The sequence below is a fragment of the Salvelinus sp. IW2-2015 genome, linkage group LG23 (assembly GCF_002910315.2).
Source record: "Salvelinus sp. IW2-2015 linkage group LG23, ASM291031v2, whole genome shotgun sequence".
In the NCBI taxonomy this organism is placed as follows: Eukaryota; Metazoa; Chordata; class Actinopteri; order Salmoniformes; family Salmonidae; genus Salvelinus; species Salvelinus sp. IW2-2015.
Window position 1 is genome coordinate 32,043,229 of NC_036863.1, and position 72,089 is coordinate 32,115,317.

The following is a 72,089-nucleotide window of genomic DNA, read 5'->3' on the forward strand; positions in this document are numbered from 1 at the left end:
TGCAACACAAACTCAAAAAAGTTCTGGGACACTGTAAAGTCAATGGAGAATAAGAACACCTCCTCCCAGCTGCCCACTGCACTGAGGATAGGAAACTCTGTCACCACAGATAAATCCACTATAATTGAGAATTTCAATAAGCATTTTTCTACGGCTGGCCATGCTTTCCACCTGGCTACCCCTACCCCGATCAACAGCACTGCACCGCCCACAGCAACTCGCCCAAGCCTCCCCCATTTCTCCTTCTCCGAAATACAGTCAGCTTATGTTCTGAAAGAGCTGCAAAATCTGGACCCCGACAAATCAGCCGGGTTAGACAATCTGGACCCTTTCTTTCAAAAACTATCTGCCGAAATTGTTGCAACCCCTATTACTAGACTGTTCAACCTCTCTTTCGTGTCGTCTGAGAATCCCAAAGATTGGAAAGCAGCTGCGGTCATCCCCCTCTTCAAAGGGGGGGACACTCTTGACCCAAACTGCTACAGACCTATATCTATCCTACCCTGCCTTTCTAAGGTCTTCGAAAGCCAAGTCAACAAACAGATTACCGACCATTTCGAATCCCACCGCACCTTCTCCGCTATGCAATCTGGTTTCAGAGCTGGTCATGGGTGCACCTCAGCCACGCTCAAGGTCCTAAACGATATCATAACCGCCATCGATAACAGACATTACTGTGCAGCCGTATTCATCGACCTGGCCAAGGCTTTCGACTCTGTCAATCACCACCTTCTTATCAGCAGACTCAACAGCCTTGGTTTCTCAAATGATTGCCTCGCCTGGTTCACCAACTACTTCTCTGATAGAGTTCAGTGTGTCAAATCGGAGGGCCTGTTGTCTGGACCTCTGGCAGTCTCTATGGAGGTGCCACAGGGTTCAATTCTTGGGCCGACTCTCTTCTCTGTATACATCAATGATGTCACTCTTGCTGCTGGTGAGTCTCTGATCCACCTCTACACAGACGACACCATTCTGTATACTTCTGGCCCTTCTTTGGACACTGTGTTAACAACCCTCCAGATGAGCTTCAATGCCATACAACTCTCCTTCCGTGGCCTCCAACTGCTCTTAAATACAAGTAAAACTAAATGCATGCTCTTCAACCGATCACTGCCTGCACCTGCCCGCCCGTCCAGCATCACTACTCTAGACGGTTCTGACTTGAATATGTGGACAACTACAAATACCTAGGTGTCTGGTTAGACTGTAAACTCTCCTTCCAGACTCACATCAAACATCTCCAATCCAAAGTTAAATCTAGAATTTCGCTTCCTATTTCGCAACAAAGCATCCTTCACTCATGCTGCCAAACATACCCTCGTAAAACTGACCATCCTACCGATCCTCCTTCGGCGATGTCATTTACAAAATGGCCTCCAATACCCTACTCAATAAATTGGATGCAGTCTATCACAGTGCCATCCGTTTTGTCACCAAAGCCCCATATACTACCCACCACTGCGACCTGTACGCTCTCYTTGGCTGGCCCTCGCTTCATACTCGTCGCCAAACCCACTGGCTCCAGGTCATCTACAAGACCCTGCTAGGTAAAGTCCCCCCTTATCTCAGCTCGCTGGTCACCATAGCAGCACCCACCTGTAGCACGCACTCCAGCAGGTATATCTCTCTGGTCACCCCCAAAACCAATTCCTCCTTTGGCCGCCTCTCCTTCCAGTTTTCTGCTGCCAATGACTGGAACGAACTACAAAAATCTCTGAAACTGGAAATACTTATCTCCCTCACTAGCTTTAAGCACCAGCTGGCAGAGCAGCTCACAGATTACTGCACCTGTACATAGCCCATCTATAATTTAGCCCAAACAACTACTTCTTCCCCTACTGTATTTATTTATTTAGCTCCTTTGCACCCCATTATTTCTACTTTGCACATTCTTCCACTGCAAATCTACCATTCCAGTGTTTTACTTGCTATATTGTATTTACTTCGCCACCATAGCCTTTTTTTGCCTTTACCTCCCTTATCTCACCTAATTTGCTCACATTGTATATAGACTTATTTTTCTACTCCATTATTGACTGTATGTTTGTTTTACTCCATGTGTAACTCTGTGTTGTTGTATGTGTCGAACTGCTTTGCTTTATCTTGGTCAGGTCGCAATTGTAAATGAGAACTTGTTCTCAACTTGCCTACCTGGTTAAATAAAGTTGAAATAAAATAAATAAATGTGCAGAACCATAGAGATTAGGATTATTGTGAGGATTGATTATTATTATTATGCAATACATATTATGGTTAGTTTTTTTTGTTGGTATTATTATTGTGACACACTTTAGTACTAGTAGCCTAGCCAGGCAGTAATAGAAGGACTACAGTCGCAATTGATGACAATCAGTACCACTCTAAAATATGGTGAGGGTGGTTTCTCTGTGGGGAAAACACTATCAAAGAAGTGTAAAATGAAATGAACTAACATTTAATGATCTTCTGACCTCACATTTTTGGGGTTGTAGTATATCACCACACTCAACATCATCTAAATCCGTTACCATGGCATATTATTTTACAACATATGAATTGTCACATTTATCTATAGTCACATTAAATATTTTCTTGCGAACCAGATGAATAACGTGGTGTTTAATCTCTATCCTTAAATGCCTCCTGGGGTAAAGCTGTCCAGCGAAAGGAATGAATGAAAGCTGGGGAATGAATGGAGCTTGCGTTAATGGGGATGTAAGAGATGTGGAACCACAGGGGCGACGAAGAGCGCAGGCGCCCCAACCCCCTTCAATTAAAAAATCTCAAGGTTTTCTGTGCAAAACCGAAGATGGCGACAGACTAAACGAGACTATCAAGGAGGGAGAAGATGAGAGGCAAATGTAGCTTTTTTTTCATCAGAAACGGAAGAAAAAATAAGTCATTGTGTCATGTTTGAGGATGACAGATATAGAATAAAGATTTCGTTTTTGTACATACTATGCGTTTCTTGTGTGATGCTGCACCGGTGCTGGAGGTGTCAGTAGGATTTCGCAATATGTTACAATTTTGGGTGTATAGGGAATATTATGCCGGACGTTATCTATTTGCGATGGATCATTGTAAAAATTAGACGCCAGGGTTTGGAGCTGGATTGATTTATTGACACAACAACTTGGGGAAAATTCTTCCCATCACCATGTTGCAAACGAGGTAGGTGACATTGTTTGGGGGATAGCCTATATTGCAGAGGTGAAAAACCCATCTGAGATCGCTTTTGTCTCCCCCCTAAAATATGATCAGGGGTGCTTGGATGTTTCGAAGGGAAGATGACGCCGTGTTAAAAATCTGTTGTGCACCCAAACAAAACGACAAACCCTGTGCCGATTCCGAGAGGGTACAGAAATGGCGAATGTCTTTGGCATCCCTATTATTTTTCACTGTCCTTCTTTCTGATCACCTCTGGCTGTGTGCTGGAGTTAAACTGAGGTCCAAGGATAGGAGCAACCGCAAAATCTGGAGTAACGCGACTGACGGGGTCCACCCGGCTCTAAATGAGGAGAAATTTGGTATTTTTCTAAGCAATTTCACCAAATCCGCTGCTCCAAGTCCTCATTGCACTGATTCTCATAGCCACCACACTCACCTGGAGTCAGCCTGCACCACGTTGTATCAGCAAAAAAATGGCTTTGGGTCCTCTTTCTCAACTCCATCAACGTTCTCGMCACAGATGTTACTTGATTATTTTAGGAATTTCAGCCTTTCTTTTTGTGATTCTTACACCATCTCCGACTTACTGTTGGGGATGTCAAGCCCAGACAGTTTGAATTGCAGTCTTCAGAACATGGTTTTGGATTTGTTTAGAGGCGGTGGGGATGACGAGGATGTCTGCAGCATCTGTATCCAGGCGTACATGCGGCTGGACCAACACGCTCAGGAAAAATATGAAGAGTTTGACTTCTTCTTTCTCAAGTATTTATCGGAGGATTATTCTGTCCGATCCCACACAGAAGACTGTAAGGTAAGATCAACTTGTACATCCTGTCATAAGTGCATTTTACCTTGTAATGGCTGTTTTATTCAGCAGGGAGCTATGGGCGGAACGGTAAAAGCTCCTTCGTCTTCAGGCTACAGAAGACACATTTACACACAATAAATTATTTCAGGTGACTAATTACACAGACAAAGTACCGTATGCCTACACAATACCTCTTATGAATGTTTTCCATTTGAAACAATTTATTTGCTCATTCATGAACAGGCCTACTGTATGTGAATATTCATACTGAATTCATGAATAGCCTATGAATATAATAATACATGTGGTTCATGGTTGTATAATATCTACCTATAGCAGATGTTTGTTTCCTTGTGCTTCTAWWACAAAAATCATGTTAATAGTGTTTTGTTTTTCATGCCACTTCTCAGCTCTGGTATCTTGCCACCTGTGTGTCGAGCTGTGATGATGTCACCCCTCTGTGCCCTCTCTGGGTTGTCTGGCAGAGCCTTTGATGTTCCACTACCTCACAGCACAGGGATGTCTGTGGTGAGGGGTATTTATGAGTCATATTGGACCACAGTCAGACTCTTTGCCCTGGTTGGTGTTGATAGAGCCATGATGCCTTAGGTGTTTCCCAAGTCTCTAATGAGAGCTCGGGCAACCAGGGTTTCCTAAGGCTTTGAAACTACTCTGTTTCCGGGTGCCACATGTGGAGAGAGTTGTCACTGAGCTGTAGCCTATTGACCCACAGCTGTAGGTTTAAGAACAGCCCTGATGATAAGAGAGACAGTGCTTCCAGCAAACAGAAGATGTACGCTACATAGAGCAAAGGTAATATTATCTGATGGTTGTCATAAGGTTTTGACCTATGAATGTTCTAAAAACTTGGAAGGCTGAACTAACATCCATTTAAAAGATTCCATGCAGAAACAACACAGGCAAAAAGGCCACAGGCGCACTCAGGGATTTTCAATGAGTGATGGATTTACTTGTGCATATTAACCAACCGTTATTAGAATCTTATTACACAGGTATAAGAGAAACACTACATTTAAAATATATATAGATGAGATTATCATATTTTGAAAACTTCAGATAACATCCACCTTTTCTTGCTGGCTGCCAAGCCATCCAACGCCTTGCAAAGTAACAACTTCATGTAATGTTACCTTGTTATCAAATGAAAATGTTAGAAGTTATCCAGAGTACAATTGATCCCACACATACACTTAATTCTGCATATGTACACCCCAGCGGTAGAAGCTACCCTATCCTAAGGCTACTAATTGGTTCCCAGGTGCTGCATATCAAAAACAAGCAAGGCACCCTGTCTTCTTCTTAAACAAGACTGTCTTGACATTTTGTCTCAAGGTCACCTTTTGTAGAGCACATCAGTTGCCCTTCAAGTGTCAACTAAGAAACACCTGTCAACTAAGGAGACCTATCCACGCGGCGCTGCGCTGTGCTGAGGTGACATGTGTCATGAGTTTACTCATGTCCCATGCCCTGTTGTCCCCACTTACATCCTCTATTATGGTATTTTCTCACAAATGTCCCAAATGCACAAAAACTATTTTAAATAGAAAAAAGATTTGATGTATTCCTGTATTAAAATACCATGATTAGTATTTCAGGAATGTATGTACAGTAAGCCCATTAATTTAATAGAAAACCACATGGCTTCTGCATTTTACTAGTTAACAAACAAAAGGGTCTATTTCTATGTGAGTAGGGACACGAACTGAAACATTTTGGGCCGGAAGAGGTTGCTGTCAGTGTCAATTAGTTCTCACATGTCTCATCTCCTTCGCTGTGGATATTCTTGTTTATATGATCATACACTGGGCTTATGTTGTTTGTAGAGCTTAAAATATGGAGACAGATAGAAGGTGACAGCCCATACAGGCTAATTCCTCATCTTTCCTCTTATGTAGGCTAGAGATGCTGTTATTTCAGACAGCCTCTCCAGGCCCTTGTCCAAAACTCCTAAAAGCCTTCCCCTGTGTGACAGAATTGTTGCTCTTTCCAAGGACAAACATTTTGCTCACAGTGTGACCTTACAGATCAGTCTTCTTTGGTGACGGGACACACAGTGATCCTTCGGGCATAACTGTTATTGATGGTGTCAACCTCTTGGTGGGGTCAGCTACAGATCATTTTCAGTTATGTTTTAACATTGCTAGTGCCAAGTCATAGCTCCTCCCTCTAGGATGTAATGTATCCCCTGGCTACTACTTTACACAAATGAATGGACACATTTCATAGGTGCAGTGGATTAGAGGGGGATTGTCAGTCTAATGCTTGACTCATACACATTTACTCTTAAAACTGCTTTGTGTTTTGTAAAACTACTCTGTCCATACAACTATGAATTGTATAGTTCACATTTTTCCAGTTCAGTTTAACCTGTAGGCCTATCCCAGTTGTTTTCCTATTACCATATCGTTATCAGAGTAGAGTGTAGGGCTTGAAGGAGATGTTTGTTACCTTTTGATTTTACATACATATTTTCTAAGACCAGTTCTCACTATTTAAAACATGACATGGTCAATTATTTATGATCCCCTTCTGCTGCTGCTACAAAAAGGCAGCCAGTAAATACAGCCTAGTAGTGAACACTGTGTCTAATCAGAATCAATGTTTAATCACTGTTAATCTTATGTAACATCATCTTTCTTGTAGGAATAACAGGAGCAGCACCTGTGCACTCTGCTTTTAGATATGATAGTAGTCTACGCTTGTACATTCACTACACCAAGCTGCTTTGATACCTATTTCCTATTCCAGAAAGTAGGGAAAATATTGTAATCTTGAAGCTGCAATATGCAACTTTTTGGGCGAACCTACCAAATTCACATAGAAATGTGACTTATAGATCTGTCATTCTTATTGAAAGCAAGTCTAAGAAGCGGTAGATCGGTTCTATGTTATTTGTATGCTTCCCGTTCTTAAGTTTCGTTTTTGCATCTTTTACTTTTGGTTTTGTACACCAGCTTAAAACAACTGAAAATACAATCTTTTTGGGGAATGGAAAATAGATTTGACAGCAGTTTAGATGGTACAAGGATTCTCTACACTATACTTGCTTGTTTTGTCACATAAACTGAAATTCGGTGAACTATTAGAATTGTAGCAACCAGGAAATGGCAGAACGATTTCTGCATAGTGCATCTTTAATGAGTACTGTTTATATTCAACCCATATTAATCCCTTTAACACATTTTCACACACGTTTTCAGCAATTTAATGTTTTCACTTATTGGTGTGAATATGTGTACTTACTTATTGCATTATCAAATATACATCCTTTACATCGAAGTAAAATACTCCAAACAGCCACATGATAATTTGTGTACCAGAGGGCTGTGTTTTGGAAGTAACATGGCTGGCTCAAAGAGAGTGTCAGAGTATGAACCAGCTGACTCACAGCACGCTAGAATATCAATGAGGCAATGAGCTTCCTGAAGGATTTACAACAGGGTTGTCACGTACCCACACCCCTAGTATTAGTCCAGATCATTGGCTGCTGATTGGCATCATCTGACCAATAAAAGGGTGCTAACCTGGACCATCTCTTTCATAAGCTTGCGGTCATCCTTTACCACATGCAWTGAGTAACAAGCATACTGCATCACATCTGTGCAGTGGATACCTGCAGTATAAGTAGAAACAACATCTTGCATTGGGATACCATGACATTTCTCCTAAATGGAAGTCATATTGATACTAATAGTAACATTGCGAATTATGTGCTGCTACAGTCGTTGCCCTGATAGTTTTTGATATCTTCCTGAAAGCAGTGAAGCCTACAGGGCCCTACTGCTGATGAGTTATTATGTGCTTGCCTTCACGGAAGGCCATGCTGTCTGCCTGCTTATCACCCTGGTGAATGGGCTCCATCAGCTTTGTAATGTGGCCTCCCTCCGTTGTCCTGGATGGCAATATTATAAATGTGCTCACAGAGGAAAGTGGCACCACAGAGAGAAAGACCATTTTTAACGTAAACAAAGGGATATTTTATTTATGCAGTTAATCAATTCCGTGCTTAACGTTTGAGGTTTTCAAGTAATATCTGATCTTGAGATTGTTTGTATTTTTTGATTTTGGCTTCGCATTTATATTATTCATTACACTTTGTTTATTTACTTAGATTATTCTTAGATTATAATGTATGACTAATGTCAATTTAAGAAGCTTTTTTCCCCTCATGATTAAGGTTATAACAATCTTCAACAGCATATTGTGGCAACTTCTAATTTAATACAAAAGTATGTAGACAACCCTTCAAATTAGTGGATTCGGCTATTTGAGCCACATCCGTTGCAACACTCACTACCGAGTTCCAAACTGCCTCTGGAAGCAACATCAGCACAAGAACTGTTCGTCGGGAGCTTCATAAAAATGAGTTTCCATGGCCGGGCAGACAAGCTTAAGATCACCATGCGCAATGCCAAGCGTCGGCTGGAGTAGTACAGCGGCTTGCTTTTCTATTTTGTTGCCTTACAACCTGAAATTTAAATATATTTTTTGTGGGGTTTGTATCATTTGATTTACACAACATGCCTACCACTTTGAAGATGCAAAATATTTTTTAATGTGAAACAAACAAGAAATAAGACAAAAAAACTGAAAACTTGAGCATTAATAACTATTCACCCGCTCCATGGTCTTTATTTAATAAAACATTTTATTTCACCTTTATTTAACCAGGTAGGCTAGTTGAGAACAAGTTCTCATTTACAACTGCGACCTGGCCAAGAAAAAGCAAAACAGTTAGACATATACAACAACACAGAGTTACACATGGAATAAACAAACATACAGTCAATAATACAGTAGAAAAAGTCTATATACAYTGTGTGCAAATGAGGTAGGATAAGGGAGGTAAGGAAATAGGCCATGGTGGCGAAGTAATTACAATTTAGCAATTAAACACTGGAATGGTAGATGTGCAGAAGATGAATGTGCAAGTAGAGATACTGGGGTGCAAAGGAGCAAGATAAATAAATAATGGGGATGAGGTAGTTGGATGGGCTATTTACAGATGGGCTATGTACAGGTGCAGTGAACTGCGAGCTGCTCTGACAGCTGGAGCTTAAAGCTAGTGAGGGAGATATGAGTCTCCAGCTTTATGGTGCCACTTGCTTGGTGGTGCCCCTTGTTTAGTGGTGTTGCAGACTCTGGGGCTTTTCAGAACAGGTGTATATATACTGAGATCATGTGACACTTAGATTGCACACAGGTGGACAAATTATGTGACTTCTGGAGGTAATTGGTTGCACTGGATCTTGTTTATGGGCTTCATAGCAAAGGGGTTGAATACATATGCACACACCACTTTTCCGTTTGTAATTTTTTTGAAACAAGTTATTTTTTTATTTTCACTTCACCAATTTGGACTATTTTGTGTATATCCATTACATGAAATCCAAATAAAAATCTATTTAAATTACAGGTTGTAATGCAACATAATAGGAAAAACGCCAAGGGGGATGAATACTTTTGCAAGGCACTGTATAAAGCTGACCGCCATTGGACTCTGGAGCAGTGGAAACGCTTACTCTGGAGTGATGAATCACTCTTCACCACCTGGCAGTCCGACAGACGAATCCGGGTTTGGCGGATGCCAGAAGAACGCTACCTGCTCTAATGCATAGTGCCAACTGTAAAGTTTGGTGAGGGAGGAATTATGGTCTGGGGCTGTTTTGCATGCTTCGGGCTCGGCCCCATAGTTCCAGTGAAGGGAATTCTTAACGCTACAGCATACAATGACATTCTAGGCAATTCTGTGCTTCCAACTTTGTGGCAACAGTTTGGGGAAGGCCCTTTCCTGTTTCAGCATGACAATGCCCCCATGCACAAAGCGGGGTCTATACAGAAATGGTTTGTCGAGATCGGTGTGGAAGAACTTGACTGGCCTGCACAGAGCCCTGACCTCAAYCCTATCGAACACCTTTGGGATGATTTGGAACGCCGACTGCAAGCCTGGCCTAATCGCCCAACATCTGTGCCCGACCTCACTAATGCTTTGGTGGCTGAATGGAAGCAAGTCCCTGCAGCAATGTTCCAACATCTAGTGGAAAGCCTTCCCAGAAGAATGGAGGCTGTTATAGCAGCAAAGGGTTACCAACTCCATGTTAATGCCATGATTTTGGAATGAGATGTTCGACGAGCTGGTGTCCACATACTTTTGGTCATGTAGTGTATTTAATAGTATAGTTTGAGGTGTCTATCTGAAAAAATATTTGTTGGTGACAAAGGTCAATATTGCTAGTTATAAAAGTTTTATTACACTTTCATTATGCGTGGGCATCATATAAAATCCCTTATAAAAAAACTGCAGAATTGGAGCAGTTTTATTTTCAAAAACAAATCTTTCTATGAACCAATTTCAATAATTAGATAAGATGAGTTTCAAACAGTTTTGGCATCAGCACTTCAAGTTGAAACAAACTCCAGAGAACACCTGATGACTAATTTACTGTAGAATACTGACACCTTGCATTTCAATTTGTTGCGCAAGGGCATTTTATTGAGTGAGATTGTATCCATCTGCGTTTATCTTAAGATTTGGCACAAATAACTTTGTATCAAAGGGTGCGAAGATACTTTGACAAATGGAATTATGTCACATTTTCACATTAGAGTGAGTTCCTCACGAAACCAGGACAAAAAGAGACCAAGATTTTTTTCACAAGATTTAATCCATAGAATGGTCTTTTGGAGGAAGGATTGTTGACATATATTTGACATTTGTATCTAAAAGCACAATTGAGAAATAATTAATCAAAGTTAGCATATTTATGACATTTTGGTCTCCTGCTACTTTGAGTTATGATCCAATTTGTAAGCATTACAAACAGTGAACGTGAAATTGGATTCAAAATGCCCTCTGCTGGTGATTTGCAGAATGTGCAATAAAAATAAATCAAATCAAATCAAATTTGATTGGTCACATACACATGGTTAGCAGATGGTAATGCGAGTGTAGCGAAATGCTTGTGCTTCTAGTTCCGACAGTTCAGTAATATCTAACAAGTAATCTAAGAATTCCCCAACAACTACCTAATACGCACAAATCTAAAGGGGTGAATGAGAATATGTACATTTAAATATATGGATAAGCGATGGCCGAGCAGCCTAGGCAAGGTGTAATAGATGGTATAAAATGCAGTATATGATATGAGTAATGTAAGATATGCAAACATGATTAAAGTGGCATTATTTAAAGTGGCATTGTTTAAAGTGACTGGTGATCCATTTATTAAAGTGGGCAGCAGCCTCTCTGAGTTACTGATTGCTGTTTAGCAGRCTGATGGCCTTGAGATAGAAGCTGTTTTTCATTCTCTCGGTCCCAGCTTTGATGCACCTGTACTGACCTCGCCTTCTGGATGGTAGAGGTGTGAACAGGCAGTGGCTCGGGTGGTTGTTGTCCTTGATGATCTTTTTGGCCTTCCTGTGACATCGGGTGCTGTAGGTGTCATCGAGGGCAGGTAGTATGCCCCCGGTGATGCATTGTGCAGACCGCACCACCCTCTGGAGAGCATTGTGGTTGAAGGCGATGCAGTAGCCATACCAGGCTGTGATACATCCCGACAGGATGCTCTCGATTGTGCATCTGTAAAAGTTTGTCAGGGTTTTGGGTGACAAGCTAAATTTCTTCAGCCTCCTGAGGTTGAAGAGGCGCTGTTGCGCCTTCTTCACCACACTGTCTGTGTGGGTGGGCAATTTCAGTTTGTGTGTGATGTGTACACCGAGGAACTTAACATTTTCCACCTTCTCCACTGCTGTCCCCTCGATGTGGATAGGGGGGTGCTCCCTCTGCTGTTTCCTGAAATCCACGATCATCTCCTTTGTTTTGTTGACATTGAGTGAGAGGTTGTTTTCCTGACACTACACTCCGAATTCCCTCACCTCCTCCCTGTAGGCTGTTTCGTCGTTGTTGGTAATCAAGCCCACTACTGTTGTGTCGTCTGCAAACTTGATGATTGAGTTGTAGGCATGCATGGCCATGCAGTCATGGGTGAACAGGGACTACAGGAGGGGGCTGAGCACGCACCCTTGTGGGGCCCCAGTGTTGAGGGTCAGCGAAGTGGAGATGTTTCCTACCTTCACCACCTGGGGGCGGCCCGTCAGAACGTCAAGGACCCAATTGCACAGGGCAGGGTTGAGACCCAGGGCCTCTAGCTTTATGATGAGCTTGGAGGGTACTATGGTGTTGAATGCTGAGCTGTAGTCAATGATCAGCATTCATACATAGGTATTCCTCTTATCCAGATGGGATAGGGCAGTGTGCAGTGTGATGGCGATTGCATCGTCTGTGGACCTGTTGGAGTGGTATGCAAACTGAAATCGGTCTTGGGTGGCAGGTAAGGTGGAGGTGATATGATCCTTGACTAGTCTCTCAAAGCACTTCATAATGACAGAAGTAAGTGCTACGGGGCGGTAGTCATTTAGTTCAGTTATCTTTGCCATCTTGGGTACAGGAACTTGAAGCATGTGGGGACAGCAGACTGGGATAGAGAGCGATTGAATATATCCGTAAACACACCAGCCAGCTAGTCTGCGTATGCGCTGAGGACGTGACTAGGGATGCCGTCTGGGCCAGCAGCCTTGCGAGGGTTAAAACGTTTAAGTGTTTCACTCACGTCGGCCACGGAATAGGAGAGGGGGCGCACTCCTTGTTAGCGGGCACTGTATTATCCTCAAAGCGGGCAAAGAAGGTGTTTAGTTTGTCTGGAAGCGTGACGTCGGTGTCCGGGACGTGGCTGGTTTTCTTTTTGTAGTCCATGATTTCCTGTAGACCCTGCCACATACGTCTTGTGTCTGAGCCATTGCATTGCGACTCCACTTTGTCCCTGTACCAGCATTTTGCTTGTTTGATTTCTTGCAGAGGGATTAACTACACTGTTTATGTTCAGCCATATTCCCAGACCTCTTTCCATGGTTAAATGCGGTGGTTCGAGCTTTCAGTTTTGCGCGAATGCCACCATCCATCCACGGTTTCTGGTTGGGGTAGGTTTTAATAGTCACAGTGGGTACAACATCTCCAATGCACTTCCTTACTCAKTCACCGAGTCAGCGTATAGATGTGATTGTTTACATTGTCTACAACAGGGTTCCCCAACTGGCATTTAGGTGATTTTATTTGGCCCCCCAWGTTTTCGGAGAAAAAAAAGTAATAACATGTATTTTTATTGTTGGGCATAAAATACTATAAAAACACCAGCAAATCAGCTCCAAGTCATTTTTATTTTGGAAATCTGTTCCAAACTATTCCCACGCATAATAGAGAGATACAGTACCAGTCAAAAGTCTGGACACACCTACTCATTCAAGGGATTTTCTTCATTTTTACTATTTTCTACATTGTAAAATAATAGTGAAGACATCACAACTATGAAATAACACATATGGAATCATATAGTAACCAAAAAAGTGTTAAACAAATAAAAATATATTTTWTATTTTTMATTCTTCAAAGTAGCCACCCTTTGCCTTGATGACAGCTTTGCACACTCTTGTATGTAAAGTGGTAGGCAACAAAGAAAGAGTGAGATATAACTAACTAACTTACTTAACCATTAGTTTGCCATGTTCACAGACTGTTTATTCTACTATTTTCAAACTGAGAGGACTGTGTTTTTAATCAGCTCTCCCATCTCAGGGTGCCTATTAGTGGAGGGGACGTGACTGTGGAACTCCTTTCTGCAAGGATCAGAGACTCACATTAAATGAAGACATCTCGCTCTGTTCCTCTTCCCCTAACTTTGCACATCTATCACCACTATGGCCTATTTATTGCCTTTCCTCCCTTATCTTACCTCATTTGCACACACTGTATATAGACTTTTTTTCTATTGTGTTATTGACTGTATGTTTGTTTATTCCATGTGTAACTCTGTGTTGTTGTTTGTGTCTCACTGCTTTGCTTTATCTTGGCCAGGTCGCAGTTGTAAATGAGAACTTGTTCTCAACTAACCTACCTGGTTAAATAAAGGTGAAATAAATAAAAAAAACTTTGCATGCACAAGATTTTCAGGGTCATGACACAATTAACCATCATCCTCCCTCCAGAGTTGGCGTGTCCTTTATATGCTTTCAGTTAACACAGGGAAGTTCTTAATTCCCCATTCTCCAATTACCTTGTGTATCAGAGATACCTCTGCTGACTAGTTCGTGTGAACATGTTCCTATAGGGGTTCATTACACAGACTTCATAATGTTAACTGCCCAATCACACACCATTGTCCTTCCTCCAATAGTCTCTAGTTTCAAATTTCACATTTCATTAGTCGTATCAACATGATACACATGGTATACAACATCCAACGCAATGATTACTTACAGGTTCCTTCTCAACAATGCAACAACAATAAGAAATAAGWAAAGATAAGAATACAAACATAATGTAAATGGCTCAGTAGAATAAATATAAAACAGGAAGGCACAATTTATAGTCCAATATTTACACGTGTTTTTGGGAAGGGGGGTTTGGGGGGCAAGTGTTTTCATTGTGCAGTATTTAACAATACTGATAAGTCTGGTAGCAGCAGTTGTGGTGCGTGTGTGTGGATGAGTGTGTGGATGATTGTATATCTGTATGGGTGTGGGTGTGAGTGAGTGCATGTGTGCTAAGGTGCAGAGAGTCAGTGCAGGTGGTCAGTCCAGTGCAAGTGTTCAGCAGTCTGATGGCTTGTAGGTAGAAACCGTCTCTGAGCCTATTGGTATCATACCTCATGCTCCGATACTGTCTGCMTAAAACTTCTTATGGCTGCATCCCGCTACCGGGATCGATATGACAGCAGCCAGTGAAAGTGCAGGGCGCCAAATTCAAACAACAGAAATATCATAATTAAAATTCCTCAAACATACATGTGTCTTATATCATTTTAAAGGTAATCTTGTTGTTAATCCCACCAAAGTGTCGGATTTCAAATATACTTTTCACCGAAAGCACTACAAACGATTATGTTAGGTCACCACCAAACCACAATAAGCACAGCCATTTTTCCAGCGAAAGATAGCTTTCACAAAAAGCAGAAATAGAGATAAAATGAATCACTAACCTTTGATTATCTTCATCAGATGACACTCATAGTGTCACGTTCTTGACCTTATTTCCTTTATTTTGTCTTTGTTTAGTATGGTCAGGACGTGAGCTGGGTGGGCATTCTATGTTATGTGTTTCTATGTTTAGGTTCATTGTTAATTAGCCTGATATGGTTCTCAATCAGGGGCAGGTGTTTTACGTTTCCTCTGATTGAGAACCATATTTAGGTAGGCTGTTCACACCGTTTGTTTGTGGGTGATTGTTCCTGTGTTAGTGTTTATGCCACACGGGACTGTTTCGTTTGTGAGTTTCTTCCTGTTCGTGCGTTCTTCGTTGTCTGTAAGTTCTCATGTTCAGGTCTGTTTACGTCGTTTATTGTTTTGTAGTTTGTTAAGAGTTTTTCGTGTTCGTCTTTCGTTAAATAAATCATTATGTCTTCATACCTCGCTGCATATTGGTCCGATCCTTGCTCCTCCTCAGACGAGGAGGAGAACGAACGTTACACATAGGACTTCATGTTACACAATACATGCATGTTTTGTTTGATAAAGTTCATATTTATAACAAAAAATCTGAGTTTACATTGGCGCGTTACATTCACTAGTTCCAAAAACATCAAGTGATTTTGCATAGCCACATCGTTTCAACAGAAATACTCATCATAAATGTAGATGATAATACAAGTTATACACATGGAATTATAGATATACCTCTCCTTAATGCAACCGCTGTATCAGATTTCAAAAAAACTTTACGGAAAAAGCAAATCATGCGATAATCTGAGACGGAGCTCAGAACAATAGCCAAATTAGCCGCCATGTTGGGGTCAACAGAAACCAGAAAATACATGATAAATGTTTCCTTACCTTTGATGAACTTCATCAGAATGRAGTCCTAGGAATCCCAGGTCCACAATAAATGCTTGATTTGTTCGATAATGTCCGTTATTTATGTCCAATTAGCTACTTTGGTTAGCGCGTCAGCGGTAAACAATTCCAAWYTCACAAAGCGCATCCACTATAACGTGACGAAATGTCCAAAAGTTCCGTAACAGTCAGTAGAAACATGTCAAACGATGTACTGAATCAATCTTTAGAATGTTGTTAACATACATCTTGAATAACGTTCCAACCGGAGAATTAGATTGACTTCAGTTGAGCGGTGGAACGGAGGTCCTCCTCATGTGAACGCGCATGTGAAAGCGCATGTGAAAGCATAGTCAGCTCGTGGCAGACCTGACTAATTCCTGTCTCCTTCGGCCCCCCTTCACATTAGAGTCATCAGACAAAGTTCTATTGACTGTTGACATCTAGTGGAAGTCGTAGGAAGTGAAAACTCATCAATATCTCGCTGTAATTTCAATGAGAGCTTGGTTGAAAATCTGCTTCCTCAGAAACAATTTTAAACAGGAAGTGGAACTTCTCAGGTTTTTGCCTGCCATATGAGTTCTGTTATACTCACAGACATAATTCAAACAGTTTTAGAAACTTCAGAGTGTTTTCTATCCAATACGAATAATAATATGCATATATTAGCAACTGGGACTGAGGAGCAGGCAGTTTACTATGGGCACCTCTGTGCACCTTTCATCCAAGCTACTCAATACTGCCCCTGCAGCCATAAGAAGTTAACGGTAAGGGAGTGAACAGCTCATGGCTGGGGTGTGTGGGGTCCTTGATGATCCTGACGGCCATCCTCAGGCACCATTTTGAGTAGATGTTCTGAATGGGTGGGAGCACGGTCCCAGTGTTTTACTGGGCCATCATCACCTCCCGCTGGAGAGCCTTGAGGTCGCAGATGGAGCAATTCCCATACCAGGCCGTGATGCAACTGGTCAGGACTCTCTCGATGGTGCAGCGTTAGTATTTGGAGAGGACCCGGGGTGTCATGCTGAATTTCTTTAGCCGCCTTAGGATGTAGAGATGCTGTTGCGCCCTTTTGACAAGAGTGTTAGTGTTGTTGGTCCATGACAAGTCCTCAGTGATGTGGACACCGAGGAACTTGCTGACTCTCTAATGCAGTTTCATTGATGTGGATCGGGGCATGTTCCCTTCTCTGCTTCCTGAAGTCAACAATCAACTCCTTTGTTTTGCTGACGTTGAGGGAGAAGTTGTTGTCCTGGCACCACAATGCCAGTTCACTTACCTTCTCCCTATAGGCTGACCACTGCCGACAGTGTGAGACGATCAAACAAATGTTCAGAGCCCTTTTTTACTATGAGGCTGTGCTCTGTGTTAGGCCACCAGGGATAACATAGTATAGTAATGACCTTCTCTGCCCACAGCTGGTGTAACCCTCACAAGGTCTTGGTGTCTTTTCTGATTGGTGCCCACCTGGAAGAACCTGGGGCCTCATTTATAAACTGTGRGTACGTACAAAATATACCACAAAAATGTGCGTGCGGCAGATTTCACGCAAAAGTTAGCATTCATGCAAATTTTACTTGACAAGAGAATGTGCTCATCTCTCCGCAAACCTTAGACCATGCGGACACACATCTGCTAGTGGTTGAAATATTGTATTGCAAGCTGACAAGTAAGTGTTTTGTGCAAATGGGGGATATGATGAAAAGCTTATTCATAAAAAACGAGCGAAAAACACAGATTTATTTTTAGAATCTAAAATAATTAGACATAGGAATCTTATAATTAGACATACAGTACCAGTCAAAAAAWTTGGACATACCTACTAATTCAATGGTTTTTCTTTATTTTTACTATTTTCTACATTGTAGAACAATACATTTTATATTTGAGATTCTTCAAAGTAACCAACCTTTGCCTTGATGACAGCTTTGCAGACTCTTGGCATTCTCTCAACCAGTTTCATGAGGTGGTCACCTGGAATGCATTTCAATTAGCAGCTGTGCCTTGTTAAAAGTTAATTTGTGGAATTGCTGTCCTTAAGGTGTTCTAACTAATCAATTGTGTTGTGACAAGGTAGGGGTGGTATACAGAAGATAACCCTATTTTTTTAAAGACCAAGTCCATAATATGGCAAGAACAACTCAAATAAGCAAAGAGAAAAGACCGTCCATCATTATTTTAAGACAGTGAAGGTCAGTCAATCCGGAAACTTTCAATAACTTTCTTCAAGTGAAGTCGCAAAAACCATCAAGCCCTATGATGAAACTGGCTCTCATTAGGACCACAACAGGAAAGTAAAATCCAGAGTTACCTCTGATGCAGAGGATAAGTTCATTGGAGTCACCCGCCTTAGAAATTGCAGCCCAAATAAATGCTTCACAGAGTTCAAGTAACAGACACATCTCAACATCAACTGTTCAGAGGAGACTGCGTGAATCAGGCCTTCYTGGTCTAATTGCTGCAAAAAAAACACTACTAAAGGACACCAATAAGAAGAAGAGACTTGCTTGGGCCAAGAAACACGAGCAATGGACATTAGACCTGTGGAAATCTGTCCTTTGGTCTGATGAGTCCAAATTTGAGATTTTTGGTTCCAACCTCTGTGTCTTTGTGAGACGCAGAGTAGGTGAACGGATGATCTCTGCATGTGTGGTTCCCAAAGTGAAGCATGGAGGAGGAGGTGTGATGTGTGGGGGTGCTTTGCTTGTAACACTGTAGGTGATTTATTTAGAATTCAAGGCACACTTAACCAGCATGCCTACCACAGCATTCTGCAGCAATACGCCATCCCATCTAGTTTGCGCTTAGTGGGACCTCCAGGCTGTGTAAGGGCTATTTGACCAAGAAGGAGAGTGATGGAGTGCTGCATCAGATGACCTGACCTCCGCAATCACCGTACCTCAACCCAATTGAGATGGTTTGGGATGAGTTGGAACGCAGAGTGAAGGAAAAGCAGCCAACAACTGCTCAGTATATGTGGGAACTCTTTCAAGAAATTTGGAAAAGCATTCCAGGTGAAGCTGGTTGAGAGAATGCCAAGAGTGTGCAAAGGTTTCATCAAGGCAAAGGGTGGCTACTTTGAAGAATCTCAAATATAACACTTTGTTGCATCCCAAGTTATTCCATATGTGTTATTTCATAGTTTTGATGTCTTCACTATTATTCTACTATGTAGAAATTAGTAAAAATAAAGAAAAACCCTTTAATGAGTAGGTGTGACCTAGTAGCCTAGTAAATAGATAGGCTAAATATATTTCAAGTTTTGCAATATCATAGGCAGCACGGTTTATAATACCGGTATACAGTCGAATTTAACAGCTGATCTATTACATAGAAGTAGGCCTATGTATCAAGTTTCAAGTTTTTATTGTCATGTGCACAAGTACAGTGAACTGTAAGTGCTGTTATTGTGAAGTGGAAACGTCTAGAAGCAACAACATCTCAGCCGCAAAGTGGTTGCAAGCTCACAGAACGGGACCGCCGAGTGCTGAAGCTCGTAGCGCATAAACGTCTGTCCTCGGTTGCAACACTCACTACCGAGTTCCAAACTGCCTCTGGAAGCAACGTCAGCACAAGAACTGTTTATCGGAAGCTTCATGAAATGGGTTTCCATGGGCGAGCAGCCGCACACAAGCCTAAGATCACCATGCGCAATGCTAAGCGTCGGCTAGATTTGGGTAATGTTTTGCCGCCATTGGACTCTGGAGCAGTGGAAATGCGTTCTCTGGAGTGATGAATCACGCTTCACCATCTGGCAGTCCGACGGACCAATCCGGGTTTGGCAGATGCCAGGAGAACGCTACTTGCCCGAATGCATAGTGCCAACTGTAAAGTTTGGTGGAGGAGGAATAATGGTCTGGGGCTGTTTTTCATGGTTCGGGCTAGGCCCCGTAGTTCCAGCGAAGGGAAATCTTAACGCTACAGCATACGATGACATTCTAAATGATTCTGTGCTTCCAACTTTGTGGCAACAGTTTGGGGAAGGCACTCCTGTTTCAGCATGATAATCCCCCCGTGCACAAAGCGAGGTCCATACAGAAAAGTTTTGTTGAGATCGGTGTGGAAAAACATGACTGGCCTGCACAGAGTACTGACCTCAACTCTATCGAACACCTTTGGGATGAATTGTAARGTCAACTGCAAGCCAGGTCTAATCGCCCAACATCAATGCCCAACCTCACCTCCAGAAAGCGAGGTCAGTACAGATGCATCAAAGCTGGGACCGAGAGTCTGAAAAACAGCTTCTATCTCAAGGCCATCAGACTGTTAAATAGCCATCACTAGCACATTAGAGGCTGCTGCCTATATACATAGACTTGAAATCACTGGCCACTTTTTMGGGGGGGGATTTTAATGCTCTTGTGGATGAATGGAAGTCTCTGCAGCAATGTACCAACATCTAGTGGAAAGCCTTCCAAGAAGAGTGGAGGCTATTATAGCAGCAAAGAGGGGACCAACTCCATATTAATGACCTATATTTTGGAATGAGATGTTAGACATGCAGGTGTTCACACACTGTTAGTCATGTAGTGTATTTGACAGTACGGGTAGGCTACAGTATTGCTGTGCGATAGGAGCATTTTCTATTTAATCACATAGCCTTTACCAATGCAGGACATATAAACCTAATGCCAATAGTTCCAAATTATACAGCAGATAAAGGGCGTTATTGTCACCATAAAAGGTGATTGGAGGCGTTTTCCAGGCAGAGTTTTAATGCTGTTCACTCGCGCACAGTTTTACGAGAGGTCTGATTTATAATAGGAAACATGCATACAGACTGTATGTATGGCGAGCGCCAAGTTTATTAATCTTAATATTTTTTCCGTGAGCAGACTTTTCAGAAATGGCGCAGAAATATTGTGTAAAATTTACGGAATGGTTACAAATGAGGCACATTTACTTTCCACCTTGTCTCCTATGCAGCCCGCCTCTGCTTTAAGGGACYTAGTGATCCATCATCTGTCAAGATCATTTTGTTTACTCATAATTTTCTTGCCAAAGCCAATCAGTTTGTTTACAGCTTAAAATCACTTGCAACACTGAATTCTTATGAAGTCCTATTTGTAACTTCAAGCAGTATACTATGACTTCTATGCTGCAACTAATCTGTATGGCAACTAGCAGAATGGACTGAACATGATCCTTTACTATCTATTTACCATAACCTTTACCAGATTTCATACATTTCATTCTGATTGCAATGAAAACTTTTGTCTTCAGCACGTAGTAGAATATTAACACCTGGAAGCTGGATCAACTTTTCMGGGGCTCCTGCCCTCTAAACCAGTACTGATAGGATTTTACTGTGGTGGTGGCATAACGCATGTCAGGAGAGGACTCCCATTTAGCTGATCAATGTAAGCTGTTAATGAATCCAATCACAGGGATGTTTAATGAGATCTATGGGGACTTCAGCATTACAGATTGACCTGTCACGCTTTAATGTCTTCATATGGCAGCAGTTACATTAGACTGCTTACTCAGATATGAAATGATGTTATATTTTGCACCAGAGCAGTAACTGTCTGATATTCAGACCACTAGTTCCACCACTGAGGACGTCTGTGTGGGTGCTTGTGTGTGTGTGTCGTTTCTCTGCTACATGGATATTCCAAAGATCTTGACAACAGTTGTATAACAGTGTAGCTGTGTTAATTTACATGCAAATGTGATTCCCGTTACCATTGTCCAGACACCCCATCTCACATCACTGTAGYCTATGTGTGGCCTGTGCTCAGCTGCTCCACTCCATGTGAATGGCCCTGGGTAGGGTCTGTCTATGAAATGTCTGCAGTCAGTCAGTGTTGTTATTGTATTCTGTGAGGTGTGGGTGGAAACTGTTTGCATGATCCGTTTCCTCAGTCTTTATTTAGCTGTCCAGGCAGCTGACTGTGTCTAAAGGAAGGGTTGGCAGTTCACAAGCTCCTAGCCTTCCCTCYGGACTCCCGTTCGGGGGAGTCTGCAGTTACCATAGATACGACAGTCCATGACTAGCAACCTTCCTTTGTATGGCTTAGAGAATAATCACAATTAGAAAGGATTTGTTTAAATTTAAACTAGCCTCTGAAGGGTTTACCGGCAATGCCCATTTTCAGATATTTAGATACCTCGACTTGGTGCAGATGAGATAAGTGGTGAATGGTGATAGGGAGAGGATTGTTCAATTTATTATCAAGAATTGACAGAATTTACATAAATATTACTGTCACATTGATTAGATTGGCACCACTCAATCTGCAATAGTTTTTTTCTGGAAAATGTCTTGGGTGCATTGAGCTTGAAGTTCTATCATGGAGTATAACAGATTTGATTTCCCTCTTTAGAGATAAATGTCACGCCCTGACCATAGTTTGCTTTGTATGTTTCTTTTTTGTTTGGTCAGGGTGTGATCTGAGTGGGCATTCTATGTTGTATGTCTAGTTTGTCTATTTCTATGTGTTTGGCCTGATATGGTTCTCAATCAGAGGCAGGTGTTTGTCGTTGTCTCTGATTGGGAGCCATATTTAGGTAGCCTGTTTTGTCATTGTGGGTTGTGGGTGATTGTCTATGTGTAGTGTTTTGTGTCAGCACTATTATTCGATAGCTTCACGTTCGTTGTTTGTTATTTTTGTATAGTTCGTTCAGTGTTCTCTTTTCTAAATAAATTCAAGATGAACACTTACCATGCTGCATATTGGTCCTCCGATCCTTCCAACTACTCCTCCTCAGAAGAGGAGGAAGACGAACGTGACAATAAAGTAGAGTCAATARTAAACATCATCTCACAGTTAAAGGGATACTTCCGGATTTTGGCAATGATGTCCTTCATCTACTTCCGCAGAGTCAGATGAACTACTGGATACCATTTTTATGAATCTGTGTCCAGTATGAAAGAAGTTAGAGGTAGTTTTGTGAGCCACTGCTAACTGGCAAATACTGGAAGTCTATGGGTATCTGCTAGCATGATAGTCAAATCAAATTGTATTTGTCACATGCTTTGTAAACAAGCAGTGAAATGCTTATGTGCCCTTCCCAACAATGCAAAGAAAAATACAATTGAGAATGAATAGAAAAGTAATAAGATGTTATAATAAAAGTAATAATAAATACACAATGAGTAAGGATAACTTGGCTATATACATGGGATACCATTACCGAGTCAATATGCAGGTGTACGAGGTAATTGAGGTAGATACATATAACTATTATATGTATACATATAATACATATAATATACATATAACTAGGAATAGAGTGACAAGGCAAAAGGATAGATCGTAAACAGTTGCAGCAGCGTATGTGATGAGTCAAAAAAGTTAGTGCAAAAATAATAAAAATGATTTTAGCAGTCTTATGGCTTGGGGGTAGAAGCTTTTCAGGGTCCTGTTTGTTCCAGACTTGGTGATCGGTATCGCTTGCCGTGCGGTAGCAGAGAGAACAGTCTATGACTTGGGTGGCTGGAGTCTTTGACCATTTTTTGGGCCTTCCTCTGACACCGCCTGGCATAGAGGTCCTGGATGGCAGGGAGCTCGGACCCAGTGATGTACTGGGATGTACGCACTACCCTCTATAGTGCCTTGCGGTCGGATACGAAGCAGTTGCCATACCAAGCGGCGATGCAGCCAGTCAAGATGCTCTCAATGGTACAGCTGTAGAACTTCTTAGGGATCTGAGGGCCCATGCCAAATCTTTTCAGCCTCCTGAGGCGTTGTCATGCCCTGGTGTGTTTGGACCATGATAGATCCTTAAGGATGTGGACACCGAGGAACTTGAAACTCTCGACCCGCTCCACTACAGCCCATATTTGCATTTGAGGTTTGGTCCAAAAAAAGTTTGAGGTTTGAGCATAAAAGACACATTTTTATATAAGGAACTGGCAACTTGTAAACATTGAAATTAGGGCAYAACTTAAACTTAAATACATTGACCTAACCTGAGTAACAGGTTCTTACGTCAAACTAATTTCATCATAATCATCAAAACTCTGTATACGTTGAAATTGCTGATAATTTTACATAGAAACAAACAATATTTTTCATCCCATATTCAGTATATGTTGGTTGGGTGGTTGTAAATATGTTTCATTTTATATTTGATTACAAATATTTGATTTGACCTTGTTTCAATGTTGGTACTAAAATGTTATGTTTGAATCAATGTCATTGTTTCAACGTCATGCCATCAACCTAAATAAAGAGGTACTGTATATTGAAATGAAATGTGAAGCCACAGTCCAAAGATTGACTCCTACTGGTATATGCAGTTCAGTAAGAAGGAATCCACCATCCAGATGCCTACCTCTGTGTACCCTGTTTAGCTTTGGAAACAAGCTGTGTACGTTTCAGCTGAGCAGGTTTCAGCTGAGGTATCATGTCAACACATTTAGACATTYATCAGCTTCCTCATTTGCGAAAACCACCTAAATAACATTGAATAGTTGAGAGTAACTCCTKATTTTTCTTACACAAGCTGTATGTGAAAGTCAATTCTTCTCTCCAATAACCGTGATCCAAATTCCATGACCGTRACAGCCCTACCTGTGTTTATTTTCTATTATGCCTGCTACAAGAAGTTGGTCATTATTAGTGGATGTGAACTTTGCTTGGTTCTGGCTACATTTTTTTATGAAAAAGGGCATTTTCATAGAAAGACTTGAAAGCCAGATCAATGATTATTGCAAGCATGTTAAACTATTTTGATAATAATTTAATTATTAGTGGGTCTTATGGTCTTATGGTCTTATGGTCTTATGGTTGTGGAAGGCTTATATTTAGCCCTGAGATTATTGCTGACTGTTTGAAATGCAGTGTTTTGAGCTTTAATTTGCAACACCGCTTATTTAGAGATTTTTTTAAAAATCGAGATATATATCGTGAATCGCCCATAAATTTGAAAAATTGGCAGCATTATGGAAAGTCACCCTTCCATCACATGTTTGCCCTTGATGCAATATAGAACATCAACATCAACATTTTATGCAGCAATGTGCCTTGAGCACGAGGGGAGAACGGTGCTTGTTGTTCACCTTGTGGGCTAATAGCCTACCTATAGCTATCAAAGTGCTAGCCTGGGGGGGTTCTTTCAGTCTGGAAAACCTCTTTCGACTGTGACACCATTCGGTGTAGCTGGTCGGTTCTAGTTAACAGAAAAGGAGTGAACGCAAAGTGTGTTGAAAAGAGAGGTAAGTTAGCAATTCCACCGAGATTCTATCCCCTTCCTCTTTTTGTCCTGTTGTCGCATAGAGATGTACAAAGTTCGCGAAGTTGAATCGGTCTCAATGGCACTGCCCATGCGCTCACAGACGCGATAATGGGATAGACACAATGTTGCGATCTCTATACATGTCTATGCGACAACGGGACAGAATAAGGAAGGGGCAGTGCAGGGTCATTGTCCTGTTAAAAAACAAATGATAGTCCCACAAAGCACAAAATCACAGACAGTGTCACCAYCAAAGCACCCCCACACCATCACACCTCATCCTCCATGCTTCACGGTGGGAACCACACATGCAGAGATCATCCGTTCACCTACTCTGCGTCTCACAAAGACACAGTGGTTGGAACCAGAAATCTCAAATTTGGACTCATCAGACAAAAGGACAGATTTCCACCGGTCTAGTGTCCATTTCTCGTGTTTCTTGGCCAAAGCAAGTCTCCTTTAGTAGTGTTTTTTTTGCAGCGATTCGACCATGAAGGCCTTTGTCACGCAATCTCCTCTGAACAGTTGATGTTGAGATGTGTCTCTTACTTGAACTCTGTGAAGCATTTATTTGGGCTGCAATCTGAGGTGCAGTTAACTCAAATGAACTTGTCCTCTGCAGCAGAGGTAACTCTGCGTCTTCCTTTCCTGTGGCGGTCCTCATGAGAGCCATTTTCATCATTGCTCTTGATGGTTTTTGCGACTGCACTTGAAAAAACGTTCAAAGTTCTTGAAATTTTCCAGATTGACTGACCTTTATATATTAAAGTAATGATGGACTGTCATTTCTCTTTGCTTATTTGAGTTGTTCTTGACATAATATGGACTTGGTCTTTTACCAAGTAGGGCTATCTTCTGTGTACCACCCCTACCTTGCCACAACACAACTGATCGTCTCAAACGCATTAAGAATTAAGGAAATTCCACAAATTAACTTTTAACAATGCACACCTGTTAATTGAAATGCATTCCAGGTAACTACCCCATGAAGCTGGTTGAGAGAATGCCAAGAGTGTGGAAAGCTGTCAAGGCAAACGGTGGCTACTTTGAAGAATCTCAAATATAAAATATACTTTATATAACACTTTTTTGGTTACTACATGATTCCATATTGTGTTATTTCATAGTTTTGATGTCTTCACTATTATTCTATAATGTAGAACATTTTAAAAATAAAGAAAAACCCTTGAATGAGTAGGTGTGTCCTAACTTTTGACTGGTACTATATATAGACACACCCTATGTGTTTGAACTTTTACTGAACTTGTCTGATGCTTTAAGTACGCTCTTTGATTAAATAATGAAGACACACTAATGACCCGAGGGAGCCAGAGATCAATATAGCCTAACCAGAAGAAAGAAACCTGTTTCTGAGCCTCCTCACGCTGCTGCTGGCCTTTGCAGATTCTTCCATTATGCTCCTGAAGTAACCCGGTAATATGCTACATCATCGGTCGGCAACCATTTCTATTTGGAGTGCCAATTTATCTTACCATTTCTACCAATCTGCATGCCAGTTATGATTTTCATATGCACATTTTCATGGAACAGTTTCACTTCTTTTAGAATAATATTTGTATCTCAAAATCATTGTGTGTGGTTAATCTACATTCAGTCTAAATCTATATAAAAATTATGCAAATCTAAAAGTAACCTGTATTGCCATTGCCAACTATGTAATAATAACCTACATAAATCCTACAAAAAAACATTGCAGCCTACAGGTAGAAAATATCCTGATAAAAATAAATATCCTTTAAATCACATTGGCTACGCATGGCCTGTCTGCAACGATCTTGAAACATTGTATCAACTATCAACTGAGTCACCCCAAAACTTTACCAAGCAAACTTCAAACATTGTATAAAATATTCTGGGCCCTCAGTTTCCTGTGCCAGTGAGCTCGAGACAGACACAGGTGTAGGCTATTTGTGGAAGGGATAAGAAGTAATCAGATATTTTATGACATTTCCACTGGATCAGAGCGTTACATTTTTTTGTTTCATGCCAAGTGGTTATCGAAAGAGAGAGAGCTGAAAATGTTGTTCAAATACTTTGAGGAACTATTGTCATTCAATTGATTCTAAAAACAGACTTTGTTTACTTGCTGTTTGAGGTGAAGAAAAAATACTTTGAGAAGCTCCACAGCTCATTAGTGGTGGTGAGTTAAGACAATCAGATATACTATCAGACATCCCCAAATGGGCACATTCATAGGCCTACAATTGCACGCAGGCCAGGTAGACTAGTCCTACTTCTATATGCGTAATCAGGTGTGCATCCTTACGCAACATAGACAGGAGCGTTTAACACAAAAGATGATGAATAAACGGACAAAACTCGTAAATGGAATGAAATTAACAAAAACTTGTTTCTCACAAGTGTAGTATAGGTTGTGAGTTCTACAAAACACATGTCCACTCTGACAATGAGAACGGTCAATTACTGTAATAAAAATATATTTAATGTATTAACAGAAATTACCATAACCAAACAAACATTGCAGATTAGAAATGATGTGAATTAATAGGTAAATGTCAGCTACTACTGGTGATGTATCTAATGGGGAATTGATAGACACAGTAAACAATGCACACAATGAAGTTATGAAACAATAAATACTCACAAAATGGTGGGAGAGAGCGCATTCTGGAGAGAGACGTGCCTTATTCATCTGAGCCACAATCCCCATATTCTTGGACCGTGGCCTCCTCAATGGATTAGTTCACTAAAACAGGCACAAATCACACAGGTGTCTCGTGTGCCATGAAAGAAAAAAAGTGTTCTATATTGCACTGTCAAAATGTACCGGTCTTCAAGGGTTTGCTGGTTTCATCGTTTGAGGCAAAAATAATACCTAAAGTTAGTGAGCTAGCTAGCTAACGATAGCAAACTTTTGGCTAGCTCTAATGGTAGGTACATCAACTGGTGAAAACTAGCCAAGTTAATTTACTTCTGTTGAAACGGGACAAAAAGGCTATAAAACATTTCCATACACACAACAGCACACTCTAATATACTTGTCCTCTTGCTCAGTTGTGCACCGGGGCCTCCCACTCCTCTTTCTATTCTGGTTAGAGACAGTTTGCCCTGTTCTGTGAAGGGAGTAGTACAAAGCGTTGTACAAGATCTTCAGTTTCTTGGCAATTTCTCGCATGGAATAGCCTTCTTTTCTCAGAACAAGAATAGACTGACGAGTTTCAGAAGAAAGTCTTTGTTTCTGGCCATTTTGAGCCTGTAATCGAACCCACAAATGCTGATGCTCCAGATACTGAACTAGTCTAAAGAAGGCCAGTTTTATTGCTTCTTTAATCAGAACAACAGTTTTCAGCTGTGCTAACATAATTGCAAAAGGGTTTTCTAATGATCAATTAGCCTTTTAAATGATAAACTTGGATTAMCTAACACAACGTGCCATTGGAACACAGGAGTGATGGTTGCTGATAATGGGCCTATGTACGCCTATGTAGATATTCCATWAAAAAATCTGCCGTTTCCAGCTACAATAGTCATTTACAACATTAATGTCTACACTGTATTTCTGATCAATTTGGTGTTATTTTAATGGACCAAAAATGTGCTTTTCTTTCAAAAACAAGGACATTTCTAAGCGACCCCAAACTTTTGAATGGTACTGTATGTGAACAGACATTTTCAGTGAGGAAATATAGAAAGTCAAGGAACAGATCGTCTCTTACTGTCTCTCACCTCTCAGCAATCCTGTGCATAGCGACGTCAGAAACTATACCTGACTTCACTACTCTAGTCAATGCCCATCAGAGACTTCACTCCTCACACTGATTGAGTAGTTTAAATGTAATGTTGAGCTCTCTCTCTTTCTTGTGCATACCCGTTAACAAGAGTTCTATCCGTGGTGCTGACCGTGGTGCTGAATGCACAGTGTACTTTCTCCTCCGTGTAGTTCATTGCATGTTTAACAATGAAAATACCTACCAAAAGGAGAACATGGATATGGTGTATTTCTGTGCATGTTAAAAATGTAAAATAAGTAGCATATCTGAATGTGATTTACAGTAGATATATCTGTCAACACAGTCATACACATGATGTATAATCCTGTAATATGATTCTGGCCCGCGATGGCAAAAATATATTCTAATGTGGCCCTCCATGGAAAATAATTGCCCAGGCRTTCTCTAAAGTCTAGATGATCCTATCCGCCAATCAGGGCTGTGTATGTATATATATTAACATTTGTATCAACACAATAATTTTCTTTTTTAAAAGACAGAAATACATACATTGACATTCATTGTATTGTTGAATGGGATGGCAAATTTAGAGGACAAAACAAAACTTAACTCACACATACAAAAATAATAAATACAAAAATCTTATTAGGTGGTACATATTATATGAAGACAGCATATAGTCATTACAATGTCACGTTCGTGTGTAGAGATGGACCAAGGCGCAGCGAATGTAGAGTTCCACATAATTTATTATAAAGTGAAACTTAGCAAAACAAACAATAAACAATAAACGAACAACAAACCATGACTACAGAGGTGCAACGTGCACTACTCAAAACAATATCCCATAAAACACAGGTGGAAAAAAGTATGATCCCCAATTAGAGACAACGATAGCCAGCTGCCTCTAATTGGGAATTATACTAAAACACCAACATAGAAAAAACAAACTAGAACCCCACATAGAAAATATAAACTAGACTAAACCCCTAGTCACGCCTTGACCTACTCTACCATAGAAAATAAAGGCTTTCTATGGTCAGGACGTGACATACAAGCAGTGTAGTTAAGCCAAATGTATYTATTGAGTGGAGTACAGCACAGAGTAGCAGCAGCTCATCAACCCAGTTATGAAGCTGGACTAGACCATTTATCCTGTATAGGCTGCCATATTTCGTAAAACATTGGACTTCTATTGGAGGTATTGTATCGAATCTTTTCCATATGTATTACATTCCCTAAATCCTATAACCACATTTCAAAGGTAGGTACAGTCTCCAATTTCCAAAATTGCAATATGAGCCTTTTGGCTAATAGAGTACAAAGAGAGACAGCCTTCCCTTCCTGGTTATTCCCATCAACTGTACCAAACAGAGCGATCAATGGGTCTGGGGCTATAATTCTATCAAAGGCTTTAGATAAGTAATCAAAAATGAGAGCCCAGTAAGCATGTAACTTAGGACATGTCCAAAACATGTGGGTCAAAGTCCCCTCCTCCTGCTTGCACCTCTCACACAGTGGTGAGGTGTCTGGGAATATTTTATGCAGGTTACATTACCTTTGAGTAATGTAACCTGTGTATCACCTTAAACTGAACAAGGTTGTGTCTGGCATTCACTGAACGGTGGTTTATATTCCTGAGAGCTTCTACTGAGGCCTCATCTGAGATTTCTGAACCAAGTTCCTGCTCCCAAGCCATTTTAATAGTGCCTGTGGATACCTCTATGTGGGCCTGTAGCACATCATACAGGTTAGAGACTGACCCTTTTGAATGGGGTTTGACAAGGATCAGGCTATCTAATGTAGAATTATTTGGTTTAATGCCATACTGTGGGATATGTGTCCTTAAGAAATTCCTGATTTGGAGGTATCTAAAAAAATGTGTTGTTGGCAAGTTAAACTTACCCTGTAATTGTTGAAATGAAGCTAAATGACCATCAATGTATAAGTTACGGATTGTTGTGAGCCTCTTCTCCCTCCACTGTGAAAACACCATATCATTCAATGCATGGTGGAATGCATGATTCAGGCAAATTGGGCTGTCAATGTATACAGTGGGTATGTTAAGAAAATACCTAATCTGTTTCCAGATCGTAAGAGTGTGGCAAATGACTGGGTTAGAGTCATAAGTGGCTTTTTTCACATATGATGGACTATTAACAAGTGCAGGGAGTGAGGAACGTTGACAGGAGGCCTGCTCAATCAAAAGCCATGAAGGCATATCATTCTGTCGCATCCCAGGTAAACTTTCCCTCCAGAAAGACAGAATATTCAGATTAGCAGCCCAATAATACCATTTAAAGTGAGGAAGGCCAAAACCCCKCACTAACTTGTACTTGCATAAATGCTTCTTTGAAATTCTGGCTGCCTTCTTAGCCCATAAGAATGGAATTACTATTGAATCCAGTTTCTTAAAATAGCTTTGTGGTATGAAATTGGGTAGACATTGGAAGAGGTAAAGAAACCTGGGTAGGACAACCATTTTAATAGCGTTTATACAACCAAGGAGATAGGCAGAGTTTTCCAAAAATCTATATTTTGTTTAAGCTGATCAATTTTCATATCCCAATTCGTTTTCAATAGCTGATGAAGTTCTTGTCACTACGATGCCACGACTTGTGAACTTGTCCATCACTGTTCTAAATGGGGTAGAGTGCAGAAATTGCATATCCACAGGCCGTGATATCGGCATCAATTCGCTTTTTTGCCAGTTTATCTTGTAGCCCGAGAAGGAGCCACATGTATCTATCAAGTTAAGTAAGGGGGAATATAAGTTTTAGGCTTGGATAAAAATAAAAGAACATCATCTGCATAGTGGGAAATGTTGTCCTGCGTGTCTTTTATTTTAACGGGAGCTATATCGGCACTTACACTACTGAGAGTAGCAAGGGGGTCCATGGCTATAGCAAAGAGAGCAGGCGAAATAGGGCACCAGACTGAGTATTTCAATGGCAAAAGGAGGCTCAGGGAAATACATGATACAAATCTATTGGAGTTATTTTCATGAAATAAACACACACAGTGATTTATTAGACATACTGTGATGATTTCAAAATACAATTAAAAAGACTGCATGGGGGCTTTAACAAGAACTTCCTACAACAACAGCTGTTTAGTGGACTTGGTGCACCATGCTATTATCAACATCAGGGCTTTTCCCGAAACCTAGCTATCTCCCTGTCTAGCTACATGTTGTTGTGTATGGAAATGTCTGATGAATGCCTATTTTGAAATAATGCTGATACTGCTAAAGCAAATTAATTACCAGTTCATTACAAACAATACACGTTGAAGAAAATATTATTTTCCTGGAGGCCTGTAGAAAAGAACAGCACTATTGCAAGCAGACATAAGAGAAAGCAGAAAAACAGCCCCTGTCTCTGCGCTCATGCTTCTGCCCATCACTCTGAGTGAGTCATCTATTGGCAACTGACAAACCAACAAGGAGACACAGGGCAAAACTAATATGTCTCTCTACTCTGGCTGCTGCCTGGAAACCTCTCAGTAAGGAACTGTAGTATGCTATGGTCAGATACCTGTGTGTCACATTAATGTGTATCATGTGTTAATATGCCATTGTGCGAAGCACTGCATTATCCTGTAAGACTACTCACCCGAGTCATAGACTGTTCTCTCTGCCACCGCACGGCAAGCGGTACCGGAGCGCCAAGTCTAGGTCCAAAAAGGCTTCTTAACAGCTTCTACCCCCAAGCCATAAGACTCCTGAACAGCTAACCAAATGGTTACCCGGACTATTTGCATTGACCCCCCCCCCACCCCCCCCCGCTATTTTTATTCTGCTGCTACGCTCTGTTTATTATCTATGCGTAGTCACTTTACCTCGACTAACCTGTGCCCCCGAACATTGACTCTGTACCGGTACTCCCTATATATACAGTTGAAGTCAGAAGTTTACATACACTTAGTTTGGAGTCATTAAAACTCGTTTTTCAACCACTCCACAAATGTTTTGTTAACTATAGTTTTGGCAAGTCAATTAGGACATCTACTGTGTGCAGGACACAAGTAATTTGTCCAACAATTGTTTACAGACAGATTATTTCACTTATAATTCACTATATCACAATTCCAGCGGGTCAGAAGATTACATACACTAAGATGACTGTGCCTTTAAACAGCTTGGTAAATTCCAGAAAATGATGTCATGGCTTTAGAAGCTTCTAATAGGCTAATTGACATAATTTGAGTCAATTGGAGGTGTACCTGTGGATGTATTTCAAGGCCTACCTTCAAACTCAGTGCCTCTTTGCTTGACATCATGTGAAAATCTAAAGAAATCAGCCAAGACCTCAACAAGTTTGGTTCATCCTTGGGAGCAATTTCCAAACGCCTGAAGGTACCACGTTCATCTGTACAAACAATAGTACGCAACTATAAACACCATGGGACCACGCAGCCGTCATACTGCTCAGGAAGGAGACACGTTCTATCTCCTAGAGATGAACGTACTTTGGTGCGAAAAGTGCAAATCAATCCCAGAACAACAGCAAAGGACCTTGTGAAGATGCTGGAGGAAACGGGAACAAAGTATCTATATCCACACTAAAACAAGTCCTATATCGACATAACCAGAAAGGCTTCTCAGCAAGGAAGAAGCCACAGCTCCAAAACCGCCATAAAAAAGCCAGACTACAGTTTGCAACGGCACATGGGGACAAAGATCGTACTTTTTGGAGAAATGTCCTCTGGTCTGATGAAACAAAATAGAACTCTTTCGCCATAATGACCATCGTTATGTTTGGAGGAAAAAGGGGGAGGTTTGCAAGCCAAACCACACTATCCCAACCATGAAGCACATTGGTGGCAGCATCATGTTGTTGGGGTGCTTTGCTGCAGGAGGGACTGGTGCACTTCACAAAATAGATGGTATCATGAGGCAGGAAAATTATGTGGATATATTGAAGCAACATCTCAAGACATCAGTCAGGAAGTTAAAGCTTGGTCGCAAATGGGTCTTCCAAATGGAAAATGACCCCAAGCATACTTCCAAAGTTGTGGCAAAATGGCTTAAGGACAACAAAGTCAAGGTATTCGAGTGGCCATCACAAAGCCCTGACCTCAATCCTATAGAAAATGTGTGGGCTGAACTAAAAAAGTGTGTGTGAGCAAGGAGGCCTACAAACCTGACTCAGTTACACCAACTCTGTCAGGAGGAATGGGCCAAAATTCACCCAACTTACTGTGGGAAGCTTGTGGAATGCTACCTGAAACATTTGACCCAAGTTAAACAATTTAAAGGCAATGCTACCAAATACTAATTGAGTGTATGTAAACTTCTGACCCACTGGGAATGTGATGAAAGAAATAAAAGCTGAAATAAAAAAAAATCTCTACTATTATTCTGACATTTCACATTCTTAAAATAAAGTGGTGATCCTAACTGACCTAAGAGAGGGCATTTTTACTAGGATTAAATGTCAGGAATTGTGAAAAACTGAGTTGAAATTTATTTGGCTAAGGTGTATGTAAACTTCCAACTTCAACTGTAGCCTTGTTACTGTTATTTTATTGTTGCTCTTTAAAAAAAAATATTCTATTTTCTTATTTTTTTCATTTTATTTATTTATTGTTTCCTTCAGTTTATTTAGTAAATACTTTCTTAACACTTATTTTTTCTTAAAACTGCTTTGTTGGTTAAAGGCTTGTAAGAAAGCATTTCCACTGTTGTATTCGGCGAGTGTGACAAATAAAATTTGATTTCATTTTAAAATTTGATTTGAGGTAGTATAGTCATACAGGGGGGGAAATTAATCACCTAATGATATAATGTTCAAGATCATCTCAATGCCACACAACATGATCTTGTGATCATTTAAAATTCAGAGAAGTTGACCCATCAGAAGGTCCTGATTTTTCTGGCTCATGCAGTTATTCTCTTTCCAACAATAAGGTGTTCCTTGTTCCAAGTCTCCAATGAGACTTGGTCTCTCTGATTAAGTAGATGTGAAATGTTTAAGACAGCTGTATATTGGGCCATTTCCACCCCATTTATACACAGATAATTGCTTCACCTCACTATTACTCAGAAGGAACCCTGCAGTTAGTTGCAAAAGAGCTGCAGGGTAGGCCCATTGTCACCTCACCCCTTTAGTTATGAGAATAGATTTGAAAGAGAGCGAGAGAGAGAGAGAGCTCTTATAGCAGGACCTTCTATCCCCTTCAGTGATAAGAACGTATATGGGAGAGAGAGAGCTCTTATAGTCTTCAATAATATATTACTATATCATACAGTATAGCCTTTTGTCCCAAAAGGGACAATATGGGGTAGCTAAGTAGATTCTAGATTGACAATAGATAATAAATACTGGAAAACAGATCTACTAAAGCTACTGCTGGACAATACTGCGCCATAATATACTTGACAATATCGCTTGTCGATGTCTCAACTGTGTTGGACTGAAACTGGACTGTGTTTTGTACCAACTGAGTGTGATCTGAGGTCACATTCGTAGCTGATACTTACTCCAAATGTTTATCTTGGAACAATTGATTTTACTTATCTGTGGTTCAGATAAGGAGATAAGGAGAAGGCTCAGAACGCACCCTTGTGGGGCCCCAGTGTTGAGGATCAGCGGGGTGGAGATGTTGTTACCTACCCTCACCACCTGGGGGCGGCCCGTCAGGAAGTCCAGGACCCAGTTGCACAGGGCGGGGTCGAGACCCAGGGTCTCGAGCTTGATGACGAGTTTGGAGGGTACTATGGTGTTAAATGCTGAGCTGTAATCGATGAACAGCATTCTCACATGGGTATTCCTCTTGTCCAGATGGGTTAGGGCAGTGTGCAGTGTGGTTGCGATTGCGTCGTCTGTGGACCTATTGGGTCGGTAAGCAAATTGGAGTGGGTCTAGGGTGTCCGGTGGGGTGGAGGTGATATGGTCCTTGACTAGTCTCTCAAAGCACTTCATGATGACGGAAGTGAGTGCTACGGGGCGATAGTCGTTTAGCTCAGTTACCTTAGCTTTCTTGGGAACAGGAACAATGGTGGCCCTCTTGAAGCATGTGGGAACAGCAGACTGGGATAAGGATTGATTGAATATGTCCGTAAACACACCAGCCAGCTGGTCTGCGCATGCTCTGAGGACGCGGCTGGGAATGCCGTCTGGGCTGCAGCCTTGCGAGGGTTAACACGTTTAAATGTTTTTAACTCTGGCTGCAGTGAAGGAGAGCCGCAGGTTTTGGTAGGGGCGTGTCAGTGCACTGTATTGTCCTCAAAGCGGGCAAAAAAGTTGTTAGCCTGTCTGGGAGCAAGACATCCTGGTCTCGACGGGGCTGGTTTTCTTTTTGTAATCCGTGATTGACTGTAGACCTGCCACATACCTCTTGTGTCTGAGCTGTTGATTTCGACTCGATTTTGTCTCTGTACTGAGACTTAGCCTGTTTGATTGCCTTGCGGAGAGAATAGTACACTGTTTGTATTCGGTCATGCTTCCGGTCACCTTGCCCTGGTTAAAAGCAGTGGTTCGCGCTTTCAGTTTCACGCGAATGCTGCCGTCATCCACGGTTTCTGGTTGGGAATGTTTTTATCGTTGCTGTGGGTACGACATCGTCAATGCACTTCCTAATGAACTCGCTCACGAATCAGCAATATTCAATATTGTTGTTGGACGCGATGCGGAACATATTCCAATCCGCGTGATCGAAGCAGTCTTGAAGCGTGGATTCAGATTGGTCGGACCAGCGTTGAACAGACCTGAGCGCGGAGCTTGTTGTTTGAGTTTCTGTTGTAGGCAGGAATCAACAAAATGGAGTCGTGGTCAGCTTTTCCGAAAGGGGGGCGGGGAGGGCCTTGTAAGCGTCGCGGAAATTAGTGTAGCAATGGTCCAGTGTTTTCCAGCCTTGGAAGCACAATCGATATGCTGATAGAATTTAGGGAGTTTTGTTTTTAGATTAGCTTGTTAAAATCCCAGCTACGATGAATGCAGCCTCAGGGTGTGTGGTTTCCAGTTTACAAAGAGTCAGATAAAGTTGTTCAGGCCATCGATGTGTTGCTTGGGGGGAATGTATACGGCTGTGATTATGATTGACGAGAATTCCCTTGGTAGATAATGCGGTCGAATTTGATTGTGAGGAGCTCTAGATCAGGTGAACAGAACGACTTGAGTTCTTGTGTGTTATTATGATGGTCACACCACTTCTCGTTTACATAAGGATCCCGCCGCCTCTTCTTACCGGAAAGATGTTTGTTTCTGTCGGCGCGATGCATGGAGAACCAGCTGGCTGCACTGACTCCGTTAGCGTCTTGAGTTAGCCATGTTTCCGTGAAGCAGAGCACGTTGCAATCCCTGATGTCTCTCTGGAATGCTACCCGTGCTCGGATTTCATCACATTATTGTCAAGAGACTGGACATTGGCGAGTAGTATGCTAGGGAGTGGAGCGCGATGTGCCCGTCTCCGAAGCCTGACCACGAGACGCACACGTTTTCCCTTTTTCGCGTCGCCCAGGGTCGCCGGCTGGGATCGGATCCATTGTAATTGTGTGGAAGGCAACCCCTGGTCCGTTTCGGGAAAGTCATATTCCTGGTAGGAACGATGGTGAGTTGACGTTAATCGTATATTCAGTAGTTCTCCGAGTATGTAATGAACCTAAGATTACCCGGGGTACGATGTAAGAATTAACACGTAAAAAAAAATACTGCATATTTTCCAAGGAACGCGAAGCGAGGCTGCCATCTCTATCGGCGCGGAAGTTTTTCCACAGGAACCACAGATAAGTCTGAACCTCAGAGGCTGAAGAAATTCGCTTGTCACCAAAAGCACTCACAAACTTCTACAGATGCACAATCGAGAGCATCTGTCGGGCTGTATCACGCTGGTACGGCAACTGCTCCGCCCACAACCGTAAGGCTCCCAGAGGTAGTGAGGTCTGCAGAACGCATCACCAGGGGCAAACTACCTGCCTCCAGGACACTACACCACCCGTGTCAAGGAAGGCATAAAGATCATCAAGGAACAACACCAAGCCTGCTGTTCACCCCGCTATCCAGAAGGCGAGGTCAGTACAGGTGCATCAAAGCAGGGACCGAGAGACTGAAAAACAGCTTCTATCTCAAGGCCATCAGACTGTTAACAGCACCACTAACATTAGCGGCGCGTGCCAACTACTGACTCAACTCCAGCACTTTAAAAATGGGAATTGATGGAAATTATGTAAAATGTACCACTAGCCATCTTTAAGCAATGCCACTTAATACAATGTTTACATACCCTACATTACCCATCTCATATGTATATACTGTACTCTATATCATCTACTGCATCTTGCCATCTTTATGCATACATGTACACACTAGCCACTTTAAACTATGCCACTTTATTTACATACCTACAGTACTCATTCATATGTATATACCGTACTCTATACATCTACTGCAGTCTGCCATGCCGTTCTGTACCACCACTCATCCATATATCTTTATGTACATATTCTTTATCCCTTCACACTTGTGTGTGTGTGTAAGGTAGTAGCGTGGAATTGTTAGGTTAGATTACTGTTGGTTATTACTGCATTGTCGGAACTAGAAGCACAAGCATTTCGCTACACTCGCATTAACATCTGCTAACCATGTGTATGTGACTAATAAAATTTGATTTGATTTGATTTTGATTTGATTTGATAAGCAACCTCCCCTTTGCAACAAGCTATACCTATTGATTAAACAGCAAGCTAGGTGCACCACAGACAAGTGATATGCATTTTTTTCTCATCGCTAAAAGGATAGGAAAAATACAATTGTAGAAGATTGAATAGGCAATACTATAATAAGCTGTATGTACAGTACATTGAATACAACACACACACAATACCAGGAATTTCTAAACTTGTTTTGGCAACCTTTGAGGCTTATACTCTTAACTCACTCTCTGCTCTTTTCCTGAGCTGTGCATAATGACAGGTTTTACTGTGTAGTGGCAGGAGTGAAAATCACATCTGCTCTGAGAGACGTTAAGGCTGTCTGACCGCCTGCTGACTGTATTTATTTGAATGTATTAAGGATCCCTATTAGCTGCTGCTGCCTCTTCCTGGGGTCCAAACACATTAAGGCAGTTATAGACAATTTAAAATATTACATGACATTACATTTCATAACACTTTTCACAACACATTGTGTGTGCCCTCAGGCCACTACTCTACTATCACAAATCTACAATTCAAAATCCATTTGTATGTGTGTATAGAGTGTGTGACTTACCATGTGTCAATGCCTGTGTGTGTGTCTCTTCACAGTCCCTGCTGTTCCATAAGGTGTATTTTTATCAGATTTTTTTATCTGATTCTACTGCTTGCATCAGTTACCTGATATGGAATAGAGTTTCATATAGCCATGGCTCTATGTAGTACTGTGCGCCTCCCATAGTCTGTTCTTGACTTGGGGATTACGAAGAGACCTTTGGTGGCGTGTCTTGTGTGGTATGTATGGGTGTCTGAGCTGTGTGCTAGTAGTTTAAACAGACAGCTCGGTGCATTCAGCATGTCAACACTTCTCACCAAATAAATTGTGATGAAAATCAATCTCTCCTCCACTTTGAGCCATGAGAGATTTACATGCATATTATTATTTTTAGCTCTCCGTGTACATTTAAGGGCCAGCCGTGCTGCCCTGTTCTGAGCCAATTGTAATTTTCCTTTTAGGCTGCCTTTACACAGGCAGCCCAATTCTGATCTTATTTTCAACATTGGTCTTTTTACCAATCAGATCAGCTCTGAAAAAGATGCAATTTCCATAGACAAAAATTGGCATTAAAATGGCCTTACTGAATAGCTTAGTGACTTTCAATGTGGCACCATCATAGGATGCCATCTTTCCAACAAGTCAGTTCGCAAAATGTCTGCCCTACTAGAGCTGCTCCGGTCAGCTGTAAGTGCTGTTATTGTAAAGTGGAAAGGTCTAGGAGCAACAACGGCTCAGCCGCGAAGTGATAGGCCACACAAGCTCACAGAACGGTACCGCCAAGTGCTGAAGCGCGTAGCACATAAAAATTGTCTGTCTTCGGTTACAACACTCACTACCGAATTCCAAACTGCCTCTGGAAGCAGCCATGGAAACCATGGCTCGAGGGCCACTTCAGGATTTTGAAATTCAATGGAGGGCCGCATTTGTTGGCAGACCAATTGTTTGTTAAAATTTTTGGGAGCTTCCAGAGTGGCGCAGCGGTCTAAGGCACTGCATTACAGTTGGTGTCCACATACTTTTGGTCATGTGGTGTACTTTGCTTTAATTGAATCTGCTCTGGATGCTTTCCTCCAGCATCACTTTCAGTCCTGGCCGAATATAGGACCTGCAGCAAATATGACTCATTACATTCTACCTCCACCTTTACATACTAGAAGCTATCTGTATACACAAAACCACCATGACACATTCTTCATGGGCTAACATTAAACACTATGTACATGTACAGGAAGCACACTATGACAGCATGAGAAGTACTGGATGACTGGTAAAAGGCTTATTTTCCCTGTATCTCTTATGACTTTCTATTGAGCACTTGAAGCATCGGTGATCTCATGCAGTTGACTGTCTCCAGCGTGTTAGAGTAGCCCTGTGCTGTACTGTGCTGTGTGTCTGTCTGCGGGGCTAGGCATGGAGCCAACTCATTGGGCTGTGTAAGGACAGCCAGCCAGGTTAGCAGGCCCACATTCAGAGCCAGGCAAGCGGCTAACACTCCTTAGTCTGAGACCCACACAAAGCCAGGTTGTCAGGTTAGCACACTTTGCTCTCCTTGAGTCTTTCACAGAGCACATTCAAAGCTAAGCTGCTCACATAAAACTCACTAATGATGGAGGTTGAAGAATGTTTCATTTAAGGTCATTTATTAAGATTGTAGGAAAAAATGGATTTGTGATTTTTCCCATTTCTAGGAATTATTTTTAATTATTGGATGGTAAACGGGAAATCATGTTTTATTGTCCTGAGACCGAGCAATTAATTTTTGTCCACTCCTATGGACATTGGTTTTTGGTCTGTATCTTTGAGGCCATTCATGCCATTGTGGTAATTAATTCCTGTTGTGCCTTTGAGAGGACATTCTGGGCTTTTCAATGATATCACGTGTGAGGCTGTGACCTGGATAACTTTCTCTTCCTGGTTTTTCAGAATTGCTGCCAAACACAATTAGCGCATTTTATGGTATAACAAAGGTTAGTGCGTGTAATTGTGTAATTATATTTTTTGTGAGTTTGATATTCAAATTGTTTATAGTAAGTAAATATCTCAAGAATAGTTTGGTGAGTTGTCAGATCAGTGTAATGTTTTTTTCACATTAAATAAATAAGAGCTTTTTTATAAATGTCCTCTGTAGTGGACATCAGGATGCGCCAACTATGGTTTTTACCTACTGAACCCATTTATTGTAATGTTAAGTYTTTCATATTTATTATCAACCAATTCCTTATGTCCACTACATAAAATAAACAATGTATAAAAATATGTGTTCACGTTTTATTTTCTTTGTAAAATGTTTTTTTTTTTCACCCCAAACACTAATGTGATGTGAAACAAATAAAAATAACTGTTTTTGCTGGGTGTCAGGAGGATGACAACTAACAGCCACGCTGAATGTGATTTATGGCAACGTGAAACAGGGTTTCAGTGTAGCAGTGAGGACATCTGCTGGTGAAAAGAATACTACAGACAACTTTTGCTTTGACTTAAAGACTACTGCAGTATGTCGAACTACACTACAGTGTGCCCAAAGTCAAATCAAAACACACATTTCATAGAACTTCCCATGTCACGCCGTGTGGCCTCTAACTGTGGAGAGGATAGCTATGTGGAAGATAGGCTCGGTTTTAACAGTGTGTTGTTGACTGACTAGGGATGCCCAGGGGTGACTTTTTAATAGGCCTCATAAAAGGAAGACAGACCCATGATGTCATGAGAAAATCCATGGAATGGTCGTTAAAAAGCAGACATTTCCTTTGTCTTCTCTGCATCATTATACCCATATTGCTACAGAAGAGTAAAGAGCCCCCTATTAGCTAGAATAGTAAACTCCATCCAACTGTGTGCAGCACTTAAAGGTGATTCTGTTGTGTTCTTGTTCTCTATGCAATTTGTTTGGAGCCCACTGAAAAATGCCCTACAGTATGGTAGGTCAGCGCTATAGGTCTATGGCGGCATCAATCAAACTGGCCTAGACACAGTGTTGGCTGTGATCTCAGTGGTGGACATAGGTGTCCTTTAAAGTTCACTGTATGTCTCAGTTCATCATTGTGAAGTCAACTTACCCTTGCTAGATTGAAGTTTTCCAGATGCATCATCCAACATCTCCAAGTTCTAAAATGCTCCAGACGTTTATCCATGTTGAAAAGATAAACGTGTCTTGCGGTCGGGGAGACAGGCAGGTAAGAGGCTAAGGATAAGAGGAAAAATATGTCATTTCAAATCAAATTAAATTGATGGTAGAGGTGGTTAGAATAAATATTATGTTGGCAAAATAAATCAAATCAAAATGTTTTGGTCTCGTACACATATTTAGCAGGTGTTATCGCAGGTGGAGTGAAATGCTTGGGTTTCTAGCTCCAACAGTGCAGTAATACCTAACAGTACAAAACAATACACACAAATACAAAAACAAAAACAATACAAAGAAAGAACTTAAGAAATAAGCTAAAGTACTTATAAAAACAAACTATGAACCACATTTGACAGGTTCTGATATCAAAATCAAATCTAAAATAATCAATACTGATTGATTAATTTTATTATGGGTAAAACAATTTGTACAGTTTAAAGGTAGAGTCAGCGAAATGACGTTGCATGAGCAGCACCACAGATATTGTGATGAGTAAGATGCAAGACTTCGCTCTCACACAGTCACATATAGTATCTGCGCATGTGCATGGGTTCGCTTCACGCTCTTGCCATGTGGTAGCCACGGAACCAGAACAGTGGAGAGTTTAGCCACGAGCTCCAACACTCTTAGTTGTTGCTGAAATTGACCCTCTATGCTGTTTACTTTTGCATTCACGTCAGGGGTGCTGAACTACTATTTGAGAAGGTCCGGCCACACACATTTCCTAGGTGACAAATGTCCGGAGGGATACTGTCATTTATCAGCGTAGTAATTKGAGTTAGATAGAGGACTCATCTTTGTATCTGTGCCATTATAGCGTTTTTGACAGCATGGGCAGTAGTCGATTTTCTTCTTCACAATTAGCTAATCCCTCCTGATGACCCGGTTGGACATGACTCAAACAGGGTCACCATGAGGGATCAGCCAATGAAGTTGGAAGTCCCACCCAGTTGACTACACAGGAGGCTGCTGAGGGGAGAACAGCTCATAATAATGGCTGGAACTGAGCAAATGGAATGGCATCAAACATCTGGAAAACTTGTGTTTGATTTATTTGTTACCATTGATGTATTTGTTACCATTCAACTAATGTCATTGCTACGATCCCTTTCTCCCCAATTAAGGTGCCATCAACCTCCTGTGATTGACTACAATAAAATGGTGGACGCACTCAAGGGCGGACAAACTCTATCATTCTTTATGGCGTAGTAACAAACCCCCACCTCACGACCAATGTTTCCTCTACTTTTTTTCAGCACTGACAAAATTTCAGGTCTGCTGAGTGCAAACTTGAATATTGTGAAAATTCTGTGCAACTATGAGCGTTTACTGTGAACACTGAGGCTGTACCCGCTTTAAGTTACAGTTTTAACAGTGGCCAAGTAGGCTGCTGTGGCTATTTGATCATAATGTAGGCCTACCAGAGTGGCCTACCATGAAAAACAATGGAGAAAATGCATCCCATAACATTTTAACATGGGAATAGCTGTTCTGTCAGTAGCAGCAAATGTGTGGTGTTCAATGTAGGCCTGAGAAATGTACACATTTTGTGCTCTTGTAGGAAGCAATCACTACCCCATTGTTGACTAGACGTTAGCAATAACTGGGCTAATAACTCACTAACGAGCAAAGAATATTAACAAATGTATGCACAGGTGACTACATGCAGCTCTCGCTTTGATATCAAAACAAGCGCATCTACTCACGACCGCTCATGCTATAAAATAGTCCAGTTCAAAGTGAATGGCACAAATCCATATATGGCAATAGCTATTTGCAAAATCGCTTGCACAGTTAGTTTTGCATACTAAGTCTTGCATAGTTTGTTTTGTTTCGATATGTTACACCGAAAGAGTTTAATATTGCATTGATTCAAGCACAATTCCCACAGTAAAAGGAAACGTTGATAGTGTTAACTAAGGGGAAAACTCTAGAAAGTTGAAGTTCAATCTCATGCTTCTCTGCACGGGCTGATATTTCTTCTGCGTGCCAGTCCGAGGGGAGCTGCACACCTGCACATGCGTGCAGCTTAGAGGGAACATTGCTCGCAACCTGTTCACACCCCTCTTGTTGYCYGAAAGAAAATGTTGTGCCTTATTTTAACCTCATTTCCTACAATTCTACACATTTTGCTATGGAGCGGKGAGAACATTTTGCAATTTAAGCAAATTTCCTGCAATTCTACACATTTTGCCATGTCTTACGTGTGTGCAAAAAGTGTATTTATTTTTTCTCGGACCCYCTGTCCGTATTGACCCCATTATTGATACTGATCCTGATCCGGACCACCATCCGTCCGCTGGGTATGTATGATCTACGTCATATCACTGACGTTACCTTAAAAAAGGTATTTCAAAGTAACAAGAAACCCAGAGGATGACACATAAAAGCGTAAAAACACTGATTTCCATTGTGGTCCTAGGTGTAGGACACTAGATCTGTCCTAGAATCAGGCTAAGGGAACTGTATAAGCAGCAGCCTATCACATGGACACTCTCTCAAAGAACACTTACAGAACACGTGGGTGCGTTCAGTTCGATTAAACGTTTGTACGTTGAGTGACTGTTTATTTCCCAAACACATTCTTCATCGTTCTTGAACAGACTTTGAGGTATGTTTGCTCTGTTTGGTGGATGTGGCAGGGAGTGGCTTAAAGCAATGAGTAATGTATTTAAAGGGCAGAGGTGCATTTGAAATCTTCATATATGCACAACCCAACCTCTCCCTGTTTTTCAACTGGCTTTTCAGAACAGCACCGTTTCCGTTTAATTGAACGTTGCACATCATTTTTTTGTACTGAACGCAGCCCTGGCAGAGCTAGGTAGAAATACATGGGTCATGTTCTGTACGAAAAGTTTTGGAACGTTGCAGATAGAAATGCTATGAATAGAGTCGAGGTGATWCTTTATTCTACATGTCAGAGAGGCATGTTTGTTCTACATAGCATATTTCTATCTGAACATAACTTGTGTCCTGCTAAGCACACTCCTGGTGCCACTCTCGGTCTAAACCACAATGAGCAGGGGTGCACTTGACCAAATAACTGGTAACTTATTTTACCCAACACAGAGGCTATACAATGTCTAAACCAGGCATAGCACAATTTTCACAGGCCTTTCTCAAACAAACTGTTATATATCTCAACAAACTAATAATAAATATGGTATGAAAGTGACTTGTCGTTGACCAGGAAGTTGCCTTGTAGTTTTTACCCACAAACACTGATATAATTGTAAATATCTAAWATGACCATGTTTTCACAAATTTGATAAAATAATTGTCACGCCCAAAATTAGGGCAGAGACGGAAGAGGATCCCACTGCCTCATTTTTTCTGGTTCATATACAGTCAATGAACTAAGCAGACCAGACCTACAGTAGCTGCTATCACATTGGTGTCTATAGGAGAGCAGAACGGAACACCCTATGAATGTCCCGCCTGGTTCAAGTCCTTTACAGTTTTTGAATGGGCTTCAAGCTTATATCATTAAATTTATGAAAATGGGGTCATTTAAGATATATGTAAAATTATATTGGTATTTGTGGATTAATTATCTTTACCCAATGCCTTCTATGTAGGTTTTCGATTACGAAAAAGACAATAACACAATCGAAACTAAATAAATCAACAAATAACATTTTACATATTTCTTAAATGACCACATTTTCATGAATTTGAAGCCTGAAAGCAGAACGGGACTTGAACCAGGAAGTAGGCGGGACTTTCATAGCGTACTGTGACAATTTTTGTTCAATGGTAAACGGCCTGAGTGGGACATCTTCATTTTTCCATCATCTTTGACTTGGGGACAGGACAAAATTACAGAACCCTTGGGGAAAAGGAGTGTGAGTGTCTCATGCATCCGATGGTGTACAAGCACACGTGCGCGGGCGCGTCTCGTATCGAGGGCCAAGCCCAGGCCACTGATACTTTTRAGCTTGTATTTACATAACAGTGGCTAACTGTGAACATGGGTTAACACCTTGTTCTTCTTCTATGGTATATTGGCGATCGCACAATTGAATGTGCATCCCGCCACCTACTGTGCGGGATGGAAACAAAATTGCCAAAAACGGTAACAAACTACCATAAAACTACCAAACTACAAATGAAAAAATTCAACAACTTTTCTGTTAAAAATCTAACTAATCTGATCCCTACACAGGCTCAAGGGAAACCTGGAAGGGCGGGTCTTCCAGCACCAGTACCCCTTGCAGGTCTTTAGATGTAAAATCCTTAATAAGTCCCAAAAACTTTTCTCCCGCAGTCACACAAATCTCCAGTTTCTTAGACTTCGTTGAGACTTGTGCCGTACGGTTTATAACTGTGGCAATGATAGCCACAAAATCCACCAAGGAATCTTTTGACTGGCAGCAAACATTTACTACAGGCTGTGGTGCATTGACTACCATATCTTCACTAGCATCACTTGTTTTCTCAATTATTTTAATAGCTGCCGCATAGGAGATTTGATTGACCGCTCTAACTTTTACCACCTCAATCTTCTTCACCCTTACAGYGAACTCCAGGAACTCGTGATCATGATCCCCATCACAATTGCAACACTCACTGTCGTCCTTCTACACATCGTTGTACTGTATACTCTGTCCGTCTACACACACTGGGAACATGGCCAAATCCTTTAAAATTTTTACACTGCAATGGTTTGGGGACAAAAGCTCAAAATCTTACATAACCAAGCTTCACATGCATAGGCATTTGCTCTTTATCAAAAAACAAACAGGACCGACAGGCTCTCTTCTTTTTCTCCATTCACCCAGCGGGTCAGACGCCGGGCACCAATAACACCAGGAATTCTCTTCAGGGATTCAACCTGAACATCCGATGTCACCCCGAGATGACTCCTTTGACGGCTGTGTAACGATTGTCTATTTRGTCCTCCTCAGACGAGGAGAGGCGAGAAGGATCGGACCAATATGCAGAGTGGTTCGTGCTCATGATGATTTATTAAAACCGAAACTGAACACTGAAATACAAAACAATAAACGAAGTGCAGAAAACCGAAACAGTACCGTGTGGTGAAAACACTAACACGGTAGACAAACACCCACAAAACACACGTGAAACCCAGGCTGCCTAAGTATGATTCTCAATCAGGGACAACGATTGACAGCTGCCTCTGATTGAGAATCATACCAGGCCGAACCCAAAATCCCAACATAGAAAACACACATAGACAACCCACCCCAACTTACGCCCTGACCATACTAAATAAATACAAAATAAGGGAAAATAAGGTCAGGAACGTYACAGGCTGCTCTCCTCCGAAGTTCAAAAGACAAAACTTCTGTTGTCCAGATTCTTTTGAGGCTCACTGCAATCTTGCTCTGTTCTTCAGAAAAACAATTAATCTAAAGAAGACCTCTCCTGGTTTTTTAATGACTACCTCATCTCTGTACCCCACACATACAATTATCTGTCAGTCGAACAGTGGATTTCAAACACAAATTCAACCATAAAGACCAGGGAGGTTTTCCAACGCCTCAGGTACATTTTTAAAAAGCAGACATTGAATATCSCTTTGAGCATGGTGAGGTTATTAATTACACTTTGGATGGTGTATCAATACACCCAGTCACTACAAAGATACAGGCGTCCTTACTAACTCAGTTGCCAGAGAGGACGGAAACCGCTCAGGGATTTCACCACGAGGGCAATTTAATGGCTGTGATAGGAGAAAATTGAGGATGGATCAACAACCTTGTAGTTACTCTTAAATATTAACCTAACTGACAAAGTGAAAAGAAGGAATTCTGTACAGAATCAAAAATATTCAAAAACTTTGAAAATGTGGTCATTTAAGAAATATGCATCCTGTTTGCATATTAAGGCYCTAAAGTAAAACTGCTAGTAATTTGGCAAAGAAATTCACTTTTATGTCCTGAATACAAAGCGTTATGTTTCGGACAAATTCAACACATCACAGAGTACCACTCTTCATATTTTCAAGCATGGTGGTGGCTGCATTATGTTATGGGTATGCTTGTCATCTGCAAGGGCTGGAGAGTTTTTACAATAAAAATAAACAGAATAGAGCTAAGCACAGGCAAAATCCTAYAGGAAAACCTGGTTCAGTCTGCTTTCCAACAGACACTGCCTGCGAGACAAATACTGCAAGACAAAAACCTGGTTCAGTCTTCTAAACAAATACACCTTTCACCAGGACAATAACCTAAAACACAAGGTCAAGTATACACTGGAATTGCTTACCAAAATGACATTGAATGTTCCTTAGTGGCCTAGTTACAGTTTTGACTTAAATCAGATTGAAAATCAACGGCAAGACCTGAAAATGTCTGTTTAGCAATTATCAATAAAAAACTTGACAGAGCTTGTAGAATTATTTATTATGTGAAAATATTGTACATTGCAGGTGTGCAAAGTTCTTAGACCTAGCCAGAAAGACTCACAGCTGTAATCACTGCCAAATGTGATTCTAACATGTAATGACTCAGGGGTTTGAATACTTAGTTAAATAAGATAGATTAATGTTTTATTTTTCATAKATTTTTTACAAACATTGGAATTTTTCTTCACATAGATTTTTCTTCACTTTTTCTTCACTTTTTCCAAAGCAATTTACAGTCATGTGTGCATACATTTTACTTACAGGTGGTCCCAAGGATCAAACCTACCATTCTGGCGTTGCAAGCAAAAATTGTGTAAGAATGGATTAGATATCTTGTGCAGTAGGCTACACCATTATTATTCTATTCACTGGTCTAATCGCCTCATCTCTCGCAAGTATTTAATTTTGTATTGCAGAATTAGTATTGTGTTGCTATAGGTTGTACATACAAAACAGCCTCTAGCTCCTTTTTTTCTTACTCTGCTCAAGTGTCTTGTAAAACATGATGTTTGATAACGTCTTATGTTACAGAGTCACCTTCTGTGGTGTTAACTTATTTAATCAGATGGGTTCAGTTCTCTGAGCCCCCTTGTTCATGTGGATGTTGATGAGTTCCTTGATGGTCTTTGTCATTCTGGAAACACAATTCCAGCGAACCATCTGTCAGCAACATACTGCAGGTTAATGTGTATGGAAATGTAGTCAGGGAATTCTTCTCTCGTCTCTGTCTCTCTCAGGAGTGAGTGGGGTTTGTAATTGAAAGATGAACCGAGAAAGCATGCAGAGGGAGACACAGAACATTGGGCAAAGTTGTAATATACTGTAGTGTTTAATGTATTGTGTTGTAATTGTGCAAGAAAATAATTGAGTATCTGTACTTAGATTTGTGTCGCAGCAGACATCCTAATCCTTTACAATGTTTACTCTTGGTGGGGCTGACTCATCTTCAGAATTGTATTATTTTATTTTACCATGTAAGTTGACTGAGAACACATTCCCATTTACAGCAACGACCTGGGGAATAGTTACAGGAGAGAGGAGGGGGATGAATGAGCCAATTGGAAACTGTTGATAGTTAGGTGACCATGATGGTACGAGGGACAGAAATTTACCCAGGACATTGGGATTAACACGCTTACTCATACGATAAGTGCCATGGGATCTTTAGTGACAACAGAGTCAGGACACCCGTTTTAACGTCCCATCCAAAAGACGGCACGCTACACAGYGCAATGTCTCCAATACTCCGTTGGGATATTTTTTTAGAGCAGAGGAAAGAGTGCCTCCTACTAGCCATCCAACACCACTTCCAGCAGCATCTAGTCTCCCATCCAGGGACCGACCAGTACCTACCCTTATCCTTGTGAATAAAGCAAAGACAGGTTGTAGTATTGTGTGTAGTGATGGGAGGCTGACCACATGATAAATAGAATGGCTGTGAAAGGCTCTGGATCATCCTGCTGCCATGACAGCGGTAGCCCTTGGCTCCACAGCAGAGTGAGGTGAAGAAACTGCTGTGGTCCTCTGTCTACATCACTGCTGCCCTGTTTCCTGTGCCTCTGTCTGTGGAGGGCTGCTGCTGCTGCCTTGCTCATATTAATATCTATATTTATCTCTCTTACTTAATCAAACACAGTGCCTGGTGGAGAGCTTCCTGAGTAGGATGAAGATGCACCCTGGCTTTCCTTTAGCTACATTGTACTGTACTCACTGTAGTTCACTGGCCCCATACAGTGCTTGTCTTACAGTGATTTACAGTGTGCATTACCACAGTGGCTGACTCAGTAAATTTCACTATAGGGTTCCATGGCTACAGCCCTGAAGTTTATTGGTTGCGTACAAATTTGCAGGTGTTATAGCAGCTGCAGTGAAATGCTTGTGTTACTAGCTCCAACAGCTGCAGTAAGAATGTCTTGTGTTACTAGCTCCAACATAGGCAGTAGAATGTCTTGTGTTACAAGCTCCAACAGTGCAGTAGAATGTCTTGTGTTACTAGCTCCAACAGGCAGTAGAGTGTCTTGTGTTACTAGCTCCAACAGTGCGAGTAGAATGTCTTGTGTGTTACTAGCTCAACAGTACAGTAGAATGTCTTGTGTTACAAGCTCCAACAGTGCAGTAGAATGTCTTGTGTTACTAGCTCCACAGTGCAGATAAGAATGTCTTGTGTTACTAGCTCCAACAGTGCGTAGAGTGTCTTGTTTACTAGCTCAACAGTGCAGTAGAATGTCTTGTGTTACTAGCTCCAACAGTACAGTAGAATGTCTTGTGTTACAAGCTCCAACAGTGCAGTAGAATGTCTTGTGTTACTAGCTCCAACAGTGCAGAGAAATGTATTGTGTACTAGCTCCAACAGTGACAGTAGAATGTCTTGTGTTACAGCTCCAACAGTGCAGTAGAATGTCTGTGTTACAAGCTCCAATAGTGCAGTAGAATGTCTTGTGTTACAAGCTCCAACAGTGCAGTAGAATGCTTGTGTTACAAGCTCCAACAGTACAGTAGAATGTCTTGTGTTACTAGCTCCAACAGTGCAGTAGAATGTCTTGTGTTACAAGCTCCACAGCATACAGTAGAAGTTCTTGTGTTACTAGCTCCAACAGTGCAGTAGAATGTTTGTGTTAGAAGCTCCAACAGTACAGTAGAATGTCTTGTGTTACTAGCTCCAACAGTGCAGTAGAATGTCTTGTGTTACAAGCTCCAACAGTGCAGTAGATGTCTTGTGTTACTACTCCAACAGTGCAGTAGAGTGTCTTGTGTTACTAGCTCAACAGTGCAGTAGAATGTCTTGTGTTACTAGCTCCAACAGTGCAGTAGATGTCTTGTGTTACTAGCTCCAACAGTGCAGTAGAATGTCTTGTTTACAAGCTCCAACAGTGCAGTAGAATGTCTTGTGTTACTAGCTCCAACAGTGCAGTAGAATGTCTTGTGTTACTAGCTCCAACAGTGCAGTAGATTGTCTTGTGTTACAAGCTCCAACAGTGCAGTAGAATGTCTGTGTTACAAGCTCCAACAGTACAGTAGAATGTCTTGTGTTACAAGCTCAACAGTGCAGTAGAATGTCTTGTGTACAAGCTCCAATAGTGCAGTAGAATGTCTGTGTTACAAGCTCCAACAGTGCAGTAGAATGTCTTGTCTTACAAGCTCCAACAGACAGTAGAATGTCTTGTGTTACAAGCTCCAACAGTGCAGTAGAGAATGTCTTGTGTTACAAGCTCCAACAGTACAGTAGAATGTCTGTTTACAAGCTCCAACAGTACAGTAGAATGTCTTGTGTTACAAGCTCCAACAGTACAGTAGAATGTCTTGTGTTACAAGCTCCAACAGTGCAGTAGAATGTCTCACAAATACTCAATAATCAAAACAAGAAATCAAGAAATGACTGAACAAGTCCAAGTAACTATCCAGAGTAGATTGTATTAGTCAGCATGTGTCAGAAAGAACCCAGAATATAAATATGTGGTGTGTATAGACAGTATCTCATTTGGAAAGAAAATGGTATGTACAGTAGTACAGTGCCTTGCAAACATATTCATCCCCCTTGGTGTTTTTCCAATTTAGTTGCATTACAACCTGTCATTTAAATGGATTTTATTTGGATTTCATGTAATGGACATACACAAAATAGTCCAAATTGGTGAAGTGAAATGAAAAAAAAGAACATGTTTTTTGTATGGAAAGTGGTGCATGCATACAGTGGGGAGAACAAGTATTTGATACACTGCCGATTTTGCAGGTTTTCCTACTTACAAAGCATGTAGAGGTCTGTAATTTTTATCATAGGTACACTTCAACTATGAGAGACGGAATCTAAAACAAAAATCCAGAAATCACCATTGTATGATTTTTAAGTAATTAATTTGCATTTTATTGCATGACATAAGTATTTGATACATCAGAAAAGCAGAACTTAATATTTGGTACAGAAACCTTTGTTTGCAATTACAGAGATCATACGTTTCCTGTAGTTCTTGACTAGGTTTGCACACACTGCAGCAGGATTTTGGCCCACTCCTCCCTACAGATCTTCTCCAGATCCTTCAGGTTTCGGGCGGGGCTGTCGCTGGGCAATACGGACTTTCAGCTCCCCCAAAGATTTTCTATTGGGTTCAGGTCTGGAGACTGGCTAGGCCACTCCAGGACCTTGAGATGCTTCTTACGGAGCCACTCCTTAGTTGCCATGGCTGTGTGCTTCGTGCGTTGTCATGCTGGAAGACCAGCCACGACCCATCTTCAATGCTCTTACTGAGGGAAGGAGGTTGTTGGCCAAATCTCGCGATACATGGCCCCATCCATCCTCCCCTCAATACGGTGCAGTCGTCCTGTCCCCTTTGCAGAAAAGCATCCCCAAAGAATGATGTTTCCACCTCCATGCTTCACGGTTGGGATGGTGTTCTTGGGGTTGTACTCATCCTTCTTCTTCCTCCAAACACGGCGAGTGGAGTGTAGACCAAAAAGCCTATTTTTGTCTCATCAGACCACATGACCTTCTCCCATTCCTCTCTGGATCATCCAGATGGTCATTGGCAAACTTCAGACAGGCCTGGACATGCACTGGCTTAAGCAGGGGGACCTTGCGTGCGCTGCAGGATTTTAATCCATGACGGCGTAGTGTGTTACTAATGGTTTTCTTTGAGACTGTGGTCCCAACTCTCTTCAGGTCATTGACCAGGTCCTGCCGTGTAGTTCTGGGCTGATCCCTCACCTTCCTCATGATCATTGATGCCCCACGAGGTGAAATCTTGCATGGAGCCCCAGACCGAGGGTGATTGACCGTCATCTTGAACTTCTTCCATTTTCTAATAATTGCGCCAACAGTGTTTCCTTCTCACCAAGCTGCTTGCCTATTGTCCTGTAGCCCATCCCAGCCTTGTGCAGGTCTACAATTTATCCCTGGTGTTCCTTACACAGCTCTCTGGTCTTGCCATTGTGGAGAGGTTGGAACTGTTTGATTGAGTGTGTGGACAGGTGTCTTTTATACAGTAACGAGTTCAAACAGGTGCAGTTAATACAGGTAATGAGTGGAGAACAGGAGGGCTTCTTAAAGAAAAACTAACAGGTCTGTGAGAGCCGGAATTCTTACTGGTTGGTAGGTGATCAAATACTATGTCATGCAATAAAATGCAAATTAATTATTTAAAAATCATACAATGTGATTTTCTGGATTTTGTTTTAGATTCCGTCTCTCACAGTTGAAGTGTACCTATGATAAAAATTACAGACCTCTACATGCTTTGTAAGTAGGAAAACCTGCAAAATCGGCAGTGTATCAAATACTTGTTCTCCCACTGTATGTATTCACCCCTTTGCATGAAGCCCCTAAATAAGATCTAGTGCAACCAATTACCTTCAGAAGTCACATAATTAGTTAAATAAAGTCCACCTGTGTGCAATCTAAGTGTCACATGATCTGTCACATGATCTCAGTATATATACACCTGTTCTGAAAGCCCCAGAGTCTGCACACCACTAAGCAAGGGGCACCCCCAAGCAAGCGGCACCATGAAGACCAAAGAGCGCTCCAAACAGGTCAGGGACAAAGTTGTGGAGAATTACAGATCTGGGTTGGGTTATAAAAAATATCAGAAACTTTGAACATCCCATGGAGCACCATTAAATCCATTATTAAAAAATGGAAAGAATATGTCACCACAACACAACCTGGCAAGAGAGCGCCGGCCACCAAAACTCACAGACCAGGCAAGGAGGGCATTAATCAGAGAGGCAACAAAGAGACCAAAGATAACCCTGAAGGAGCTGCAAAGCTCCACAGCGGAGATTGGAGTATCGTCCATAGGACCACTTTAAGCTATACACTCCACGGAGCTGGCCACAGAATAGTGGCCAGACAAAAGCCATTGCTTAAAAAACAAAATAAGCAAACACGTTTGGTGTTCGCAAAAGGCATGTGGGAGACTCCCCAAACAATGGAAGAAGGCACTCTGGTTCGATTAGACTTAAATATAGCTTTTGACCATCAAGGAAAACACTATGTCTGGCGCAAACCAACACCTCTCATCACCCCGAGAACAACATCCCGACAGTGATGCATGGTGATGCAGCATCATGCTGTGGGATTTTCATCGGCAGGGACTGGGAAACTGGTCAGAATTGAAGGAACGATGGATGGTGCTAAATACAGGGAAATTCTTGAGGGAAACCTGTTTCAGTCTTCCAGAGATTTGAGACTGGGACGGAGGTTCACCTTCCAGCAGGACAATGGCCCTAAGCATACTGCTAAGAGCGCAACACTTGAGTGGTTTAAGGGGAAACATTTAAATGTCTTGGAATGGCCTAGTCAAAGCCCAGACCTCAATCCAATTGAGAATCTGTGTTATGACTTAAAGATTGCTGTACACCAGCGGAACCCATCCAACTTGAAGGAGCTGGAGCAGTTTGCCTTGAAGAWTGGGCAAAAATCCCAGTGTRTAGATGTGTCAAGCTTATAGAGACATACCCCAAGAGACTTGCAGCTGTAATTGCTGCAAAAGGTGGCTCTACAAACTATTGACTTTGGGGGGGTGAATAGTTATGCATGCTCAAGTTTTCAGTTTTTTTGTCTTATTTCTTGMTTGTTTCACATGAGTGGAAGGCATGTTGTGTAAATCAAATGATACAAACCCCCCCAAAATACATGTTAATTCCAGGTTTTAAGGCAACAAAATAGGAAAAAATGCCACGGGGGGTGAATACTTTCGCAAGCCACTGTAGGTATATTAGGATGAGCTATCTCGAGAATAAAGTATATACATACGCACATACGGTGATTAAGCAACAGTATATAAACAGAATATGAAGTGACCAGCATTCAWTGACTCTATATACATGGGGCATTAGTATTAAGGTGCAGGGCAGAGTCCTGGGCAGGTAGCCAACTACTGTAGTGATAGCTGTTCAACAGTCTGATGGCCTGGAGATGGCCTTGACAAAGTGTATACTGGGTTGGCTTTGTTTTTGCAAAGTTTTCTATCACTGTAGTCAGCCCAATTTGTATCATTTGTCCCCTTATAGAGGATTCACTATAGCTACCCATTGCCACCTCAGCAGAAAATAGATGTTTGTAGTAGCTGCTGCCCTAATACTGTAGAAATGGTTTTAATGTCCATCAATTAGCCTCAATTACACTGCAATGACAAAAACCTGCTGTGTGTGAAAGCTGCCAGGCGCTGTGCTCTTCTCTTGCAGTCAGTCTACAAAGCCTGGTTATGCTCAGAATACTTCAACGCCACCCAGAGCCAGTGTCAACACAGGATTCCCTGCAAGCAATATTGTCTGGAGGTCCAGACCATGTGCCCCTTTGTGTTACCAGACAATGACGACTTGGTCTACGGAGGACTATCCAGTTTCATCTGTACAGGTACAGTATGATTGGTGCCTTGAGTGGCATTTAGTAGTTTTTGTTGTTACCGTTTTTCTCTCAAGCTCGTGTATTTTCACAGAAACTGTGGGCCGATTCCACACCAGGAAGGCCTGAAAATATTTTGGATATCTCAGATTGTTTTATAACTAGRTCCTTGTTCTATCTGTGCCCGTAGTTGACAGTAGCTGCCATTACCTCAGCAACGGAAAATCTGTTGTCCGGATCCTTTTGAGGCTCACTGCAATCTTCCTCTGTTCTTCAGAAATGCAATGAATCAAAATAAGGCCACTCCTGGTCACTCTGACAGACTCCACTTTTCCCAGCGCATACTAACCATTTTCGACACCTCAAACAGGTCTCCCACATATGCATCCTTATTCAACAAACGCATCCCAACAAGAAGCAATTCATACACATATCCATATTTTAGAAAATGTACTTTTTGTTCCAGTTATCGATTCTACTGTTGTCCATTCAGAACATTCGTCTACACCAACTTTGCTCACCAACTTTGCTTGATTCGAACTCATCATCCACTTCCGCCACCTTTCCCAAGCACACCCTACTATAGGCCTTTCTCTCGCGTGAGGGGGGAGTCAAATTACGGAGGACTTTCTGGGACTACTCAAGAAAAATCTTCACTAGTACCTGCAACCTGGTTCAGGTTATCAGTCAACCTACCAGGGTAGTTACAAACAGCACAGGAATGAAATCATTAACATGTACTGATCACATCTTTACTCATGCTTGAAAGCGGTATCCAGATGCAGTGACCACAAAATAATAGCCATATCTAGGAAAACCAAAGTTCCAAAGCCTGGGCCTAATATAGTGTATAAGAGGTCATACAATATGTTTTGTAGTGATTCCTATGTTGTTCATGTAAAGAATATCTGTTGGTCCGTGGTGCAACCAGACGTTGCACTTGACACATTTATGAAATGACTCATTCCAGTTACTAATAAGTATGTACCCATTAAGAAAATGACTGTAYAAACTGTTCAATCCCCGTGGATTGATGAGGAATTMAAAAATTGTATGGTTGAGAGGGATGAGGCAAAAGGAATGCCTAATAAGTCTGGCTGCACAACCGATTATTACATGTACTGCAAATTGAGAAATCATGTGACTAAACTGAATAAAAAGAATAAGAAACTACAGTATCAAACAAAGATAAATGACATAAAGAATGATAGTAAAAAGCTTTGGAGCACCTTCAATGAAATTTGGGGAAAAAAGGCAAACTCAGCTCCATCATTCATTGAATCAGATGGCTTATTCATTACAAAACTGACTGATATTGCCAACTACTCTAATTATTTTTTAATTGGCAAGATTAGCAAACTTAGGCATGACATGCCAGCAACAAACACTGACACTACACATCCAAGTATATCTGACCAAATTAAGAAAGACAAGAATTGTAATTCTGAAAAGTTGAGTATGGAAGAGGTGAAAAAATTATTGTTGTCTATCAACAATGACAAGRCACCGGAGTCTGACATCTTGGATGGAAAATGACTGAGGATAATAGCGGACGATATTGCCACTCCTATTTGCCATATCTTCAATTTAAGCCTACTAGAAAGTGTGTGCCCTCCATTCTGGAGGGAAGTCAAATTCATTCCGCTACCTAAGAATAGTAAAGCGCTCTTTATTGGTTCAAATAGCAGACCAATCAGCCTGTTACCAACCCTTAGTAAAGTTTTGGAAAAAATAGTGTTTGACCAAGTACAATGCTAATTTACAGTAAACAAATTGACAACAGACTTTCAGCACGCTTATAGGGAAGGACCTTCCTAACTCAGTTGACAAAGAGGAAGGAAACCGCTCAGGGATTTTACCATAAGACCAATGTGTTAATGGCTGTGATAGTAGAAAACTGAGGATGGATCAACAACATTGTAGTTACTCCACAATACTAACCTAATTGACAGAGTGAAAAGAAGAAACATGCATTCTGTTTGCAATAAGGCACTAAAGTAAAACTGAAAAAAAATTGGAAAAGAAATTAACTTTTCGTCCTCAATACAAGGTGTTATGTTTGGGGCAAATCCAATTCAACACATTACTGAGTACCACTCTTCATATTTTCCAGCATAGTGGTGGCTGCATCATATTATGGGCATGCTTGTAATCATTAAGAACTGGGGAGTTTTTCAGGATAGAAAATAAATGGAATGGAGCTCAGCACATGCAAAATCCCAGAGGAAAACCTGGTTCAGTCTGCTTTCCACCAGACACTGGTATATGAATTTACCTTTCAGCAGGACAATAACGTAAAACACAAGTTGCTTACCAAGAAGGCAGTGAATGTTCCCGAGTGGCCATGTTACAGTTTTTACTTAAATCTACATGAAAATCTATGGCAAGACATGAAAAGGGTTTTCTAGCAATGATCAACAACCAATTTGACAGAGCTTGAAGAATTTTGAAAAGAATAATGGACAAATGTTGCGCAATCCAGGTGTGGAAAGCTTTTAGCCAGAAAGCCTCACTGCTGTAACCGCTGCTTCTACAAAGTATTGACTCAGGGGTGTGAATACTTATGTAAATGTCATATTTCTGTATTTCATTTTCAAAAAATGTGCAACAATTTCCAAAAATAAATATTCACTTTGTATTGTTTGTAGATTGGTAAAAAAATATATATATATTTAATCCGTTTTTAATTCAGGCTGTAAAACAACAAAATGTGGAATAAGTCAAGGAGTATGAATACTTTCAGAAGGCACTGTATAGGTCTAGAAAGGGCCTATAAGGGCCACTTTCATCGTTACTTTCCAAAAAATTGTGATACAAATGTGAAAAGCAGGTCAAACATCATTCCTCCCAGTGAAGTTTCTATGTGAGAATTGCCAGAACATTCTGAGATACCAAAAATATTTTCGGGCTTTCCTGGGGTGGAATCGCCTGGTATCTTGTTGTTTGTTGTCATCTGAAAAACTAATCTGGATCTGAAATATGTTTCTTCTCTGTGTGTGATGCAGGGCTACTAGAAAACCATTTAACCAATGCAGACCCAGAGTGTTGTGATGTCAGATGGAGTGGCTGCGACCCCTCTGTGGGGGCGGCGTGCGCCCTGACACAGCTTCCAGGGTCGTCGTCGTGGCAGCGGCGCAGCTCCCCGCCCGTGTCAGCTGCATCGCGGCTGTGCAGCAGCAGACTAAGACTGTGTGTTCTGGTCCTCATCCTGCTGCACACTGTCGTCTCCTTCTCCACTGTCCAGAGCAGTGGCGCTGTGGGCCTGGAGGCCATGGTACCCCTGCCATTGGAGGAGAGCTCTGCCCGAGAGGAGTGACTGATTATGAACAAGATTTTCTACTGTTCCCTGCCTCCAGTCTACAGAGACCCCTTCCTTCACAGTACCTGAGGAGTGAGGCGTTTATAACCCTCTCTCTCCATCCAGTCCCCTCCACAGGACATCAGGAATGAGGAGGTTATACACCGCTCCAGGGCAGGCTACAGGTCGGTATACCTCCTCACCCTCCACCACACTGGAGGAGTGGCGAAGCACGGGCCCTCCCCTACCTCGACACAGAGAGGTATGGAGGTGGATGAGGTTTCGAAACTGAGAACCAGACATGTCTCACATGTAAGGAGGACATGAAAGGGCATAGGGAAAGAGAGGCGGGTCTCCTATCATGCCAGGGCCCAGAGGAAGCGTCGATTTTATAACTGAAAGAGGTACTGTATGCTGTTTATGAGAAGGGTTTGGGTACAAATGGCCTTTTTCAAGTTTTATCACTACTCTATTTAATGAGTTGAGTGATGTTTTGGGGGATTTACGTATGAGGTTGGGTGTTGAGTTTGTGAACTGCACAGTGGGGAAAAGTATGAGTTGCAGGCTCGTATGCTATTTTTTTTATCTGTGTGTGTGTGTGTGTGTGTGTGTGTGTGTGTGTGTGTGTGTGTGTGTGTGTGTGTGTGTGTGTGTGTGTGTGTGTGTGTGTGTGTGTGTGTGTGTGTGTGTGTGTGTGTGTGTGTGTGTGTGTGTGTGTGTGTGTGTGTGTGTGTGTGTGTGTGCTGTCTCTTATACACATCTAGATGTGTATAAGAGACAGGTGTGTGTGTGTGTGTGTGTGTGTGTGTGTGTGTGTGTGTGTGTGTGTGTGTGTGTGTGTGTGTGTGTGTGTGTGTGTGTGTGTGTGTGTGTGTGAATACAGTGAAGAAGTCAGCAATATAATGTATATGACCCAACACAAATCAGATGACCATTACATCTTCCAAGCTAACAGAATACGCACAACAAATACTTTGTTTGGCTCAGAGTAAATATTATTCTTATTCTCAGTACCACTACCCTCATTATCATACACCAAGTAGAATCAGTTCATGCAAGTATTGGATTACAGATCCTAATCAAAGGTAAACCATGTTGTTTTTGATAGATGTCAGAAGTACACTACTAATGCTGTGGAGGAACATGTGTTTATGCAAAGCTGATTGAAACGAGTTGAAACCCCCACTGGGTCTCTAATCGCTTACAGAAGGCACATGATTGTGCAATGGAAGACTGTCTGTGTTATAACTACACCAATCATTTCTTACTCATAAAACAGACAATTTACKACGTATTACACATAACAAAGACCCAGAGTGATAATTGGAGCAGAATGTTATCATGGCTGAATGTCTAAGAAATGTTCAAGATGTGAATGCATCGCGTCATCAAAAAACTGAGGCATGTGTCTTTGCCCTCAATGTCTTCTTGTGTGTTCATTACATTCATGGTGAAATACAGTGATTACAGTATTTGGAAAGAACCAAAACTTTATAAATATACTTCTAAATATTAGAGATATAGAAAAAGATCCACCTTGATTTATTCATAGGCAATCTGTTGGAAAAAAGCGGTTTTGTTATTTGTAAAGACAAGCTAGAGCATGATTATATAAATGGTTCTCATATGTTTCTGATTTCTTGGATTGAATACTTCTGACCTCTCTTTTCCTGGCATAATTTGTGTATTATTCTTACAAATAGTTGGTTAAATTTGGGCTTGTATTTAGGAAGCTGAAATAAAATAACTGTCTTCCAACGTGACAAATTGATTCACAAATAGGAATTGTGAATACTTTTTTATCTTACAAAGTATTCCTGTGTTCACCTACCAAACAGATACTGTATGTGACCTTGGTCTACCAGAATACAGGCATATTGTTTATGTCCTAACAAAACTATCTTAACTATTTTACTATTGAAAAACTATATCATAGCACAGGTTTTTACAGAGTATAGTATACAGTATGTATATGAATTTAACTGGGATTTGAATGTCTGAGTGTTTTAGTAATATAAACAAATCAGAGATCTATGAGATGCATGAGATTCAGATTATTTATTTATCTAAAATAAAATATATTATAAACTTGGTGGTTCGAGCCCTGAATGCTGATTGGTTGAAAGCCGTGGTATATCAGACTGTATACCACAATATGCCCCCAAAAATATTTGTACTGTTCTAATTACGTTGGTAACCAGTTTATAATAGCAATAAGGCAACTCTGGTGTTTGTGGTACATGGCCAATATACCACGGCTAAAGGCTATATCCAGGCCCTAAGAACAGCCCTTAGCCGTGGTATATTGGCTATATACCACACCCACTCGTGCCTTATTGCTTAATTATATCACTGTAGCCTTTAATGCCCACAATGAATTAGTAAGAACTAATCTCATGTCAGTCTGATGAACTGCTAGTTTCTTTTGCTAAAAGTGCAATATTTTGTTTTCGACAGCCTGTGTTGTTTCATTTAATATCTAGCGGACATTGTCGGCATGCTGATTATAAACTGGTTTAAGATGCCAAACACTCTAAAAGAGACAACCATGTTGATAACTGCAACTTGGGATTGGAAATCTTGCCTGCCTTATATGACTAACGTGTATAACATTGTATGGTCTCTCCATTTCCAAAAAGGTCACTTGTACCCTTCTCTCTCCTATGTCAGTCATGGCTGTTGCTTATCCGTTAGAATGTAAAGGAATGGTACCTCAATCAGAGAAGGGAAAAGGGGTATAAATCTACACTGGTGTCCTAAGCCTGTATGCTGTGAGGGGACTACTTCTTATGCCATTTTATACACTGTGCTTTAATGTTTAGAACTTTTTGCACTAGTTCTAATAACTTTGTTTTCCTGAGATTTGTTTTAAAACTGTGCTTACTAATTCCGTTCTAAAACAAATATTATCCCATATCTGTGTTTCTAGTTGTATATGTAATCTGTTTTCTGTTTCTATTGTATTTTGGGCGCAGCAGTGCTCACTGTTAAAGCCCAATAAAGTAATACAATCGTTCATTAACAGACTCTCTTTTTTGTGAGGGGTTAAATAAAAGATTTAGCTGTTTGTCATTTTACAATCTTATACATCCCGAATGTCTTTTCAGTTAGACACATTTAAAATGAAGGTTAGCACAACCCTTGTAATCATGCCTCGAAATATATCAGTTGGTAGGTCACATACAGTGGCTTGCAAAAGTATTTACCCCCCTGGGCATTTTTCCTATTTTGTTGCCTTAAAACCTGGAATTAAAATAGATTTTTGGGGGAATTTGTATCATTTGATTTACACAAGATGCCTACCATTTTGAAGATGCAAAATATTTTTTATTATGAAACAAACAAGAAATAAGACAAAAAAACACATTTTGCAGCAATTACAGCTGCAAGTCTCTTGGGGTATGTCTTTATAAGCTTGGCACATCTAGCCACTGGGATTTTTGCCCATTCTTCAAGGCAAAACTGCTCCAGCTCCTTCAAATTGGATGGGTTCCGCTGGTGTACAGCAATCTTTAAGTCATAACACAGATTCTCAATTGGATTGAGGTCTGGGATTTGACTAGGCCATTCCAAGACATTTAAATGTTTCCCCTTAAACCACTCGAGTGTTGCTTTAGCAGTATGCTTAGGGCCATTGTCCTGCTGGAAGGTGAACCTCCGTCCCAGTCTCAAATCTCTGGAAGACTGAAACAGGTTTCCCTCAAGAATTTCCCTGTATTTAGCGCCATCCATCATTCCTTCAATTCTGACCAGTTTCCCAGTCCCTGCCGATGAAAACATCCCCACAGCATGATGCTGCCACCACCATGCTTCACTGTGGGGATGTTGTTCTCGGGGTGATGAGAGGTGTTGGGTTTGCGCCAGACGTAGTGTTTTCCTTGATGGCCAAAAAGCTACATTTTTGTCTCATCTGACCAGAGTACCTTCTTCCATATGTTTGGGGAGTCTCCCACATGCCTTTTGGCATACACCAAACATGTTTGCTTATTTTGTTCTTTAAGCAATGGCTTTTTTCTGTCTACTCTCCCATAAAGCCCAGCTCTGTGGAGTGTACGGCTTAAAGTGGTCCTATGGACAGATACTCCAATCTCCGCTGTGGTGCTTTGCAGCTCCTTCAGGGTTATCTTTGGTCTCTTTGTTGCATCTCTGATTAATGCCCTCCTTGCCTGGTCCGTGAGTTTTGGTGGGCTGCCCTCTCTTGGCAGGTTTGTTGTGGTGCCATATTCTTTCCATTTTTTAATAATGGATTTCATGGTGCTCCGTGGAATGTTCAAAGTTTCAGATATTTTTTTATAACCCAACCCTGATCTGTACTTCGCCACAACTTTGTCCCTGACCTGTTTGGAGAGTTCCTTGGTCTTCATGGTGCCTCTTGCTTAGTGGTGTTGCAGACTCTGGGGCCMTTCAGAACAGGTGTATGTATACTGAGATTATGTGACAGATCATGTGACACTTAGATTGCACACAGGTGGACTTTATTTAACTAAATATGTGACTTCTGAAGGTAATTGGTTCCACCAGATCTTATTTAGGGGCTTCATAGCAAAAGGGCTGAATACATATGCACGCACCACTTTTCCGGGGGTTTTTTGTTGAATTTCTTTAAACAATTTTTTTTTTAATGTTCACTTCACCAATTTGAACTATTTTGTGTATGTCCGTTACATGAAATCCAAATAAAAATCTATTTAAATTACAGGTTGTAATGCAACAAAATAGGAAAAACACCAAGGGGGATGAATACTTTTACAAGGCACTGTAACAAGTCATAGAATCTGTGTTACTCTGTATCACCAGTAGGGAGAGCCATTGTTAAGTGAGAATTGTGAGAGAAAGTATGCTGTATATTTGTGAGAACTGTCTGCAGCACCATACTATTTCTGCATCAATATCAGTGAAAAGGTTTTATACTGATTACTGTGAAACAAAATGATTTAACTTCCTACTGACATCTGACATCATAGTCCCACATTCCTGGAACAACAACAAATAGACTCCAAATCACATTTCAAATTTGATGTGTATCAATATATATACACAAGCTAACTGCCTAAGAAAACAAAATCTGATGTATGTATAAGTATGTGACCTATGTTCTTAACAAACCAACCTATTTTAAAATTTATATTTTCATTTCACTTTCAAACACTGGAGTGAGCAACCACATTAGCATGGTCAAGTGTTACATACATGGTACACCTTTTGAATATTCCTGTCCTTGTGAATGATGCATAAGTAGTCTCCAACATTATTTGGTGATACTGTGTACAYTATATCCACTTTGGCAGCAGTTGTGTCTGATTGATTTTGCAATAATGTTCTATAATTGTTCTATTTCTCTTCAAACAGTACAGTATGTGGGCCTGGTCTCTCCAATACATCTGTTCTGTTGACGTCTGTCAGATGTTGAGAGAATWAATGGATCACAGCAAATGTTCACATCAGAAAGGGTCTCTGTGCTCTGTTGTATTGATGTTCAAATCTCATTCTCAACATTGGATCTAATAAAGTTACTCTAAAAGCATGATCCATTCCCAATGCTGGAAAGTGATGAAAGGCACATTTATATGAAGCTTGTTTTAATGCTCTTGGAATGGTGCTGCTGCTACAGAAAGTCCTCTCTAAAGTTAATACTTTCAGGAACAGACATGGCCCATGGATGATATAGGGGTACATCTGTGGGACAGCCCCCTTGGTTCTGGGACAGGGACAAAGGATCCATGATTTAAAGTATGTTCCCCACTGTTTTATTTTGTCACTGTATTAACTATGACCTTCCCAAATAAAATCAAACTTTATTTGTCACATGCGCCGAATACAACAAGTGTAGACCTTACCGTGAAATGCTTACTTACAAGCCCTTAACCAACAGTGCAGTTCAAGAAGAGTTAAGAAAAATATTGCCCAAATGAACTAAAGCAGAAAATAATAAATAATTAAAAGTAACACAATAACAATAACGAGGCTATATACGGGAGGTACCGGTACCGAGTCAGTGTGCGGGGGTACAGGTCATGTCCACCCGCCGCTGTCATGTCTACAAATATGGATCACTATATAGAAACATGAAAACATCTTGTTAACACTGGAGTTATTCTTGTGCACATTGAATAGAAATAATATGCGTCAGTGATGGCTTTGCTTGGATTTACATACTATTAGCACCACTGAATGTTAGTGGGTGATAGACAAAGGTTGTCTATGGGATTCTACGCTGGAATTGATGCTTTACTATTTTATGACAGTGATGGGCAATCCTTACCCTAAGGGGCCTTGGTGTCTGCATGCTCACGAGGTTGCCTACGAATCCACAACAGATCTAGACTTGGAAAACCAGATGGAGTCACTTACTGCCTATTGTGCCGAAACAATGACAAAACAGAAACCAGCTAATCCTGAAGCTTTCCTGTGGTTTTCCAGGTTGGCCAACTATATATCTATGGCCACTGTTAATGTGTTGATAAAATAAAGACAACACATAATGTAACTCTATGACCAGAGAGATTACATCAACTAGGAAGCATATTGGTCACAGTCAATGTTTTACACCATTACTGCACATGAGAAGAGATTATTGTGGTTGACAGTCATTTTGCACACTGTCCTTTCCAGTGAGAGGCCAGAGGCGCTATGGTATTCAAATAGAGAGAGACTAGTCAGACGTCAAACGGCTAATGTTACTGGGAGTATATGAGGTCGTTCATCAAATCCCTGAAACTAACAACAACTAAAAGAGATCTAGGTACTGTATTAATGTATGCTGAAGACCTTGACATTGTGTTTGCTTTTCACTAAGAAGTCATTAGATGGGTGAGGGGGTGGGGCTTCAGGGATACTACATTGATCTTTTTAGTGGGCATGAGGAAATTATTACAATCTCCTGTTTAAAGAAAGATATATACAGTACCAGTCAAAACTTTGGACAAACCTACTCATTCAAGGGTTTTTCTTTATTTTTACTATTTTCTACAACGTAGAATAATAGTGAAGAGATCAAAACTATGAAATAACACATTTGGAATCATGTAGTAACCAAAAAAGTGTTAAACAAATCTAAATATATTTTAGATTTTAGATTCTTCACAGTAGCCACCCTTTGCCTTGATGACAGCTTTGCACACTCTTGCCATTCTCTCAACCAGCTTCACCTGGAATGCTTTTCCAACAGTCTTGAAGGAGTTCCCACATATGCTGAGCACTTGTTGGCTGCTTTTTCTTCACCCTGTGGTCCAACTCACCCCAAACTATCTCTATTAAGTTGAGGTCAGGTGATTGTGGTCCGCTGATTCAGCACCCTATCACTCTCCTTCTTGGTCAAATAGCCCTTACACAGCATAGAGGTGTGTTGGGTCATTGTCCTGTTGAACAACAAATGATAGTCGCACTAAGCGCAAACCAGATGGGATGGTGTATTGCTGCAGAATGCTGTGTTAGCCATGCTGGTTAAGTGTGCCTTGAATTTTAAATAAATCACAGACAGAGTCATGAGCAAAGCACCCCCACACCATCACACCTCGTCCTCCATGCTTCACGGTTCACGATCATCRGTTCACCTACTCTGCGTCTCACAAAGACACGGTGGTTGGAACCAAAAATCGCAAATTTGGACTCATCAGACCAAAGGACAGATTTCTACCGGTCTAATGTCCATTGCTCGTGTTTCTTGGCCCAACCAAGTCTCTTCTTCTTATTGGTGTCCTTTAGTAGTGTCTTCTCTGCAGCAATTTGAACATGAAGGCCTGATTCACGCAGTCTCCTCTGAACAGTTGATGTTGAGATATGTCTGTTACTGGAACTCTGTGAAGAATTTATTTGGGCTGCAATTTCTGAGGTGCAGTTAACTCTAATGAACTTATCCTCTGCAGCAGAGGTAACTCTGGGTCTTCCTTTCATGAGAGCCAGTTTCATCATAGTGCTTGATGGTTTTTGCGATTGCACTTGAAGAAACTTTCAAAGTTCTTGACATTTTCTGGATTTACTGACCTTCATGTCTTAATCTTACGGCTGAGATCCCGTTAACGGGATCGATATGACAACAGCCAGTGAAAGTGCAGGGCGCCAAATTCAAAACAACAGAAATCTCATAATTAAAATTCCTCAGACATACAAGTATTTTAAACAATTTTAAAGATAAACTCGTTGTTAATCCCACCACAGTGTCCGATTTCAAAAAGACTTTACGACGAAAGCACACCAAACYATTATGTTAGGTCTGCACCTAGTCACAGAAAAACCCTGCCATTTTTCCAGCCAAAGAGAGGAGTCACAAAAAGCAGAAATAGAGATAAAATGAATCACTAACCTTTGATGATCTTCATCAGATGACACTCATAGGACTTCATGTTACACAATACATGTATGTTTTGTTCGATAAAGTTCATATTTATATCCAAAAATCTGAGTTTACATTGGCGCGTTATGTTCAGTAATGTTTTGCCTCCAAAACATCCGGTGATTTTGCAGAGGGCCACATCAATTTACAGAAATACTCATAATAAACATTGATAAAAGATACAAGTATTAAACATGGAACTTTTGATAAACTTCTCCTTAATGCAACCGCTGTGTCAGATTTCAAAAAACCTTACGAAAAAAGCACACCATGCTATAATCTGAGTACAGCACTCAGAGCCCCAATAAGGCATAAAGATATCCGCCATATTTTGGAGTCAACAGAAGTCAGAAATAGCATRATAAATATTCACTTACCTTTGATGGTCTTCATCAGAATGCACTCCCAGGAATCCCAGTTCCACAATAAATGTTTGTTTTGTTTGATATAGTCCATCATTTATGTCCAAATACCTTCATTTTGTTTGTGCGTTCAGTCCAGTAATCCAAATTCATGACCCGCAGGTCAGACGAAAAGTCAAACAATTCCATTACAGTTCGTAGAAACATGTCAAACGATGTATAGAATCAATCTTTAGGATGTTTTTAACATAAATCTTCAATAATGTAATGAAATGGAAAGCAGGTTGCTCTCACGTGTGTGCACATGTTCAGCTCATGCCAGACACCTGACTCCAAGAGCTCTCCTTCCCTCATTCTTCACAGTAGAAGCATAAAACAAGGTTCTAAAGACTGTTGACATCTAGTGGACGCCTTAGGAAGTGCAATATGACCAATATCCCACTGTATATTGGATAGGCAAACCTACAAACCTCGAATTTCCCACTTTCTGGTTGAATTTTTTCTCAGGTTTTTGCCTGCCATATGAGTTCTGTTATACTCACAGACATCATTCAAACAGTTTTAGAAACTTCAGAGTGTTTTCTATCCAAATCTACTAATAATATGCATATCTTAGCCTCTGAGCCTGAGTAGCAGGCAGTTTACTCTGGGCACCTTTTCATCTAAGATACTCAATACTGCCACCCAGCCATATGAAGTTAAAGTAATGATGGAGGGTCATTTCTCTTTGCTTATTTTAGCTGTTCTTGCCATAATATGGACTTGGTATTTTACCAAATAGGGCTATCATCTGTACACCACCCCTAACTTGTCACAACACAACTGATTGGCTCAAACACAAATTCCACAAATTAACTTTTAACAAGGCACACCTGTTAATTGAAATGCATTCCAGATGACTACCTCATGAAGCTGGTTGAGAGAATGCCAAGAGTGTGCAAAGCTGTCATCAAGGCAAAGGGTGGCTACTTTGAAGAATCTCAAATATAAAATATATTTTGATTTGTTTAACACTTTTTTGGTTACTACATGATTCCATATGTGCTATTTAAATAAAGAAAAACCCTTGAATGAGTAGGTGTGTCCAAACTTTTGACTGGTACTGTATATATTATAACCAAACACATTCCTTGATATTTGAAGTCTCTCAGCCAACTGTGACAGATGCCTAGAAAGGAGTGAGCTGGGTAGCATACGCTCTCTCTCCCTTTGCCAAGAGCTGACGGATCCTGCTGTTTCAAAGGGACCCTAACACTTTGAGGCTTATACATAGCTCTGACATGGATGGGGCTCAGCACTGGAAAGTGTTGGGAGTGGAAAACCAGTCCCAGTTCAATTCCCTTCACCTCCACAGGTCCACTGAGATACTCCTGATGACCTAAATGTGTGACAGGCATACTGTGTGTGTGTGTGTGGTGGTCGGTCACTGTGATTTGTGTGCAACGGAGCTGTGTGGTTGTCTTTGTGGTGTGTGTGTGGTGCTGTGTGCTTAAAAACTTGTGGTGTTGGTGTGTGCTCTGTGTGTGTGTGAGAGAGATTCATTAGACATGTTCTAAATAGTATATAATTATAGCCAAACAGCTTTGAACTTAATTTCAGAGTTGACTTGAAAGAGGGCAGGGTTGGTAAATCTAGTCAGATGATGAAGAAACTGCACTGCATCTGTTTATATTAGGTAACTATGGAAAAAATGGATATGTATTTTACACATATAACAGTGTTTAGAAGGGGCAATTAATAGGGAACCATCATTGCTTTCCATTGCCATTACCGTCACTACAGTATGTCCAACACTATCTCACATGGACATAAGCAGTGCCTGGTCATGGAACCAACATGTATACCTCTATCCAATACGTACATACAGTAGATGAATAAGGTCATAGATCTAGTCATAGATCCTCATGGCTCTTCAAATTTATTTGACATATGAATCAAACAAGTCTTTTCCTTTTAAGTGGCAGGCTTGAAGGGATGGAAATATATTGCTCTACATATTTACTATTACGCCTTTTTTTAACACTCTAAAGAGGTCAGCTCCATGCTTTGAGAAGGCCTGGTATTTCTTCAGCTGTTGATATTGTAATAATGTTGTGGGTATGATCAGTGAGTAGCAATGGGGCTGTGGGCATATGCCCAGAATAGAGATGTCAACAATATAATTGACATTGCATGACTCCAAGATTGTTGATGCACCAATAGTGTAACAGCATAAGATCCATAGTTTTTGTCCATATTTCTTAGGGGACCCTAATTAGTGGTGAATATGTGAAAGCTATAGAAGCGTCCCTTAGTCATGTTCAGATGAGAGCCTTTGTCCAGAAGGTCCATACTGTACCACAGGAGGTTGGTGGCACCTTCATTTTGAAGAACGGGCTCATGGTAATGACTGGAGCGCAATCATGGAATGGTATCAAATACATCAAATATATGGTTTCCTGGTGTTTGATGCCATTCCATTTGCCCCATTCCAGCCATTATTATGAGCCGTTCTCCTCTCAGCAGCCTCCACTGTGTAAGTAGTGAAACTTGTGATGATGATGCATGGCTAAGCATTCAGAATGTGTCTTTGAAATACATGTATTATGTGTGATCTCAGGTAAGCCATAATCTTGAACTCTAACAGGTTGCATTATATTAAAGACATAGCTCTCTCTCTCCTTTCTCTCTCTGTTTCTCTCTGCAGCATGTAAGAAGACATGTAGGTTGTTTCAATTTTCTAACGTATTGTGAAGTGGAATCTATGTGGAAAATACATTGCATTTAGAAAATGAATCAACGTCAACTGTTGTTTTGAGGGTGAAATTTCAACCACGGGGTTATGTCACCATGGCAACCAATTTTCAACATAGACAAGCCTTGAATTTATACCTTTGAAACAACTTCAGATCTTCAACATTATATCCACTATCAGAAAAAACTATAGGCTGGGCAGCACCTCCTACTGGAGAGCTGATCTATCTACAACTATGCATTTGGTCATCCAGGGTTTTAACTGGCTTTGATATTTGTCACTACCAATGTGCTATTGTGAGAATGATTATTGACTGATCTCTTAACTTTTGCTATCAAAGTTATTCCATATGGTAGGTTTAACAGAGCAAATTAAATGTAACCATACCACACTGAACAAACATACAAACGCAACATGCAACAATTTCATAGAGTTTACTAAGTTACAGTTCATATAAGGAAGTCAGTCAATTTAAATTAATTAATTAGGCCATGATCTATGGATTTCACATGACTGGGAATACAGATATACACCTGTTGGTCACAGATACCTTAAAAAAAAGTAGTGATGTGGATCAGAAAATCGGTCAGTATCTGCTGTGACCACCATTTGCCTCATGCATCGCAACACATCTCCTTTAAATATCTCCTTTAAGCCAGCAGCATACCACCCTGCATCCCACTGCTGGCTTGCTTCTGAAGGTCCTTAGATGGGAGACCAGACACTGCTGGAAGTGGTGTTGGAGGGCCAGTAGGAGGCACTCTTTCCTCAGATCTAAAAAAAAATAGCCCCAGGGCAGTGATTGGGAACACTGACCTGTGTAGGGTGCCGTCTTTCGGATGAGACGTTAAACGGGTGTCCTGACTCTCTGTGGTCACTAAAGATCCTATGGCACTTATTGTAAGAGTAGGGGTGTTAACCCTGGTGTCCTGGCTAAATTCCCAAGCTGTCCCTCATGCCATCATGGTCACCTAATCATCCCCAGCTTACAATTGGCTCATTCATGCCCCTCCTCTCCCCTGTAACTATTCCCCAGGTTGTTGCTGTAAATGAGAATGTGTTCTCAGTCAATTTACCTGGTAAAATAAAAGTATTTGATCAGGCTGTTGATTGTGGCATGAGGAATGTTGTCCCACTCCTCTTCAATGGCTGTGTGAAGTTGCTGGATATTGGTGGGAACTGGAGCATGCTGTCGTACATGTCAATCCAGAACATCCCAAACACACTGAACAAAAATAAAAACTATATATAGTGCATTTGAAAAGTATTCAGACCCATTGACTTTTTCCACATTTTGTTACGTTACAGCCTTATTCTAAATTGGATTAAATAAATAAACATTCTCATCAATCTACACACAATAACCCATAATGACAAAGCGAAAACAGGTTTTTATAATTTTTGGGACATTTATTAAAAATTTAAAACCCAAATACCTTATTTACATAAGTATTCAGACCCTTCGCTATGACACCCGAAATTGAGTTTAGGTGCATCCTGTTTCCATTGATCATCCTTGAGATGTTTCTACAACTTGACTGGAGTCCACCTGTGGAAAATTCAATTGATTGGACAGGATTTGGAA

General features: G+C 41.0%; 1 protein-coding gene across 1 annotated transcript; it reads left to right on the forward strand.

Annotated features, from left to right (window-relative positions):
* Nucleotides 1–2,773: 2,773 nt before the first annotated feature.
* On the forward strand, nt 2,774–59,756 carry LOC111950176 (NALCN channel auxiliary factor 2-like). Its single transcript, XM_023967578.2, has 3 exons — nt 2,774–3,958; nt 55,619–55,790; nt 58,784–59,756. Exons 1-3 carry the CDS (start codon nt 3,233–3,235, stop codon nt 59,092–59,094), a joined length of 1,209 nt encoding a protein of 402 aa, XP_023823346.1. The 5' UTR covers nt 2,774–3,232; the 3' UTR covers nt 59,095–59,756.
* Nucleotides 59,757–72,089: the final 12,333 nt, after the last annotated feature.